General features: G+C 38.5%; 2 protein-coding genes, 1 non-coding gene and 1 pseudogene across 3 annotated transcripts; 3 read left to right on the top strand and 1 right to left on the bottom strand.

Moving 5' to 3' along the window:
* Nucleotides 1-7561: 7561 nt before the first annotated feature.
* LOC136208409 (MLP-like protein 328) lies at nucleotides 7562-8977 on the top strand. The gene is made up of 2 exons (XM_065999270.1): nucleotides 7562-7770; nucleotides 8563-8977. Exons 1-2 carry the CDS (start codon nucleotides 7581-7583, stop codon nucleotides 8844-8846), a joined length of 474 nt encoding a protein of 157 aa, XP_065855342.1. The 5' UTR covers nucleotides 7562-7580; the 3' UTR covers nucleotides 8847-8977.
* A 13436-nt stretch (nucleotides 8978-22413) lies between these two features.
* On the bottom strand, nucleotides 22414-22520 carry LOC136210068 (small nucleolar RNA R71). Its single transcript, XR_010677778.1, has one exon. It is a non-coding gene; the product is annotated as a small nucleolar RNA R71 (small nucleolar RNA).
* Nucleotides 22521-24918: 2398 nt separating this feature from the next.
* LOC136208410 (MLP-like protein 328) lies at nucleotides 24919-26266 on the top strand. Its single transcript, XM_065999271.1, has 2 exons — nucleotides 24919-25222; nucleotides 25655-26266. Exons 1-2 carry the CDS (start codon nucleotides 25033-25035, stop codon nucleotides 25936-25938), a joined length of 474 nt encoding a protein of 157 aa, XP_065855343.1. The 5' UTR covers nucleotides 24919-25032; the 3' UTR covers nucleotides 25939-26266.
* A 9348-nt stretch (nucleotides 26267-35614) lies between these two features.
* Nucleotides 35615-36512, top strand: LOC136209556 (MLP-like protein 328; annotated as a pseudogene).
* Nucleotides 36513-72089: the final 35577 nt, after the last annotated feature.

Genomic DNA, 72089 nt, shown 5'->3' with positions numbered 1-72089 from the left:
ATACTTAGCCAACTTTGGTTTTCGAATGCCCCAAGTTGATCACTCATTGTTTATTCAACAAGATGGTGTGGAGAATACCTATATACTGTGTTATGTTAATGACATCCTCATCACAAACTACACCAGCACGCATTCATGACACAATTGCAAGCATTGAATATGAATTTCCCATTTGCAATGTGGGTCGTGCCTCGTACTTTCTGGGTACTCAAATCACCTACACATCAATAGTCATTCATATCTATCAAGCTAAATATATCAATGATATACTTGACAGAGTCAAAATAATTGATGCAAATCCCACTCTCACACTAGTGGCCACCACACCAATGATAGGAATCTGGCACCCTACTCACCTCATATGATGAGTATTACAACATTGTTGGTGCGCTACAATATCTCACCCTCACATGTCTAGACATTGCCTTTACGGTCAACCAACTATGTCAGTTTCTTCTTAATCCAACTGATGAGCACTAGAAGTGTACTAAACACATACTTTAGTACATCCAAGGCACTCTAGACTATGTCATTACACTTTCGTTATTCCTAATCACTCAAGTTCACTACTACTTAGATAGTGACTAGGGAGGGTGTCCGGATGACAGATGTTCTATGAGTGCATTTTGCATATCCCGACACATTAGGAAACAACCCAACATAGCTCGCTCCTCAACTGAAAGTGAATATAAGGCAATTGCAAATGCTACAACTGAACTTCTCTAGCTTCGATCTTTGCTTGGGGATCTTGGGTATCCAATTCATAGCCCGGTTCGAACTTCTCTAAAATTATACTAAAACTATTAAATTATACTAAAATTATACTAAATTTATAAAATTATACTAAACTATACTAAATTTATAAAATTATACTAAACTATACTAAATTTAAAAAATTATACTAAACTATGCTAAAGTTATAAAATTATACTAAAGTTATACTAAAACTATTAAATTATAATAAATTTATAAAATTATACTAAAGTTATAAAATTATACTAAAAAATACATGTACTCGCAAAGCGACCTCCTATGCGCTGGGTCGACTGTCTAACCGGGGTCGACTGCTCATCGACATCCTCACCCTCGCAATCACGTGCAGCTGCATACTGTCATAGTACTTAGGCTACCACATCCAAGTAGTCCTCTACAGAATCGCTATTAGGCTCTCTGTCATCAAAATCCGTCGCCCCCTCTGATCCATGAATATCGAGCTGATCCACAATCGGACCCCTCCGCACCTGCTCCGTCGCAGCCCCTCTCCGCCTACGACGAGATATATCAATACCACGCAATCTCGTATGCTGTGGTGTGTATCATACTCGTCGTCCATGTATAGACGATGAGCAGATGACGGGATGGATTCCCCCCCTAGTAGGCCGCTCCGTCTACAAAAAATGACACTACATTAACCTAAAATTATAACATATAAATTATAAATTAAACTAAATTAATTTAAATGTAAATATAATTTTAAAAAAATAACACCCTCGGGCGTATAAACATCACGCTCGAACCACTGATCAGGCGTATGAACATCACGTCCGACCTATGGTTTGGGCGTTTGAACATCACGTCCGACCTATGGTGTGGGCATGTGGCTATCACGCCCGCACCACTGGTCGGACATGATATTCATACGTCCGACTGCGATTCCGACGATTTTTAAAAATATCCCACATATCTCAAATTGAAGCGTAAATCAACAAAATAAAACCGGAAATCTTACCATTTTCGCTTTTCCTTTACGACCTCTGTCACCATCCATGATTTCGTTCAAAAATTAGTCCGGGTTTTATCGAAGAGTTTATAGGGTTCTTGAGAGGTTTTGTCTTTTTTCAATTTTTGTGCAAAGGGTAGTTCGACCAATTTCCGAGGCTAGGCGTAGGAATTTGTGGCTAGGTATAGTAATTCACAAAAAAAGGGAGAGGACGACACTAGGGTAAAGAATTTGGGGGACAGGAGGAGATGAAGAAGAGAGGACGCGTTATTCCAAGCATATCCATGGGTATATTTAATTTGTAACCATCAAAACACGTCGTTTAAGGAAGGTCCCCATAGATAGAGAAAGACAGTTATACCCTATGAATTGTATTGATGTAGCGTGAAATCTCTGGCCCAACTTTGCTACTGGAAATTAGTCTAGCGACCAAATCAGTCGCAAATATAGTGACCGAATTCTCTCCAGTCGCTAAAAGCGGCCGTAAACTCACTATTTTCTTGTAATGGGTCAACCCGGTCTTCCATGCTACATTGAGCTTGACTTTCACTTTGTTCATGAACAAGTTCAATCGTGGTTCTTACATGTTTGGCTCATAACGACAGATGATCAAGTAGTAGATGCTCTTACCAAGCCTGTAGCTAGGACACGATTCCAGACATTGCGTTATTGACTAATTGTCTAACATCACCATCGGTTTGTGGGGGTGTTAGAGATAAATACTCTTATTTATCTCTAGGATAATTAGTTAAATACTTTTTAATTATTAGAGAGAAAGTTTTGTTAGTCTTATCTATATCTTGTGTATATAGGTTAAGGTTTGTATATAAATAGAAGACCTAAACACTCTTTAATCAAGGGAAATTATTTTAGGGAAAAGTACAAAAATAAACATTGTGGTTAGACCCATTTTCGAACAACACCCATGTGGTTTAAAAGTTTGCAAAGTGGTACCATGTACTTCATTCCGTTAGCAAACACATACCAAATTGACTAACGGTGTTAAAAGTCAAACGAAAAAGAGTTAATTTGGTCCTTATATTTATTTATTTTTATAAATTGACCTTCTTATTATCTAATTATCACAAACAAACCCCAAAATAAAAAATAAAAATCAAATGTACCATCTTCTTCATCTCTCTTTAATTTTTTTTCTTTCTCTCCCCTCTCTCATAATTTCTCTCTCTAAAATAAAGCTACCACCATCAACCCTTTCAAAATTTATATATATATATATATATATGATCAAGTTGTGATTGATAAGCATGGCCATGGAATTAAGAATTTCCCAACGAATACCAGAATAGTCCTGCATAAGTGTATTGGTTCTCACCAGCATAGCAGCTTTGGAATATCTAGTGGGAAGAAACTCTTTTCCGATGATACCAGCATTGAGGAAACGAATAAGCTCATCCTAAAGGTCAGCAGTTTTATGAGTTCGCCCGATGAGATGTAGCACCAAAACCAGTGGTAACACCGTAAGTATCAGTTCCTCTAGAAATGTTGAGAGAAACCAAATCAGCGCTCTTTGCAACACGATCACGAGCAGTAGCTTCGTCGAGATGAAGCTTGACTTGACTCCTCCGAGCAATGGCAGTGACCTGAGCAACAGTGAGATTGGTGCCATTGATTTGAACAGTTTGAGAATGATCAAATTCTGAAATCATTCTAAAAACCTCATCAAAATGAGCACGTTGCATAGGTTCATCAGCCTTCTTCCAGCTGTTACCTGGGTTTGAAAGAAAAGAATGATAAAGTTTTTTGGTTTGGGTGGAGTGATTGAAGACAGGGGAAGCAGTATCAGTAAGTGCTGCCATTGAAATTAAGGGCATAAATGAAATGAAAGAAGGGTGGTGAGGACACGAGTGGGAAGAAGAGTGTATTTATATAATAGGGAGAGGAAGGGTCCGAGTAGAAATTAAGGGCTTCGTGGTGAATTAATATGCAAAGAAAGACATTCCTCTATATATATATATAATCAAAATTTATATATAGAAATTTTGAAAGTTTTAATGGGTATAGCTTTATTTTAGAGAGAGAAATTAAGAGAGAGAAAGAAGAAAAAAAAATTAAAGAGAGATAGAGAAGATGATATATTTGATTTTTATTTTTTTATTTTGGGGTTTGTTTGTGATAATTAAATAATAAAAGGGTCAATTTATAAAAATAAATAAATATAAGGACCAAATTAACTCTTTTCCGTCTGACTTTTAACACCGTTAGTCAATTTGGTATGTGTTTGCTAACGGAATGAAGTACATGGTATCACTTTGCAAACTTTTAAACCACATGGGTGTTGTTCGAAAATGGGTCTAACCACAAGGTTTATTTTTATACTTTTCCCGTTATTTTATACAATACAATCTCCTAAACCATGTTTTATTATTAAACCTGATCAATAGTATAAATCTAACCCAACACTATATTTTATATGGTTTGAAATGAAATGCTAAACGCTGCTTCGAAAAGCTGAAACAAACATCCTTACTATCGATGAAAATATAGAAGTCACGTGATGTGGCATTAAAATGTCAATTACATGAAAATTTACCAAATCCGTGATGTTGATTCATTGGATTGAAGAAAAGATGCACTTAAACAAACATTATATAATAATAATAACAATAATAAATTTGTCAAAAAGTTATCACCTAATACCTTAATATATAACTGTATTATTTTCCCAATAATCTATTATAGTTATTTATTTATTTATTTAGATTTGGTGATCTGTTTTTGGCAAATCGATTCCTTATTGGACAGCCTTCAACAACAATTACAGGTAAATGATGGGTAAATATAATATATTACCTTTTTTCCAATCCAGTTAATGAATCGAAATAATTGTGGACTTGGGAAATCATGGCGTAGTAGAAATTTAATGTTGCTGTTATATTCATGTGCTTTTTTTTATCTTCGCACAGTAAATAAAACCATTTGATCTAAAAACTGCAATTGTTCCTTGTAATTTTTTTTTTTTGGGTAGGGAATTGTTCCTTGTATTTTAAATATGTAAAAGATAGATTCATTTTATCAAATGATTCATTTAATCAAATTACTCGTCGTATGATGCGTTGAAATTCATTAGGATGGTAAGAATTTAATTTTTTTTAAACCAAGCTTTATGAAACATTACATTAGCAACAAAATTCTCGGAACATTAGAAAAAAACATAAAACAAAGACATAAATGAGTCGATTGAGCAATAATATTAGCTGTCCCATTAGCTTGTCTCCGAACGAACTTGACTGAATAAGAGTCATTTAAAAGAAGTAACGATTAACACCAACCAACCAAGTCGCCGAACTTTGACTAATCTTCACTGTTAGAATAAATAGCATCGACAACAACCTTGGTATCGGTCTAAAAGAAACATGTTGGTATCATTGATCTGCTATCCACTCCATTGCTTGAATCAACACCCCCACCTTCTTTTACTTCCAACAAACTTGGAAGGATTGTCAACCGAGCGACAATGAAACCTCATTGGGAATCATGGAGAATAGCCCACTTCAGCAAACGTTGCAAAAAATGCAACGTCAGTATTGCATTTATAAAAGGACGGAGGAGGATGCCAAGTTTGGCAGTGTGCAACTTGTAGGAGAGAATTGAAAGAATTAGAAGAAGTTGTCAATTTAAACAAACCTTTTCAAATCTTATATCACGGTGATTGTCACTCACCGTGGTTTTCATATGGTCAATGTCTGACTAAATGAATTTGGTTAGTCATCTTAGATCAATACTTAAAGAATCTAGAGTTAATATATATATAAAAAAAACCTTAGTGGTTTCATGTTTTCACAAATAAGTATATGTGGTTTTTTTGCCACTGGACGAAGCTTGTAGTTTCTGCAGTTAGCAACGCAAATCCCTTAACATCGTTAAAATGGACTTGTATTTCCGGGAACTTTTTTTATCCAAAAACAAACCATGTGGTTTCTATTCTCCTCCTCCTCCTCCTACTTTTTCTCTCTTTTTTTTTAGAGTTCCAAATTTCTGAAATTTCATAATTTTCCCGATTTTCAAAATTTTATGGAATTCTAAAATCTGAAATTTTTAGAATTTTGGGATTTTAGAATTCCAGAATTTTAGAAATTCATAATTTTTTGGAATTCCAGATTTCTATAATTTCAGAATTATTTAGAATTTCAATATTTTGGAATTCTAGTATTTTGGAATTCTAGATTTCTGAAATTCCAGTATTTTGAAATCCTAGAAATTCTGAAATTTAAGAAAAAAAAGAAGAGAGAGAGAGATAGAGTCAAAGTAAAAAATGGTAAAAAAGTAATAAAAAACAAAATTTCTAAAAGTACCCCTATATTTTAACGGTATTAAGGGATTTGCCTCAATTTTTTCTAACGGCAAAAACCACGTGGTTTGATTTGGGGCAAAAAAAACCATAGGTGCCTATATAAGAAAAACGTGAAACTGTATTTTTTTCTTAAAATTCGTGTTTCAAACGTGTTAACCTGTTTGAGTTAGTTTCGATTCCGTGTCATGTTTTTAGATTACATGTAATTTTAATATATATATATGATAAGTTTTAAAAATATAAGAAGATATGGTACTATTGTCAAACACTTTAGGAGGTTCGAATCATATTTTATTAATAAACTTACATACAAAAAGACGAGAGAATATAACAATAATTTTAAATATTTGTGTCATTTTTTGTCCTTTTCAGACTAGCATATCATCCTAACTCAATCCAAAAATTTGCATGTCAATCATTTTGATAACTAAAATGATATATTACCTATTAAACTAACCTAAACACTAAAATTGCGTAACAATTTTGTGTCGTGTAATCGGATCGTGTGGTGTTTTCGCCACCTATAATTTGAACCAATAATTTCTCACCTTTGATATCTTTAATCAATTTAACCACTTAAAACTATTAAAATAATAATATATAGCTTAAATATAAACAAATATTAGAAAGACTATAAAAGACGGAACTATCGACACTCAATAGTGAAGTCGGTGGACAGAAGCTCCGGTCTCGGGCTTTGGACTCGCTGGGCCGCTGCTAATAATGAACTGAAATCAAAATGCCACAATAATTGTTTTCTTACGGTTGGGGCTGCCGCTGGTACGCATTATTTTCATACTTATTATTAGTCCATACATAGTGTTTTCTTTTTTTATTTTGACTATAATTATTACTATTAGTCCATATTGTTGACAACCACGCATCTGCACGTTATTGCGAGAAATTTTATGATAAGCAATGTACTGTATTAAGCATAAAAATAATACTAATATTATTTTATTATATTCTAGATATAATACTAGTATTAATTATAAAACTCAATTATTCTAACAATCCTTTTTCATTTTCATTTTTATTTTTTTAATTTATCTGCTTAATTATTGTGAGGCTGAGCAGACAAGGTCTTGTTTGACGATTTCACTTAAATTAAAATATTAAATATTTATTTAATTTAAGTGTGTTTAATAACAGTTGTTTTTTCCACCATTTAAATTAATTAATTAATTTCAAAATCACTTATTAAAATATTTAAGTTAAAAATTATCAACTAATATTTTTATAAAAATTATATCATATACTTATCTTTTCAGCACTTAATTTTCAGTATTATCAAACATTACTTTAATATATAAATTTTCTTTCTATTAAAGATATATAACTTAAGCCATTTGATAGCTCTAAACATTGAAACCAATCTTAATAATTTAAAATATTATATGTTTAAAACCATATCTTGAATTGATAACATGAAAGCATTTACTACATGTCAATAATGTTACTAGTTTATTTGAAAACATGGCATGTTAGTTTATTATAAATAGAAGGCAAGACAAGGCAGGAAAATGTATGATATAGAGATAAAAGAAAATGGGAGAAATGAAAGGAGAGATAGTAGCAGAGGTTGAACTGAAATCAGGTCCACATGCGTTTTTCAAGTTCTGGAAGGAAGAAGCACATAACACCCCTAACCATACTTCTTCACATATTAAAGCTGTTAAAATTCATCATGGTGATGGCAAGACTCCTGGTTCCATTAAAATCTGGGACTACACCATAGGTACTCTTTTTATGCATAACTCTTCATTCATATTCACGCTTTCATTTTTTACATTAATTACTCCTTTACTAACAATTTCCTTACACTGATTCTTCTGGATATTCCATCAAAAGCACCTCATTATATTTTGGCGTAATCAGAATGATCCTGATACGTTTTAGCTTTTATATAGGCCTAATGCATCTCTGCCCCTATACTTATATATAAAATTCAACTGTTGCTTTATATTTTGAAAACGTTATTCACTCTTGAATTTATTTAAAATTATTAATGATTCCTATAATCCATGTGGTAGCGTAAAAAGATATTTTGGCGAGTTGAAATTTGTACACTTCAAACGTGTCATTGGAAGCAAGTTTAAAGGCAAACATGTCACTTTTAAAAGGTTTAAGTAAGTTCAAGAAGGTAAATAAAAAGTTTTCAAAATATAAGTGGGAAGTAATTGAATCTTATGGATAAATATAAATAGGTAAAAATGTAATAAGCTTTTTATTTATATAAATTTAATCGAATGATCATAGGACCAGCTCCTAGGGCGACCTAGGACCTCATAAAATAGGAGGGCATCCAATCCAAAAATTATATCAACACAATAATTATTTAAATCACAATTCTTAAAAAATATATCTATTATTATGTAACTTAACTTAATATAAATCATTCAATTATCCTTGTGTTTCCGAAAAAGATCAAATTACAAACCACATAGCTTCTAACTGATTGGTTTAGTGTAAATTGTCCAGAAGATTGATTCGGGATTAATGGATCTTATTTTTGATAAACTAAATGCAGACGGAAAAAAGGAGGTGTTTAAAGAGATGATAGAAGTGGAAGAGGAGAAGAAGATGGTAAAGCTAACAGGTCTGGAAGGGGATGTGTTCAAGCTATATAAGGTTTATAATGGAATATGGCATATCATACCTAAAGGAGATGGTTACGTTGCCAAAATAACAATTGAATATGAGAAACTCAATCCTGAATTTCCTGCTCCTCACAAATACTTGGATATGGTCGCCAATTTTACTAAGGATATCGATGCTGGCCTTGTCAATGCTTCTGCTTCTGTTTCTGCTTGATATATTATAATTGGGTTTGGTGTGTATAATAATTGAAGAGCTACAAGCTCCTTTAATGTAATATGCGAGTTTGATATATATGTCAATCATATGTGGTGTTGTTTATGTATAAATAATGTTTTTAATTTGCATCACTTTCACTTTCTTCTTTTCTATCAACACAATTTGATACATCACTGTCTGTCTTTCAAATGCCAAATCACATGGTTTCTATTTTTAACTTTTGTGTAAGAGTATAATTCTCTGTGTTTGATATTGATATGAAATGTAGTATTTATACAGAATACAGTTCACTCTGTAGTGAACAACTATAGTCAATAACTGAACCTATATTCTAGGCTAGAGATACGTAACAGAATGATACAGATAAATAATAACTAAATACATAGTCTAATACACCCCCGTAGTCGAAGGGTTCGGAGGGCGAACATTGAGACTATTGCGAAAATCTTCAAATAGTGTTGAGGGAAGGCCTTTGGTGAAGATGTCAGCGATTTGATAGCGTGAGGACACGTGGAGGACACGGACTTCTCCTTTTGCAACGCGTTCTCGGACAAAGTGAATGTCCATTTCAACATGCTTAGTGCGGTGATGCTGAATCGGGTTGCCTGTGAGATACACGGCGCTGATATTGTCACAGTACACTATTGAAGATTTCTGAATCGGACAGCCAAGTTCTAAAAGCAGATTACGTATCCAGCACGTTTCTGACACGACGTTGGCAACGCCGCGATATTCGGCCTCTGCGCTGGATCGGGACAGTGTTGGCTGTCGTTTTGCGGACCAAGAGATTAGATTATCCCCTAAGAAGACACAGTAGCCTGATGTTGATCGGCGAGTGTCGGGACAGCCTGCCCAATCGGCATCTGTGTAGGAGACCAATTGACTAGGAGATGATGCTAGAATTGTGAGGCCAAAGTCAAGAGTGCCCTGAACATACCTGAGGATGCGTTTAAGAGCAGCCATATGTGTTGTTTTCGGGTTGTGCATGAACAAGCATATCTGTTGAACTGCATATGAAATATCAGGTCGGGTAAGAGTGAGATATTGAAGAGCACCAGCCAATCTTCTGTATTCGGTAGGGTCATGGTAAGCAGAACCAGAAGAGATACTGAGCTTTTGTTTGGTGTCAACTGGAGTGGTGGCCGGATTGCATGAGCTGAGTCCTGATTTTGCAATTATTTCAGAAGCATACTTCCGTTGAGATAGGAATAGAGAACCATGAGAGTGAGTTACTGATATACCCAAAAAATAGTTCAGAGGGCCCAAATCTTTCATTGCAAATTCGGAGCTCAATTGTGACATTACTGAAGCCTGAAGTGTGTCAGATGAGGTAATTAGCACTATATCGTCGACATACAGAAGTATGTATGCCGTATCAGAACCTTGTCTGTAGACAAATAATGAGATGTCAGAGATGCTATTAGAGAAACCGATTTTTATGACAAAATTAGCAAACCGCTGATACCATGCCCGAGGTGCCTGCTTGAGCCCGTATAATGATTTCTGTAGCAGACAGACATGATCCGGATATCTGGAATCCCGAAATCCTAGCGGCTGATGCATGTAAACGGTTTCAGTGAGATCCCCATGCAGAAAAGCATTTTTGACGTCTAATTGCCGAATTTTCCAATGTTTGGACAGTGCTATGCTCAGGACAGCACGAATAGTGGCCGGTTTAACCACATGGCTAAATGTTTCACCACAATCAACTCCTGCCAACTGTCCGGAACCATTCCCAACCAATCTTGCTTTGTACCGCTCAAAGGAGCCATCTGATTTTGTTTTGTGCCTGAAAATCCACCAACTACGAATAATATTAGCACATTTTGGACGGGGTACAAGGACCCACGTCTTATTTGCAATAAGAGCCTCAAATTCATCAGTCATGGCTTGTACCCAGTTTGGATCACTCAATGCAAGAGAAGGTGTTTTGGGAAGCGGAGATATGGTAGACTTTGTTAAGGCAGACAGATTTAGCATTCTACGAGGTTTATGGATGCCATGTTGAGCTCTCGTGGCCATTTTGTGAGTGCTAAGGACTGGTATTTGAGTAGAAGAGTTAGAAGGATCAGAAGAGGTGTGTGAAGTGGTGGAGGGGAGATTATGGGACGAGACAGACGCGGAGGACTGTTTTTGCGCTGTGCGCGCAGACGGGGACGCGGACGAACTGGAATCAGACGACAGGACGGGAGACGACTCGAACGACCTATTCGGACTGGACGGAACAGCAGGCGACACGGACGAACAGACACGACTCGAATTGGGATAGGACGACACAGACGACTCAATTGGACTAGACGGGGTAGCGGGTGATGTGGATTGTGATGCAGACGCAACAGATTTAGAAGACTCGACATTGATAACAGAATTGGGACTGGGAGAATATGTTCGAATTTGGACGGCATGGAGGAAAGTATCGTCTGACTCGGCAGACGTATGGGAAGGAGATGCGCAATGATGAGGCGCGGTTGAGAAAGGGAGGGATGATTCGTCAAAAATGACATGACGGGATATGATTATTTTGTTTTTGGAGATGTCCAGACACTTATATCCTCTATGATTAGATGGATACCCTAAGAAAACACATGGAGAAGATCGAGACTCAAGTTTATTTCGTGTTTGGGATGGGATGAGAGGGAAGCATAGACATCCGAATACACGCAAGTGGGAATAGGTGGGTTCTTGTTTATACAGACATTTGGTGGGTGATTGGTATCCTAGAACTTTGTGAGGATATATATTTAGGAGATAAGTTGCTAATTCGAGAGCATGGTGCCAAAATTTAAGGGGAATAGAAGCATGATGCATGACTGTTCTAATCAGATTGTTAATTGTGCGTATGGTGCGTTCGGATTTCCCATTTTGAGGTGAGGTATATGGACAAGAGAACCGAAATTGCATTCCGTTTGTTTGACAAAATTGTTTAAAGGAATTATTATTGAATTCTCCCCCATTGTCACACTGGAAAACTTTAATTTCTCTTTCAAATTGAGTTCGAACATATGACCGAAAGATAAGAAAAGCAGAATAGACTTGAGATTTGTGGGCTAACGGAAATGTCGAAAGAAAATTGGTACACGAATCTAAAAACAGAACATAAAAATGATGACCACCCGAGCTAAGGACGGGTGAAGTCCAAATATCACTATGAATTAAATCGAAAGGCATACAAGCAAAATTGTTGGAGGACTGAAAAGGTAATTTTACCTGTTTTCCATTAATACATGAAGAACAAACGTAAGAATCCTTAATTTTATTACATGAAATCAACTTATTATTGAATAGGGCGTTCAAAACATGAGGCCCTGGATGTCCTAATCTATTGTGCCAAACGGCGGAAGACAAAGCAGTAAAGACGGAATGGGAAGACGCGGAATTGTGGGAGCTAGAGGTGACTGGATAGAGGGCGCCAGAACTCTTACATCTCATGATAATAGTGCCCGTCCGTAAATCCTTCACAGAAAAACCCAAAGGGTCAAATTCCACAGAAACTTGGTTATCTTTAGTAAATTGACGAACAAAAATGAGATTTTTGATAAGATGAGGTGCATGCAAGATATTGGTTAACTTTAAACGATGATGATTGGAATTTAGATATGCATTACCAGATCCACAAACAGGCATACAATGACCATTACCAACAATTATATTTTCATTGAGGTTCGAATTGAAATAAGAAGTGAGTGTACCTTTTTCAGCAGTCATGTGGGAAGTAGCTCCTGTGTCCATGTGCCATTGATTAAGAGGTGGAGCAAGTGTCATGGTGTGCATAGCTTCTGCAATATCAGTAGGTACATAGGATGGGGATTCCATATGAAGGTGTGCCTGCTGCATGGGAGGACGAGGTCCTAGAATACCAGATTGTGACTGCTGTCTGCCTGAAGTAGGATAAGGGCATGGAGGAGTAGCCCATTGTTGCGGTGGTGCCCATGGGTAGGTGTATCCCCAAGGAGGAAGGGCAGCAGGTCGATAATGCGGTGGCTGAGACGACCTAGAGTGATACCGACCGCCTCTGCCTCGATTTGACCGACCACCATGTCTGCCGCCGCGGTAGGAGGAGGATCCGCGATAGTGCGCAGGTCGCGGTGAGTGGTGCGACGGTGCAGCCGTAGTTTCAGCGGACGACACGGTCAATGCAACTGATTCGGATTGAGCAGGATTCTTGCGGGCACGGGCTGTTTCTTCCAGAATCAACATAGACCTGGCTTTCTGGAATGATGGAAGTGGATCCCCATGTCTGATTTGAGTACCAACGGTGTCATAGGCCTCAGACAGACCTGATATAAGTTGTAACACCATCTGATCATTGGTAACCGGACAATCCACATTTGATAATTGATCAGACAAGGATTTGAGATGCTGACAGTAGGCTGAGATGTCAGAAAAATCACTAAGTTTGGTTTTGGAGAACTCTTGCTGAAGAAATAGAGCTCGTGAATTCTTGTTATCTGAAAAAATTTCCTGCAGACGATTCCAGGCCCTGGCGGCTGTGGAATCAGCTTCAATAATGGTGTGGAGAAGGTCGAGGGAGATGGTGCTATAGATCCATTGAAGCACAACGGCATCAATATGAGCCCAGAGGCTAGGGTTGGATTGTTGAAGAGTGTTGGCGGAAGGGTCTGTGGGTGATGGAGGAAATATATGGTCCAGGACTTGAAATGCTGTGGCATGAAGCTTAAACAGAGCAGCCCAAGTAGAATAATGCCCTTTTTCGACGTCTAGGGTTATTTTGACGAAGGTAGAAATATTGGAGACGGTGAGAGACGGATGGTGGTTTGGGTTTGAGTCTGTGTTGTTTGTGGTAGAATTGGTGTTGGGCGGGGTGCCGGTGGAGGATTTGCCGGTGTTGGTGCTCATTATGTCGACGGGAAGAAAAATTAGGGTTGCGATTTGGGCTGTATATCGGCGGGCGAAGAAGAAGAAGGCCGGAACGAGTTGCCGCGGCCGCGGCGGCAGTGTGATTAGTGGAGATGTCGCTGCGGCGGCGACGGTAGGGAAGAAGAAAAGATGAGGGTTAGGGTTAGGGTTAGGATCTCTGATACCATGTAAGAGTATAATTCTCTGTGTTTGATATTGATATGAAATGTAGTATTTATACAGAATACAGTTCACTCTGTAGTGAACAACTATAGTCAATAACTGAACCTATATTCTAGGCTAGAGATACGTAACAGAATGATACAGATAAATAATAACTAAATACATAGTCTAATATTTTGCCTATTATTAATAACTAATCTAGCTCTAAAATTTTTTTATATAAAAACATTATCATTCCATTATTTTTCCTGGTATTTTCTATTGCAATGTTTTCAGTCCGAATCTCTTGATATTTACATATTTAGTGTGCATAAAAGTTCATATCCAAGAGTCATCGTTAGTGATGGCGGTACTCATTTTATAAACCGAAGTTTTGAAACGCTTATGAAAAAATATGGAGTATGCCACCGCGTGTCTACGCCATACCATCCTCAGTCAAATGGTCAGATGGAGATATCAAATAGAGAACTCAAATGGATTCTAGAGAAAACAGTTTCATCCTCAAGAAAAGATTGGTCTTGTAAACTAAATAATGCATTATGGGCATACCGTACTGCATTTAAAACACCAATAGGAATGACTCCATACCGATTAGTGTATGGGAAGGCATGTCATTTGCCAGTCGAATTAGAACATAAAGCCTTTTGGGTTATTAGAGAACTTAACTTTGATTTACGACAAGCAGGTAAGAAACGTTTGCTCGACTTAAATGAGTTAGATGAGTTCCGCCATCTATCTTACGAAAATGCAAAAATTTATAAAGAAAAAGTGAAAAAATGGCACGATGCCAAAATTAAAGTCAAACGCTTTAATGTTGGGGATAAAGTGCTGTTATTTAATTCACGACTTCGTTTATTTCCAGGAAAACTTAAGTCCAGATGGATAGGACCATATTTAGTCGTCAAAACATTCGATTATGGTTCTTTAGAACTGGAAGGTCCAAACGGAATTCGTTTCAAAGTTAATGGTAATCGATGTAAAATCTATTACGAAAATATTTCACAAATAGAAATTCCGTTCGTAACAAGATTATATGACGTATAAATCACTCAGTTTTCAATCACAGTCTATTTTGTTTTATTTCTTTTTATATTTTTGTTCATTTTATTTTATTTTATTTTTATTTTTATTTTATTTTTCCACATGCCATTTTTGTGATTAGATGACTTTATGTTATGATTTAAGTACATAAAATATGTTTATTTCATGATTTTACAATTAATTTTAGGAAATTAGAATGAAATTGAAGTTTCGGGTAATTCTCTGCCGAGAATTTGGAATTCTCTGCCGAGAATTCTATTTTTCAGATTTGTCCAAATATGTTAGATTTTCTCTGAACTTACCGAGAATAATAAATTCTCTACCGTGAATCAGGACATTTCTTACGACGCCTGATTTCCGCAAGGAAATCAGCTTGTCGTGACCGCGAATTCGGAATTCTCGATCGCGACACGCGTAATTCCTTCACATTTAAGTCTGAATCATCCTAAACCTTTCAACGAACCTTTTGACAAACGAAACCTTAAGTTTCTTCGTTCCCAAAAGGTGTAATTTTATACCTTTTCATGATTAAAAAACACCTCTTTTCATCTAAAACTCTTATAAATTAGTCCTAGAGGATTCAAGTTCTGTTACAATTCTTTTCATCTTTGTCAGATTTCTGATTTCTTCAAAACATCATTTTTCATTTAGTAACAGAAACTTTGTTTCCTTCAAACCAACACCATGCCTACCAAATACAAACCTTCAAGGCACAATGATGCCTCAAGCAACAAACGCCCAGATTTATCCAAGCGATATGGGGCGCCCTTTCCTATCTTCAATCACGATGAAGGGAGGCGTTATTGGAATCTCAGTTACAAATTCTTCACCGGAATGTTGTATATGGATGAATTTCTTAACAACCAACTTGGCATTAGTGATGACATGAGCCGCTATATGGAACGCCTAGGGTGGAAAAAATTCCCCCAAATACGGTTCCCGATAATTGGCGACTGGATACTCGAATTCTTTTGTACCGTTCGTTTCACTAACAAACGACGAGTACGTCTCAGTTTTCATCGAGATGGCGAAATCTTCACTTTCGGCTATCCCGAGTTGCATGCTTGGTTTGGTTTTCCCCCGAGAGATACAATCAAACGTCATCCTGGAAGAGACATGACATCCACAGATGTTTGGAGAATGCTCACCGATTTCTAGCGATTCAATTCAAAACTCGCCTATAATCACTCCTTTCGCTCCAACTTCATGCTGTATTTGCACAAATTCCTGTGTCACAGTTTATTCGGTCGCACATTCAGTAGTGTGGTCCGTGACACAGATCTTTATGTTCTTGGAGATATATTCTAGGGAAATGCAGTAGATTCTTCAAAGATTCTGATGGAGGGTCTTATCGCCGCTTCTCGATCCAAGGATAAGAAGATTGGGTTCGGCAATATAATCAGTGGAATAATTCTTGGTACAAAGGGTACCATTGATGTTCCATGGAGTGATGATGAATTCTTCCCAACAATTGACTATGAATTTCTCAAGCACGAAGGACTTGTGAAACGTGTCTTTCTAGCAGGGGCCTCACTTTCTGTCTACACCGGAACGTGAAACTTTCGTGCAGTTTCAAATTGATCGTATTAAGGCTAGAAATATCCCGCTTGATAGGGATGAGTATATAGAATAGTTTAGGTTTATAGGTTTTCTTTTTGTAAATATTTGTGTGTTTTGTATTATTTAGTTTCATTCTTTGTTTTTATAATCTTGTTTTATTCAATAAAGTTCTATTTCATTTTAGTTCATTTATTAATTTTATAAAGGTTGGATATCTGTTTGTTCTGTTTCTTATATAATCATGGTTAAATCTATATAAAATCTATAATATTGAACAATCATGGTTTTCTTAATTAACACATATATTCACACTTAATCCAATTTCACAAACTTCATTCATTGAGTTTAAAACATTACTTCATTCAATTGATTAAATTCATATTAATTAATATATATTTCTATGCACTTATTATGCACTTAATATGATTCTTTTAACTTATATGCATAAATGAACATTTAAGTTTCATTAATTCTTCATAAACCAATTTATTACACTTTAATTCAATTTATTAAGGTTAAACCTTTGGTTTTCCTTGTAATTAATGTCATTTATTTTAGTTTTTAAGTGCAGGGGCACTTTATATTACATTCCGGAACCAATCCATCAACAAAATTGCATAAACCAAGTCAATAGGCATCCAAAAAGACCATTTTGACTAATTCTCTACCGAAATTCTCGGTATGAGCAGCAAAAACGGACGGATTTCAGGGGCAAAATTCCCTGAAAATCGCGAGCCGCGACCGCGGCTTTGCTATTCGCGGTCGCGACACGCGTGATATATGCCCTTTTGATTCCTATTTTGACACTATTTTTTGCCTATTCCTATTCCTCTTCTACCTATACATTCACCTACTCACCCTATATAACCCTACTTCTTACACAAACCTCACATTACCTCTATTTTTACCCAATCCCTTACTCCAAACTCTTCCCCAAAAACCTACTTTTACTCTTCCCAATTTATTCACTCCAATTTCTATCCTCTTTTCTATTCAATCACTTCCAATTACAACTCCCAGACTCATCTTCAAGCTTTACTCTTTCTCTCATTCCTTTTTCTTCTTCTTCTTCTTCTCAAACCCTAAACACACTAAACACCATTACCATGGTAAGGACTAAGCGTGTTGGTAACAAGCCTGCTGTTACGGAAGCTAATCACCTTCGGGTTCAATATGGAGCTTATTTCGACATCGCTTGGGAGGAGGAAGCCGCTCGTTTCAAACATTTTTCACAAGCCGACCGCCAATTTATGGACATGCACTTCCTAGACTTCCATTCGGTAAGAGCATTGAATTTCTCTACTAGGATTGATGCTTTTATTGAGGCGTTGGGTTGGCAAGAATTCGTTAATATGCGTTTTCTGCGTATTAATGAGTATGTGGTGGAATTTTTGGTCACTTTGACCATGAACAAGAAGAAAACCTCAATCTCTTTTAGGAATAATGGTACCACATACACCATTGATTATGAAGCAATGGGAAAAATGTTTGGTTTCCCTACTTCTGATTTTTATGATAAGCCTAAAGATTTTGATAATGATGCTGTTTGGCAAACTCTTTCGGACCAAGACTATTTTAATTCCAAGAACACTTCAAGCAAGTTGATTAAGGACAATTGTGTGTTCTTCTTTCACAAATTTTTAAGTTTCTCCTTGTTTGGGCGTGTTGAGAGTTCAAAGGTTCAGGTTCGGGATTTGTATGTTTTGGATAGTTTGTTTAAAGGCTTGAGGATTGATAGCATTTGTATTCTGTTCGATAATTTGTTCCGTGCTTCGAGGGCTACTACCATTCAGATCCCTTTTTGTAATTTTATCACCGCTATTGTGTTGGGAGCTCGGGGTGAATTGGCTGATTTTGACATGTCCACCTACCGTGGGTATGTTCCCCTTTTGGATATCTCGGCTCTTGAGCGGGCTCATTTATTGCTTCCACAAGGTCCCCCCGTCTTTATTTCGTATGCCTCCCGTATTGCCTACCTTCGTGGCACTATGGGTGGTGGCGCTTCAAGTTCTCAATTTGCAGGTACCGAAGGTGGCGGAGAGGCGGAAGGAGAGGAAGATGAACCCCAAGCTCAACCACAACCCCAAGCACCTCAAGCGGATGATCTGATGGATTTGCGAAGGATTTTAAACCAAATCAATTCCAACAATCATCAAATGAACTTAAGAATTGATGATTTGGTAGAAAACAACATAGTGATGAATGGCAACCTCAACCTTTTGAGGCGTGAGCATAGATCGACTCGGCATCGGATGCTTTCCTTTTTCCGACGCCGCAATGTGGAGACTTCACCTACTCCTCCGGATTCCCTGCCTCGCGCATAGGTTGTTTCCTTTCATTTTATTTTTATCTTGTTCTATTTGGTACAATTTTAATTTTCCTATGTTTGGTATATTTTCTATTTTTAATTTTATGTTGAATGTTTAATTTCATACAATTTCAATCTTTGTTTCGTATGCCTTATTTTGTATTTACTTTTTTTTTATGTTTTCTCACTTTTTGCAACAATGAGGACATGGTCCAATTTAAGTGTGGGAGGCGATATACATATATCATTTCCACATATACGAATACATGCTACGAAAATATTCTTTTACAAAACGAATAAATGCAACGAATAATTTTTATGCAAATGCAACATATATTGCAATACATTTTATTTTCACACTATTTTTATAAACTTGACATTTTTTATATGTTAATAAGTTTAGGTTATCATTTTCGTTAGAAAGAATATTTCTATACGTATACGAGTAATATTTTTCAAATTTTTCACAAATCTCCGATACGATTTTAAGTAAAATTGTCTCGAGTGAATGTATTTAAGTAATAAATTCTTTATTTTCAATCTCTATTTTATATCATGCAATTCATGATACAATAAATCTTATTTTAAGTTTTCAATTAGGTTTATAGGCATTAAATTGAACTAACAATTTTTTAGCTCGGTTTGATTTCGTCTTACATTAACACCAATTGAAGTTTTTAAGGAAACTTTAGCCATAATACATGTTGAATTTTAAGTCAATAGAGGATGAATGTGCTATCTTTCTTTTTCCCAAGTTACAATTTCATGTTTCATATTAATTAATCAATTAGTTGAATTCTTAACTTTTGGCCACGATTGAGACCAACCTTATAACAATCGAGGTATGGAAGGGAAGAATAATTAAGTACCGTTTACTTTTGGCCACGGTTGCGACCACCCTTATCACAATCGAGGTATGGAAGGAACGTTTTAAGCAAAAATTATAAGCGTGTATAAGTTTAAAGTAACGATTGCGTCCACCCATGGCATGGTCGGTACCTCTTAAGCAAACAAAAAGCAATAAAATACGTATAAAGTTACGATCAAGACCACCCTTATCTCGGGCGTAACTAAGCAAATAAATTAATCCTAAGTACTTATTTAAAATAATATATCTCATATATTAGTTTAGGTTTGGGAAAAGAAATTTTGTGCTTTGAAATGCATTGAGACGAAAGACTCAATAACATGCGTGCTTATATCGTCCCGAATGCTTCAATTCAAAATTGGAAATACAAGACAAATGATATATCGTATATTATACTAAGTTAGTTTGATATTTTACGTATAAATTTGCCATGCGAAGCTAATCTTTTCGGCTTAACTAATTTAAAAGGTAATGCCAAGATATATGTTTTATTTTCATAAAGAGATTAGTTAGAGAATAAATCCAGTGAAATTTTGATCAGGACTAGCAAAAGATTAAGTCTGGAGATTTGTTAAGCCCAAAATATACCTAAAATATCATCAATAATTACATCAATATTGCTACGAATTTATGCTATTTATAACTGTTTGGAAAGCTTTTACTCTAGAATATGTTTCTTTCTTGTAAGGTACATAAATATTTGGTAAAATCCAAATAGGAACGAAAAGAGCTCAAAAACAGAAAAAAAACCCTACAAAAGGAGTCGAAGACGACATAAATTAATAATGCCAAATCGAGGACGCGAACGAAAGCAGAAGAACTGAAAAACATTCCGTGCCGCGACCGCGGCCCCCACATTCTCGGTCGCGACACGCGTTCCTCAGTTTCCCCTTCCCTTCGTTTGAAGACCAATTGATGCTCCCCCATTCTCGGTAGAGAATTTAATATTCTCGGTACGAGCAGGAGTCTGTAGAAGCCTAGTTACACACTTTCGTTTTCGACGAAACGCGATCGTTCGGGTCGATAAAGACGTCCTTTCGCAACAGATACGATCCTTCACAACGGACACGACACTTCAATCAAGGCTCTTCAACATCTATAAATAAAGAGTTGATGGAGAATTGAAGATATGTAGAAAAAAGAGATTAGTATAGAATTTATGCAGAAATTCCGAATCAAGTGATTCACAAGTTAGATTTCGATTCTGTAAAAAGCAATATGCTGTACACACATTGTTTATTCAATAATAACAAGTTTAGTAGCGTTTAGACATTGTTCCAGTTTAGTTTTCATTTTGGTAGTAGACCGACCCAGTCTCTATTACGAAGATTCAGCGAGAAGATTGAGTAGAGGATCCGCCCCGGAGCCTGACAAACTCTAACGAAACCCAAGGAAAGGATTGACAAACCCGTTCACTTGCAAGCCGTCGAATGTTTCCATGCTCCATGTTCTCTGTAAACCTGTATCAATTTATATTTCATCTAATAAAGTCCGTTCTATTCGATAGATTTTTATGCAGCACTTATGGTAACCAATCCACTAAAGTGAATGCTGGTGTTTTCATTAAAACGTATTTAATTCAAAATCTTTACAAGGAAACTTTGTTGAACACTTAGGCAAATTATTATCTCGAAAGAGTTTTAATTTGATTAAGGGCAATTATCCCGGGTAGGGTTTTGTCATGTTCAAAGCCAATTAATTAGAGGTTCCGTCATTTATTTCATCTTTATAATTCGTACAAAGTTTAAAGTTGTTTTCTTTGCTTAATGCAAACAAATACATCTGTTTACTTTTCTAAAAAGTACTAAACGTTCCTATCTTGCAAATTCATTCTTAAATCAGAGTATTTTCTAATATTTTCATACTCTAATCTAATTCTCATTCTAGCAATTTCAAAACCAAAACCGATTAAACGATTTTCCATATTATAAATCTTAAAAGTAAATTTAACCGATTGTAAATAAGTTTTGTTCGAAAAACGTTCCCTGTGGGATCGATATCTTTTATTACTACAAGCGTATACCGTGCACTTGCGGAAATCGCTCAACAAGTGTTTGGCACCGTTGCCGGGGAACGCCAAAAATTTTGACAAAATTATAAATTTTTCGTGTTTTATTACGAATCTAGGTTTATTCATACTTATTCAAACTTTTATATTTTATTTATTTTCAATTACTAACATATTTATTTTTCAAATTCTGTTTTGTAGGTAGTTTCGGTTCGTGCGAAATTTCAAGTTCATGCGCAGTTCTCGAAGTTCAGGCACGTCACCAGATCCTATTGACCCAGAATTTGAAAGAACTCTTAAAAAGAACAAGAAAGAAAAGAAAAACAAAAATAAAACCCCAATAAAAACTAGAATTATCGAGCCAGAAGTTATGGCAACACTTATGGATTACGCTAGGCCAGGAGTGGCCGGTGTAACAAACAGTATAGTTAGACCCCAAATTAATGCAAACCAATTTGAAATTAAGCATGCGTTGCTTAATATGTTGCAAAATAACGTAGCATTTTACGAGTTACCTAACGAAAATCCTAATACCCATTTGACAAATTTCTTAGAAATTTGTGACACTTTTAAAATTACTGATGTAAATGCAGAAGCAATCAAACTTCGCCTTTTTCCTTTTAATTTGAAGGATCAAGCAAAAGAATGGTTAACTTCTATGTCAGCCGCATCATTTGCCACTTGGGAACAATTAGCGTAAGCGTTTTTATCAAAAAAATTTCCTTTAGCAAAAACCGCAAGAGTCATTAAAGAGTTAACATCTTTTTCTCAAAATGATAATGAAACTCTTTATGAGGCTTGGGAACGTTTTAAAGAACTTCAACGTTTATGCCCACACCACCAATTGCCCGCTGAACTTTTGATGCAAACATTTTATAATGGACTAAATCCTACAACTAGAGGTTCATTGGACGCTATGTCTGGAGGATTATTTATGAAGAAAACATCTGCCCAAGCAAGGGAACTTTTGGAGGAAATGGCAATCAACAGCAGTATGTGGCCCGCGGAATGTCGACACGTACCATTAGCGAAACCATCATCCTCAACAACATCATCAGTTAAAGGTATAGTGAATCTTGATCCAGTAGCGATGTTGCAAGCCCAATTTTCTGCCTTATCGCACAAAATTGATAGGTTTATGGCACCGTGTGATCCTAATGGTAAAGCAATCCAAACATATGTGGATTACAAAGGTATGAGTGAAATTGAACAGGTAAATTTTGTCCAAGGGCAAAACCAACCTAATAACCCTTACTTCAATACATATAATCCTGGGTGGAGAAATCATCCTAACTTTAACTGGAGAGATAATAATAATGCTAATGCTAATCAAAATCGTACTAGTAATTATCAAAATCAATCAAGAGATACGATTAGCACTTTATCTTCTAAAATCGACAAATTTATTGATGTTATGAGCGGAAAAATAAGTAATCACGACGATGGTTTTAAACGGATCGAAAATAAATTCGATCAGCTTATTAAAAACTAATCATCTAGCATCCATAATTTGGAGATTCAAATTGGACAACTCGTTAAATCAATTCCATCCCGCAAAGAGGGAAGTCTTCCAAGCCATACGGAATAAAATCCGAAAGAGCATGTTAAGGCTATCACTCTTCGTTCAGGGAAAAATTACTTAGGCCCGGAAATGTCCGGAAATTCGACCTTACCTGGAACTGATTTACCGAAGCCAAAAGAAGATACATTAAAACAAAAAGATGCACCAATTGACTCTAGTACAAATACTTTTGTACCCAAACCACCTTTTCCACATAAAGTCCGCAATAAGGACTATGACAAACAACTTTTAACATTTTTAAACAAACTTAAAAATTTGCATATTAATCTGACGTTTATGGATGCGATTACGCAAATTCCCAATTATGGTAAATTCCTCAAAGATTTAATTTCAAAGAAAATCAGTTGGGAAGGAATTTCATCCATTTCACTAACTGAAGATTGTAATTCGATTGTGTCAAGTAATTTGCCCACAAAACTCAAGGATCCCGGATGTTTTACCATTCCGTGTAAATTGGGAGATATTGAATTTCCCAGTTGTCTCTGTGATTTAGGAGCAAGCATTAACTTGATGCCATTATTTATTTTTAATAAGTTAGGCTTAGAAGAAGGCATCAAACGTACCAATATGGTTTTGCAATTAGCGGATTAAACCACTAAAAGACCATACGGTATAATTGAGGATGTTTTAGTTAAAGTTGACAAATTTATTTTTCCTACCGATTTCGTTATTTTAGATTTTGCTTATGACGTAAATTGTCCGCTAATCTTTAGTAGACCGTTTATGAACACGGGACGTGCTCTGGTTGATGTGTCAGAAGGGAAATTTTGTGTCGATTTTGTGTTGTGTAATCCGGTGGTGTGTGCTTTCGCCAGACCTATAATTTGAACCCTTAATCTCTCACATTTAAGCAAACATCTTTGACCGATTCAACCACTTAAAACTATTAAAATAATAATAAATAGGTTAAACAATATTAAAAAAAAAGGCCAAACTATGAATACTCAATGGTGAAACCGGTGGCCAAAGACTCCAACCCGACTATGGACTTGCTCTGCGACTGCTATTAATGGAACTGAAATCAAAACGCTACAATAATTGTTTTCTTATGGTTGGGGCTGCCGCTGCTACACATTATTTTCATAGTTATTAGTCCACAGTGTTTTTCTTTTTTTAACGATAATTATTAGTCCATGTTGTTGAAAACCACGCACCTGCACATTATTGCGAGAAATTTTATGATAAGCAATGTACTGTATTAAGCATAAAAAATAATACTAACATTATTTTATTATAGTGTAGATATAATACTAGTATTATATTAATTATAAAACTCAATTATTCTAACAATCCTTTTTCATTTTCATTTTTATTTTTTTAATTTATCTGCTTAATGATTGTGAGACTGAGCAGACACTTAATAGATAAATCTTCTTTCTATTAAAGTTACAGCATATATTATACACTAATAACTTAAACAATTTAATAATAGATAAATTATCAAAATTTGGTGAAATCTCAATTTTTATGAAGGATAAATTATTGTTTGAGATTTTACCAATTTTGATATATTAAGTGACAAGTAAAAAAAAAAAAAATATCAGTGACAAGTGTTATTATAAAATAATAAGTTAGAAGATAAATATCAGTATATTCAATAAGTCAAAAGAATAATATATATGAAGAAAGCAAATAGTGTTTAATCCATATCTTGAATTGATAAGATGAAAGCATTTAGTAGATGTCAATAGTGTTAGTTTATTTGAAACATGTCATGTGGGAAAATGAATTATAAATAGAAGGCAAGGGAAATGTATGATATAGAGAGAAAATAAAATGGGAGAAATGAAAGGTGAGTTAGTAGCAGAGGTAGAGCTGAAATCAGGTCCACATGAGTTTTTCAAGTTCTGGAAGGAAGAAGCACATAACACCCCTAACCATAGTCCTTCCAATGTTCAAGCTGTTAAAATTCATCATGGTGATGGCAAGACTGCTGGCTCCATTAAAATCTGGGACTACACCTTAGGTAGGCTGCTTAATCTTATGAATTTTTACTATTTTATGCATAACTTCACTCATATATATATATATATATATATTATCATCAAAGCACCAATTGTATTTTGGCGTAATCAGAATGATCAAGACCTGCCTAATACTTTTTACCTTTTATACAGGGCTAATGCATCTCAAGCCTCTATAGTTATACATAAAAATCAACTGCTCCTTTACGCTTTGAAAACGTTGTATTCACCCTTAATTTATTTAAAATTACTAATGATTCTTATAATCCACATGACAGAATAAAAAGAAACCACAAATGGTCAAATTACAAAGTTTTTTACCCTAACAATAACATAGCTTCTAACTGATTGGTTTTCTGTAAATTGATCTTTATTTAGTTGTTGTTGAACAAGTCGGGAATGAATTAATCTTATTTTTGATAAACTAAATGCAGACGGAAAAAATGAGGTGTTTAAAGAGATGATAGAAGTGGAAGAGGATAAGAAGCTGGTAAGGATAACAGGTCTGGAAGGAGATGTGTTCAAGCTATATAAGGTTTATAATGGAATATGGCATATCATACCTAAAGGAGATGGTTACGCTGCCAAAATAACAGTTGAATATGAGAAACTGAATCCTGAAGTACCTGCTCCTCATAAACACTTGGATTTGATCGTCAGTTTTACTAAGGATATCGATGCTGGCCTTGTCGCTGCTGCTGCTGCTGCTTCTGCTTGATATCATCAATAAACTATGCCTATATAATATAGTCTGGTTTGGTTTTGGTATAATAATTGAAGAGCTACAAGCTCCTGTAATGTAATGTAATATGCGACCTAATTATATTTCTCAATCATGTTTCTATTTTTGTAATTTACATCAACAGAATTTTATGTATATGTCAATAATGTCATATGTGCTTTGCATGAAAGTTCTGTTGAAATAATGAACTTATAATTAATAGTCTTTAATTTGATTCAGTGTATTATTCTAAGAGTCATTTCTGTACCTGTGTCTGTATCTGTATCTGTATCTGTATTTATAGAGAGTTAATGTGGTTTACTAAGAGTCATGTTTGTAATCTATAAATACTTATCAATACAAAGTAGTAAGGCAAGAGAATTAGAAGAGAATTTCTTCCAGCAATTATACTCTTCCTATATACCTCTGGGAAGTTTATTTATTTGATCCAACAAGTTCATATGTTCTGCACCTCTATAACAATGTCACTTTATAACCCAGTAATGCAAAACAATGAAAGTCCAAATGCTGAAATTCTCAAAAGAATTCCAAAATTTTTGAAAATCTTTCGGGAATTATAGATCTGTTTTCAAAAGGAATGTGAACAAACTTAGTCTTTGCAATGTCATCATTTTGATGGTGTTGGCCGAAAATTTTCTATTTACTAACACCGACAACAGTTTTGTCTTAACAAAACCAAAATACACAGGGTTTCATATGCATATTAGTAATCACATTGGGTTTGTTTTGGAATTAACTCTTGTAGTGAAAAGAAATGAGAATTGTGTGAATCGGATCAGAATCTCAACTACTCCAACTCAATTCTCTTTCGTTGAATTAATACCATCCTCTCTTTCTCTCTCTCAAGAATAAAACAAAAGACTATTTCCGGTAAAAAGACCATTATTAATAGGGTAAATAATTTATTACTCCTTCCATTTTTAAATAAGTGTCGTTTTAGATAATTGTTTTTGTTCTTTTTTAAGTGTCTTTTTCGGTTTTCAATAAAATTTAGTATAATTTTTTGATCTAAACATTTAAATTTTATCTTGATTTATGTTTTTTTTAAGCTTTCAAAGTTTTTTTCCAACCATTATAGGAGATAGAATTTTTATTTAATTAATCCATGTAAATTTATTAATTTAAATGCATATTAATTGTGTTTCTTAATTTGTGTGAAAAACTCTAAAACGACACTTATTTGAGAATGGAGGGAGAAGTCCCTTAGATTTTATCTAATATATTGTTTATTCCTTTTATTTTGAAAAACAAATTTTAAAGTCATATCTTTTGCCAATATTAACATTGTAGTCCTTTTATCTATTTTTTTAGATTTTTAACCGAACATATCTTAACTTTTAGAACAACCACAGTACAATACAAGTTGATCATGTTATTCTGATATTTTACATATATTTGTTTATACTAAAATATAACAATTACAAGTCTAAAAAAAAACTAGACAAAATGACTAAATTGTTAATATTGGCAAAAGTTAAAGACCTTATAATATGTTTTTTAAAATAAAAAACTAAACAACGTGTTAGATAAAAATTAAAGGACTAATTAATTATTTACGTTTATCAATATTACCTCCTATCCTAATAGAGAAAAAGACATTCCTTTCTCCTTGATTGTTTTGTTTTTCCGAAAATATGGAAATTAAAGTTTTATTTGCAGTTTAGCTTCTTTGGGTATTAAGAGCCAAATCAAATCGAATCTCCAGTCCAAGGACAAGTTCATTCATAATAAATTGTACCTGCCAATTATTTATGATTAGGTGGGCCAAACTATATTTTCATTTATTTATATTTTATTATTAGATAATTTTAACCAACCAATCTTGATCAATTTTAATGGAAAATACTAAGTTATTGTTGGTAACAAAATTTATAAATCTTATAATATATCAGTTTTTAATATGTTGACTATGTAGCGTAATATGTAAAATGTGAGAGACTAATAAATTAATTATCATTTATATTTAGGTAAATAATTTATTACTCCTTATGATTTTATAGATTATATTGTTAATTTTTTTATTGAAAACTTGGAAGTCAAAGCAGAAGGGTTGAAGCTTTCTAACTAGGTTAGTAAACATTAGATCTGACTGAACCGAGCCCAAAATATTATTCAAAGAGAAGGGCAGTATAAGCAAGTAAGAAAAAATAAAGACAAACAAACTAGCAGAATCTAAATTGGGTCAATTTTATAGAGTCGCCAGTCACTAGTTTAGAGCAGAAGTTAGGCGAGGTATCTCAACAAAGCCAATAAAAAACAGTTCGACCATGATTAGCTAAAGTGTCTACCACCCAATTTCCTTCTCTAAAAATATGCAAAATAAAAATTGTCATTTGGAATGCATTCACTCTTGTCGGAAACAACAAGGAATCATCTTGGATATTGATTTTAACAGATTAAATACGTAGCTAGCTTGAATCTGATTCAATCTAAAACTTCTTCAACCTTTATCCCAAGCAATACGAATGACATGCATGACTCCTTGTACTTCTGTCTCGAAAGGGAGACAAATGTTAAACGGTATTGCAAAAGCACTGTGTGGAAAGCCTTCGCAATCCCTAAAAATACCACCATCCCCCGCTAAATTCTCGGCCACTGACCCATCTGAATTTACTTTGATCCAACCCGGTAACGGAGGACGCCAAATAACTTCCACGCAGCAAAGTGTTGGAGGACGGCGACCAAGTAAAGAAAGATGTGACAAAACATGGTGATCCTTAGCAGAATTAAATATAGCCCCATTGCTTTTAAATTGCACCTCACGAATAGGGCTCTAAAGATCCCGCAAAATCCAGAGATATTCAGAACAATTAAATCAAAGATACCTCTGTTTTTAGTCTTCTAGATTAACCAAATTGCCCTAACGAAAGCTGACGCCTAGATGTCAAAAAGTTGATGAAAATATTAAGAATAAGGTCTCAAAATTCCACGGAGAAACCAAAAGCCTCTAGAACTTCCAACATGAAATTCCAATCCATAGTGTCAAACACCTTTTTTATGTCAATTTTGATTGTCATATTCCCATCAAAACAATTTTTATCCATTACATTTACCGCTTCAGAAGTCGTGGCAATGCAGTTATGAATATTACAGCCTTCTAAAAATCCGAATTGATTTAAATAAGTAATTCCAAGACGATAGGACGATATTTATCAATAGTCAAAGCCCCCTACACTTTAGGAATCAAAACCATGAGATTTGAGTTCAGCCATGGGTGCATATAAGCTGTAACAAAGAAACTTTCTATTGTAGCACAAACGTCTTGGTGATTAATGTCCTAGAAAGCTTTATAAAAGGTTCCACTAAACCCATCCGGTCCAGGGGAACTAGAATGGTCCATCTTTAACATCGTATCCTTAATTTCGTCTTTCGTGAGGCACCTAATAAGAGATGAATTTTCCTCCTGAGAGACCATGGGTACAGTAATGTTCTTAATTACTGGATCAGTATAATCTTGAGAACCCAAAACGCTAAAAAGCTTAGAGTAATATTAAAGAATGTGGGTTTCGATATCATTAGCAAAATTGGTAAGCACTCCATTAATGGATAACACATGAATGCCAAATTGAGATTTCTGCACCGCAATTGCCCGATGGAAAAAATTTGAATTTATATCCCCCGCTGCTAACCACTTCATTCTGCTATTCTAGCGAAGATGGGTATCCTTTTGAAGCGTGTGAGTATCTAACGTCTCCTTGGCTAAAAGCTCACATTGCATTAGATCCTCCGAGAAACCATTATTTTCCCTATTCGTCTGAATATTAAGTAACTCATGTTCTGAATTAATAATATTAGTATAAAAGTTTTCAAAAACATTTCTGTTCCACAACCTAAGGACCTTGCAAAGACCTCTGAGTTTTGCACTAATGATCTGCATAGGGGGAATACGCTCTCCAAATTACTCCAATAATTTGCAATTATTTCCCTAAGAGAAGGGTGAGTTAACCACATTCCTTGAAACCGAAATCTAGTGATACGTGTTTCTTCCGTACCGAATTGAAGCAAAATTGGATGATGTTCAGAATGATTCCTTGGTAAAATCAGTAGGTAATATAAAACTCCAAAGAGCACCCGGAGAAGAAAGAGCTCTGTCTAATCGACAATCCACCCATGCACGACCCCTTCGATCGTTTGTTTAGATGAAAAAAGGTCATGTCGTTGGGATATCTTCAAAATCACCAATCATAAAAAAAATCGAAAATCAGTACATGAGCCGATATTAGGCAAGCAACCACTCTTTTGTGAGCCCCAAGTATTGCATTAAAATCATCAATTATAATAGTGTTGTCTATAAGACCCAAGGAGGTTTGATTATCATTAATGCTCTCCCAAAGGAGCCTACAACGACTGACAAGTTCGCTACCATATACACATATTAGCCGATGAGAAATTCCATTTAAACTGAAATCCAAGGTTACATGTTGTTCATGAACAAACAAACTGATGGGATCGGCGCGGAAGTCCTTTGCAAACACATATTACATTATAAAGTACCTTTGTTTTCAAAAATAATTATATATCACTCATTTTTTTTCCTCTAACTCTTTGATCAATATGTTGAAGTCAATGATTAAATAAAATTTAAAATGATAAAACTAGCCTTTAACTTGTTTTTAATGATAAAACATTTACTTTTCTTATTTCTATTTTTTTCTCATATATTTATTTATATTTTTTCTCTCACATAATATTTATAGTTTCTTGAATATTAAGCGATTAATTTATTACTTTTTATATAATTAAAGAGCTTTAATTTAGTGGAATAAAACTTATTTTATTAAAAAAAATAAATGAAAAATATTTTACAAATTGTAAAATTGAAAGTAAAGCTATATGAATTTTTAAAACTAAACTCTTTTATCCTCAGCGAAATTTATAGACAAATATAGAATATAAGCTTTATAAAAAAATTATCAATTATTTAATGTTAGTTTCCGAAGTGGTTCCAAGGATGGTATCTGATTTGGAGAATGATTCATTAACTGCTTGTCCAGAGGATTCCTTGATTAGACATACTGTGTTTAGTATGGATCCTTCTAGTTCTCCTGGTCCGGATGGTTTTACTGGTCAGTTTTTCAGTCATTTTGGGATATTGTGGGTAAGGATGTGTGCAACATGGTTCGGTGGTTTTTTCAAAATGGGGTAATTACAACTGGAATTAACTCTAGTCTGATGGCACTCATTCCAAAAGGGGACGAGGCTTCTTCGGTTGAACAGTATAGGCCAATTGTTATGAGTAATTTTGTTTTCAAGATTATTTTCAAAATTTTAGCTGACAGGTTGGCTGTGATTGCTGGAAGAATTATTTCGGATAATCAGTTTGATTTTATTCAAGGTCGGCAAATTCACCAATGTATTGCTTTGGCTTCTGAGGGTGTTAATTCACTTAATAAGAGGTGTTTTGGGTGGGAATATGAGTTTGAGAGTGGATATTGGGAAAACATTTGATACTTTGGATTGGAATTTCTTATTGGAGGTTCTTCAGGCTTTTGGGTTTTCTCTGGCATTTCGAGACTGGATTCTTAATATTCTCTCGTCTGCTCGTATTTCAATTCTGTTTGCTTCGGGCAGTAACGGGTATTTTGCTTGTTCTAGGGGTGTGCGCCAAGGAGATTCGCTTTCGCCCATTCTTTTTGGTTTGGCAGAAGATTTTTTGAGTAGGCTAATTTTGAGTAGAGTTATTCGGCTTCTTCATTGTTGCCATCTCATTTATTATATACGGATGATATTCTCATCTTTTGTCGTGCCAGCATGGCTAACGTGAGGGTTTTAAATCAGATTTTTTCTACTTATGGGACTCTTTCGGGGCAGGTGGTTAGTTGGCAAAAGTCTGAGGTGTTTTTTGGAGATTCGGTTACCAACAGGCGTCGTTTGCGGCTTGCTGGTCTGATCGGTGTTAAAATAGGTCATCTTCCTTTTAAATATCTTAGTGTTCCTATTTTCCGTGGTGCTCCGCGTGCTCGGTACTTGGTAGGAATGGCAGATTAGGTTTTGAATTGTTTTTCTCGTTGGGCTGGTAAATCTCTTTCCATGGCGGGGAGGCTTGCTTTGGTTAATTCTGTTGTTACCGGTTCTATGGTGCATTCGCTGATTGTTTACAAGTGGCCTGTTAGTTTGCTATTGAGGATTAGTAGGGGTATGCGGAATTTTATTTGGACTGGGTCTTCTTTTGAAAAGAAGTTAGTTTCGGTCCCTTGGCAATCTTGTTTCAAACCTTTAAAGGAGGGCGGTCTTGGGCTAAAGCATTTAAAAACTTTGAATCTGGCACTTTCAGGTAAGATGGCTTGGGGTTTGATCTCTTCTAATACGCTTTGCTTTAAGACTCTTAGGTCACGTCTTTTGGGAGGCTCTGGCTTGCTTCGTTCTTGGGTTCTTCCGTCCACGGTTTGGGCTTCTATTAGGTCTGCGTATAGGGTCCTTCGTGATCATTCTTTTTGGATTCCGGGTAATTCGTCTGATTTATTCTTTTGGACTTCGGAAGGGATTCTTCCTCCGCTTGTGGATCGTTTGGGCATCTCACTGCCATCGAACCTTTCAGCTAAAGTTTCTAATTTCTTTTCTCATGAGGTTTGGCATGACCTTCCTGACCTCCCGGATGCTCTGGCTCAACAAATTAATAATATTCGAGGCAGCGGACAGTCTGATGATATCTGTTTCCGGCGGCCTGCTAGCAGTGGCGTGTTTTCTGCTAGGCTATTTTATCTTTGGCTTCATCCTCCTTCTGCAGTGAATTCGGTTTTTTCGGGGATTTGGCGGCCTTTTACCCAACCTTCTCATTCAATGGTGTGATGGCGTGCATTTTTGGGTTATCTTCCAACGCAAGATGCTCTCCGGGCTAGGGGTTTGCAGATTGTTTCTCATTGTCCGCTGTGCTGTTGTAATTGTGAGACTTTGGATCATTTATTGGTTCATTGTTCGTTTGCTATGCAGGTTTAGGCCAGCGTTTCTTTACTTTTTGGTCATCGGCTGGATCTAATGCTTTCTTTGTCAGGTTTTATGCATCATGCTTTTTCTCATCGCTTTAGCTCTCAAATAAGATGTTTGTGGTATTGTGCAATTGTAAATGCAATTTGGGTTATTTGGAAAACCAGGAATGATTGTATTTTTGGTGAGCAGTTTCCTAATATTCATTTATGTTTGTGCTCACTTTGGGCGGCTATTAGAGGTGCGGACTCTCTTGGTTTTGGCACCATTTGGAATTCGGTGGTGGAGAGGAATATTTTGTTGAATTTGGGTCTGCAGCCTAGGTATAGTCGTGCTCCTCGGATTATTGCGGTTCGTTGGCAACCGCCGCCGCCTTTGTGGGTTAAGGCAAACACTGATGCTTCCGTTGTGGCTGGCTTGGCAGGTTGTGGTTGGGTTTTTAGGGATCACATGGGTGGTGCTTTGGGATCTTATGCTTTTCCGCTGGATTGTGCGTTAGTGCACATGGCTGAACTTCAGGCGGTTTTATTTGCAATTTCTTATGCTTTTTCGCGTGGGTGGCGCAAACTTTGGGGTGAGAGTGATTCTTCTTATGTTGTGCATCTGTTTCGTTCTCGATTGATGGTTCCGTGGACTATGAGGGTGGATTGGCAGAACTGTTTGGATCATATGTTACAAATGGAAGTAGTTTTTTCTCATGTGTTCAGGGAAGGTAATCAAGTTGCGGATAAGCTGGCTAATTTTGGTAGAGTTAGTTCGGATTTTTGTTAGTGGGATGGAATTCCTGATTTTTGTTCTTTTCTCCTTCGCGATAATGCTTTAGGTAGGGATTCTTTCCGTTTTGTTTAGTTGTTGTTGTTCTCTAGATGCTCTGTTGTTAATTTTTTTGCTTTTGCTTTTAATAATATTGGGTATCACCCAGCCTTTATTCAAAAAAATGTTAGTTTAATTATATATATTAAATAATAAAGAAAATGATATTTAAAAATTTAAGAAAATAAATAATACAGTTTTTATTTTATTTTTATAACTAATATATGAAAGTATAGAAATTTAAGTGTATATGCTACACAATTTATTGAGAATATTTTAATTGAAATGAAAATTAAAACACAAATTTGTTATATATATATATATATATAGATGAGATCAGGTGTGACACATTTCTTATAGTTTGACAATGACCAATTTAGTAATTAATCAAAAAGAGGTGGCAAATTTATAAATAAAAGGAAAGAGAAAATTGTTTTATTTTTTTTCTTTAAAATGCATTTTTCCAACTTTTCCAACCTCGTTTTTCAAAAAAATTTATACCGTTGGACTCGTCTTAATTAAACGGTCATTTTAAGATCCAGGAAGCTCAAGTAGAAAAAATTCCGGTGAACGGAATCCGGGTGGGCGTTTTTCGGCAAGCAAAAAAAGTGTCCAGAAAATTCTCAAAACATCCCAGAAAATGTAAAACACTATTCTAAGAAAATTTAATTCTTGGGTCGAAGCGAGATTTCTTACGGTTTAGTCCTAATAAAACTTTTTCCTTAATTTTATCCATTTTACATGCTTCAACAATTTATTGGGTAAAAACTGTAAGGAATCTCGCTTTGAGCCAAGAATTAAAGTTTCTTAAAATAATGTTTTACATGTTTTGGAATTTTTTGATAATTTTCTGGGCACGTTTTGTATCCTACTTACGTTGTTCCAAATCAGTGTACCATTTGTTCCAACGTAATACTTATATTATTCAAACAGAAAATGTTTTATTTCTTTTCTTTAAAATACATTTTCCCGACATTTCTAACTTTGTTTTTCGAAAAATTTCATACTATTAGACTCCTCTAAATTAGACAGTCATTTTAAGATCTCTGAAGCTCAAGTAAAAAAAATTCCGGTGAACGGAATCCGAGTGGGCGTTTTCTAGCAAGAAAAAAGTGCCCAGAAAATTTTAAAAAAATCCCAAAAATTTTAAACATTATTCTAAGAAATTTTAATTCTTGGGTCGAAACGGGATTTCTTACGGTTTAGTCCCAATAAAACTTGTTCCTTAATTTTATCCATTTTACATGCTTCAACAATTTATTGGTCAAAACTGTAAGGAATTTCGCTTTGAGCCAAGAATTAAAGTTTCTTAAATGATGTTTTACATGTTTTCAAATTTTTTGATAATTTTCTGGGTGAGAGTTTTCTGGCGAGAAACAAAGTATCCAGAAAATTCTCAAAAAAATTTTAGGAAATGTAAAACATTATTTTAAGAAACTTTAATATTTAAAAAGAAATTGATAGATTAAATAATTGACTAAGAGAAAACTTACGTGTGTGCATTCTGAAATAAAGTCTAAAAAACAATAAATTGAGTAATTTTTGGCTTGCGTAATAAAATCAATAAAAGGAGACTCTTTCATCAAAAAAGTAAAAATAAATGGAGACTCTTAACTAGACCTAGATCTGTAGGCAGAGCAGAGAGCATGGGATGTCGACATACCTTCAGCTATTAGAAACCACTCTTTACAGGAGCGTTTTCGTCCTTGTGCACTCATCTATATAAAATATTTATCAGCTGGTTGCTGATTATAGCCCTAGTAAATTAAGAGTTGTGAATTATTACTATTGTTTGTTACTTTAACCCATCCCAAAACAGCATGGCTTTGATTTGGAAGGGGAAAAAAGCTAGTATATAGTTTGGGTTTATTAATATTTTAGAGTGCCGAAAAGAATTAAAAGCAAAGTGATGATGTGGAAAAGAGGAAGTAGTTGGATGATCAACCACCTCCATTTCAACATCTGCAGTACCATAATGGCTAACTTTGGAGACTAAATTCATCAACCATACACGTGTACAGTAAACTTGTTCTATAAATACAAGGCAGCCATAACATGGCAAATGTAGAATTTGCAAGAAATGGGAGATATGAAAGGTGAGTTAGTAGCTGAGGTACAACTCAAATCAGTTCACATGCGTTTTTCAAGTTCTGGAAGAGTGAAGCACATAAAACCCCTCACCATACTTCTTCACATATTCAAGCTGTTCGAATCCATGAAGGTGATTGGGACACTCCTGGCTCCATCAAAATCTGGGACTACACCATTGGTAGGTACCTAATTCATTCTTTAAACATTCTTTTAATGAAACCTAATATCTAAATGAATATTTCAAATATGCAGACGGGAAACAAGAGGTGTTTAAAGAGAAGGTAGAAGTGGAAGAGGATAAGAAGCTGGTAAGGCTAACAGGTCTCGAAGGAGATGTGTTCAAGATATATAAGGTTTATAAGGCCATATGGCATATCATACCTAAAGGAGATGGTTACGTAGCCAAAATAACCATTGAATATGAGAAACTCAATCCTGATGTACCAGCTCCTCATAATTACTTGGATTTTCTGGTCAGGTTTACTAAAGAAATCGATGCTGGCCTTGTCAATGCTTCTGCTTGATCCATCACTGCCTACTCAGTTAATATATGATAAAATCTGTCCTGTGTTTTCTATAATAAATTGAAGAGCTATCAAGCTCTTATATGTTGGTTCCTGGACTGTGTACTGAATCATTGTACTATGAGACCTAATTATGTTTCTAAATGTTGCCTGTTTTGGTGTTCTTTATGTATAATTAATGTTGAACCCTTTTTTTTTAATTAAGATCCACTTGGAACGTGCACCGGATAATTGTACTAAGGCCCGCTTGGTACACGTAACAAGTATTGTAATAGAATATCTATTACAATAGAGACATGAATCTTCGTTACGACTAATTCTTTCATTTTTTTACAAATTCTTATTAAACCCTAAAACAAAAAATTAGAAAAACATGAAAAATGAAAAAGAAAACTTTGAAAACTGAAAAACACAGAAAATGTAAAAATCATCAAACCGGAAAAACATGAAAACACGATTAACGAAAAAGCACAAAATGTACGAATCTTGTAATAGACTAAGATACTGATAACATCGGGATATTATCGCAAGGACCAAAAGAGATAATCGCCTCAAGTATGCCATGTGGCATAGGAAGCCGCCTGGCGGATTCCCCTGGGTTAGCTCTAAGAGATCCGCTGGCGGATCTCTAAGGCGAATCTCTCCATTTACTTAAGTAACGGCTAACCGTCAACTCGGCCATAATGATCATTAAATGAATCATTAATAGTCTTAACCCGCCAGGTTAAGAGTAACTTGTAACCGCCATTAAATGAGCATTAATGGAGACTCTCTAGTTACCTAGAAGTTACAAATCCATCTACTATAAATAGCCTACGTCTAGGCTATCAAGGTACATTCACTCATACTTACTCTTCGCTAAGCTTTGTCCATTCAGTTTATTCTCCATATTCGTTACTGACTTTGGCATCGGAGTGTCCCCGGCCGATCCCAACGGCGCCTCTCAGGGACGTGATCCGATCGGAAGTTTTACTAATGTTATCAATTGGTGCGGTGATCGTGGAATCCTTAACCCAATAAAGGATTTTTCGGTCACATTGAAACATCATGAATGATGAAATACTAAATCCCTCCTCAGGGATCGAGTCGCCAGTAATGACACCATCCAGTGCTGGGCACACGAGTACGACCGCTCCCACAATGAATATTGATGGAAATATGCCCCCAGCATCCTTCCTTGATATGTGCGCTCTGGATATCGAGGCGCGATATGGGATTGAAATTGGAAACCGCCTTCGAGCGTTCACGACTATTCCTCATAGTAGTACGGTTTCTACGTCAGTGGTCTCGTCTCTACCTCCGTTAAACTTTGGTCTGGGACCAGGGGCTCGTAGCTCTTCATTCCTTCAAGCTCATAACGTTGACTCTACGGTAACTACCACGGCGCCAAGTGGATCACGACCAGTTATGAGGGAGCTGTTTCCTGGTGAAGGAAGCCGCAGGAATGACGTGGTCCCCCCTGGCGGATCAGAAGTTCCAAGGTTTAATCTTGATGGGCCGAATGTACCCAGACGACCACGGACGAATTCGTCCCTTGGGGGATTTAAAGAGCCCATTCGCAAAAAGCACAGAAAGAACAAAGATAAGCATCCAAGATCTCCTTCGCCCCGGCGAACAAAATCTTCACGCCGTGGCAGATCTCCTCCATCTACTGGTCGTAAAAGGAGTAAGAGACCGGAAAAAACGTCTCATTTAGGAGGACCGCCACCCCATCCATCTTCGGGAACTGTTGGACACACTCTGACAGGAGGTCAACAAGGAGGAAACGAGCTGAATCCTCCAAACAAAGGAAGTGGGGGAGGAGGCAATGGAGGAGGAAGGGGAGGCGGGCGAGGAGGACATTCGCCATCGGATTCATCGTCCGAATCGAGTTCTTCATCTTCTCCGAGCAGATCACCACGAAGAGATCGTCCCAGGGCGGAGCCGGAGAATTTTGATGACAGAGTCAGAGCCCTAGTGCTTCAAATGAATGAAGAAAATGCTAGGCATAATCCATTCGCCAACAGGGATTCGCCTTTTGCGGCTTGGATTGAAGCAGAGGAAACCGAAAGAGCGTTTAAAATCCCTAATCTGGCAATTTATACAGGTAAAGACAACTCGGAGGCTCATGTTCGAAAATACAGAATCATGGCCAGACTCAATCGAGCCACCGAACCTGTGCTTTGCAAAATGTTTGTCACCACGTTAGGAGGCCCGGCTTATTTGTGGTTTCAATCCCTACCTCCAGGCTCAATAAACAGCTTCGATCAATTGAGCAGGGAATTTTGTGCTAAATTCGCCGGTTGCATTCCTGCAGTGGTGAAATCCGGAAAGCTTTTTGAGTTAAAACAAAAGGCGAATGAATCCCTCCGAGACTATGTAGACACTTTTAATCAATTGTGTATACAGATTGTTGACGTAGATATCTCCGTAGCTGTGGAATGCTTTGTGAGAAACACTACTTGTAAAAGTTTGCAAGAAGACCTCATCCGCAAGAAACCAACCAGCATGGCGGAGTTAATGGAACGTTGCAAAGATTTTATAGAGGTAGATGATATTCGCCGAGGCTCACCATCATCGCCAAAGAAGGATCGGGGCGAATCCCGCTCCCGAGACCGAGATCGGGACAAAGACAAACGTCAGGATTCTCCTCGAAACAAACGAAGAGATTCCAGGAACAAATCAACATTTGTCACCTCCTTCACACCTCTTAATGCTTCTAAAAGTGAGGTTCTTATGTGGATCGAGAACAGCCAGCACAAACGGAGCATTTCATACCCCGAGCCAAAAGGGGGGGAGTATACCAATAAAGGCAAGGATCCTAAAAATTATTGCAAATATCACAGGAAAAATGGCCATGATACGGATGCTTGCTGGGAGTTAGCTCGAGAAATTGAACGACTCATTGAAAGAGGTAAATTGGATCGGTTCATCCAAACGGAAGGAAAAGACGATGATAGATCCAAGGAGGATTCAAAGAAGAAAGGAAAGGGCACTATTAATGTCATAGCTGGCAGACCTGGTTATCAGCCAGCATCAAAAAAGGCAAAAATGATCAACCTTGATAGGATATCGTTAAATCGCCCTTTCTCAGACGCAGGTCTGGAGATTGCACCCCATGCGGATGCATTGGTCGTCACAATGATAGTTGAAGGCTGGGAAATTAGACGGGTGATGATTGATACGGGAAGTTCATGTAACGTCATCACTCGAGAAGCATTCATCAAACTCAAAGTTGATCCTGTCCAAGTGGAACCAACTATGGTCGATATTCTGGGAGTCACTGGTCATACCATTCAGACGAAAGGCCAAGTTATTTTGGAGTGCGAACTTGCTGGGGATGATCAAGTTTGGAAAGGAGATCTGGAGTTCTCAGTCCTAGATAGACAATTGGCCTACAATATTATCCTCGGACGACCATTTATCTCCGAAGTTGCAGCCCTTATCTCTATTCGCCATCTAACACTTTACATTCCTACGGTCAAGGGGGGAGTGATGGTTAGAGGTTGTCAAAAAGTGGCTCAAGAAACTTATTCGGCTTCGTTAATGATTCGCCCTCAATCTAAAAAGGAAATAGAAGAGGAATGCACCACAATAGCAGTGGATGAGGATGATGCGGAGGACAATACATTACCACACATGGCGAATCTCTCGAGCCGACATAAACACTTGGTCAGAGAATGAAATACACCTATGGTCTTGAGTACTCTTTTTTCTTTAACAAGCTTTTTCCCACGAGGTTTTTCTTGTTAAAGGTTTTAATGAGGCTCATTTGCAAAGACCTATTTCCTGTAATAAGGTGTTTCTTCCATTAATAAAGATTGTTGGTTTTATTATCCATTTTCTTTTTTATGATTCACTACTGCAATATCAATATTCCAGTCATAAAAAGGAGGCACCCAACGCTCCTCACAATCACAACAGATCCGCCACTTGGCAGATCATGGTCACCAATAGAGTTAAAACGATCCTTGGACGCAAGGTCTTTACACTCTCTTGTCCTTCCCTAAGAAGGACTTACAAGTCCTGCGGGCGGATCGTTTCACCTCAAAGATAGGTGGCAAAACGAACCCCTGGGCAGCTTTACTTCCTCTAAGGAGGAATAGAACAGCTTCAAACCTTCACAAAGGTTCATACGGTGAAGTATGGCTGGCCACCTACTTCGAACAAAAATCCTGAACATATTCACATTCAAAACACTATCGGGCACAAAGTGTAAAAGTGAATTAAATAGCAATGTTTGGAATCATACTGGTTTTTACAAAAACTTATACAAACAAAAACTAAATGATAGCAGGGGCATCCCCTTTTGCGCTTCCCTCACCCGCAGGGCTCACCGGAGGATCCTTTTTCTCCACAGTTGTAGATTCGCCACCAAGAGATACCTCCTTGTCCCCTTTTGGTTCTGAATCAGCCTTAGACGGTATCTCATGAGGATCATCCTCCACAACTATGGTAGAAGGCTTAGCCTCAGGCAAAGTTCCTTTCATCCATCTTCTTACATAATCGCGGAGATACCCCTTGGCATCAGGCATCTTCTTGAACCTCGCCACATCCTCCGGCTCAGGAACGGCGAACTCAGGATCTGTGAAATCGATTCCGGGATGAGCTAAGGAGAAGTACGCCATAGGCATCTCTCCATAAAAGAATGCCTGTTCGCCTGCCGTGTATTCCGCCTCCCCGAGAGCATCTTCATGATTTTTAGTATCGGAGGCTATCTTTTCCTTTAGCTTCTGTATCTCCTCATCTCGGAGAATCAAAGCAGCTGTGGCAGAGGCCAAGTTCGCATTAGCAGAAGCAAGGTTGGCATTGGCGATGGCAAAAGAAGAATTGGCATTTGCCAACTCTTTCTCCAGCTTCTCAACAGTAGCCCTATCCGCCACATTCTGAAGCAGCCCGTTCTCCAAGGTACGTAGGCGGGCGTACAGCTAAGAAAAGCAAAATAAGTTAGCCAAAAAGCAGAAACAAAGAAATCATCACACTCTTCCAAAAACTTACTGAAAGAAGCTCCGATTTTCCCTTTTGGACGTGGATCGATCCGGGGATTTGGTCATAGCCCATTTGTACTTCTCCTACTTGTCCTAGAGCTTCGTCCAGGTTATTCAAAAGCGATTCATCCTCAAAAGTTCGTCCAGCAAACTTGGCGGACCAAGACTCGCCAGTACTGGGCTTCACCGTCTGCACAAGTAAGAAAGACCATACGCCACTTCAAAATCCGACGAGCAGGAAAAAGAATTAAGAGATGCATTACCTGAACCGTTTTTTCAGTAGTCTTGGCAGATTTAATGGCATCCGCCATTATCTTGGTACTCCCAACGGTATTGGGCCGCCTCTTCTTTAGTGGCGGGTCAGCAGTCGTCTCCATAGGGCGTTTGCCCGTATCAGTTTGAGGGATAGCCTCTTGATTTTTCTTGCGGGCTTCCTCTTCTCGAAAATGCCTGCGCGTCTCTACAAGAGCACGATTTGCCTTAGATGCAGCCCTGCCAAAAGAAGATATCAAAATAAATTAAAGCTCCAAAAATAAATAAGGTACCTTGATCAAATTGAGTTATTTTCGAGTAAACAAATTGATCCTCCACTCGGCGGATCAAAGGAACGTCGCTCATCATGAAGGCTAAGGCATCCTCATAGGTCCAGGCATCCGCCTTAATTTGCTTCATGAGATCCGCCACAGCCTCATCACCAAGCGTTAAGATTCGCATGTCTCCCGCCATGTGTAGTGGACGAGAGTTCCAGACTAAAGGAAAGTCCAGTGGCTCGTCCTCCTTTATCCTCACATAGAAGAAACTCTCATCCCAGCTGTGCACGTTAGACATTTTGTGGTAGAAGGGCGAATAAACACCAAATTTGGCGAATGTAAGATAGGACTCTGACTTCCTCTTAGAAGGTTTATAAAGGGCTCTGAAGATACGGCCATTATACGCTACGCCTAAATTCGACGCCATATAACAATCCAAGGCCATATCAAGCCAACCTTTAGGATGTAGTTGGCTGACAGCGATGTCAAAATACGAGAGGATATCCGGCAACATCTTGGGAAGAGGAAGGCGAAACCCTCTCTCAACATGACTACAAAAAACAGTAAAAAAGCCTGTCGGCGGATTGGAAGGGCGTTGATGTGAAGCAGGGAGTTGGGTTTCGTAGTTTTTAATCCACGAAAAGCGATTCGATAGGTTCGCCAAATCCGCGGCACTCATGCGAGACGAAGTGGATTCTGCTCGAGGTTTCTTCTTCCTAACAGGAACAGAAGAAGAAGCCATTGAACCCAGAAACCGGTTACGGGCACTGGCCGGAGCGAAACTAGAAGGAAAAGAAGGATTTCCAGAAGAACGAGTCCGATAATGGCTCTGCGCTGAGTTATTGAACTCAGCTAAACCGGAATTAATTTCTCCGGCGAGAGATTGGGAATCCTCCGACGAAGACGAAGACGAGGACCAACTAAAATCTACTTCAATGCGAGGAGAAGATGGCAAATTAAAAAGTTCTGAAGTTGACCCCGAAGACGAAGATGAACTTCTAAACATTCAAAAAATGATATAAAGAACACTTACATGGAAACGCAGAAGCTTGAGGTTTCTGAGAAAAAGCTCCGAAAAGCAAAAGAAAATGGAAAGCAAGGGAGAAAGAGAACTCCGAAGAAAGAAGACGGCTTTTTAAAACGCTCCTAGGGCAGTGTGATTACACGTGTCAACCATCAAAGAACCTCGAACAGAGTGCTCATTAATGCGGAAGCGTGTGACGGCGCGCAGAAGTCTAAAAGCCCTAAAGGACTTTAAAGGCATTTTGGGGGGGCTTCTGATAACATCGGGATATTATCGCAAGGACCAAAAGAGATAATCGCCTCAAGTATGCCATGTGGCATAGGAAGCCGCCCGGCGGATTCCCCTGGGTTAGCTTTAAGAGATCCGCTGGCGGATCTCTAAGGCGAATCTCTCCATTTACTTAAGTAACGGCTAACCGTCAACTCGGCCATAATGATCATTAAATGAATCATTAATAGTCTTAACCCGCCAGGTTAAGAGTAACTTGTAACCGCCATTAAATGAGCATTAATGGAGACTCTCTAGTTACCTAGAAGTTACAAATCCATCTACTATAAATAGCCTACGTCTAGGCTATCAAGGTACATTCACTCATACTTACTCTTCGCTAAGCTTTGTCCATTCAGTTTATTCTCCATATTCGTTACTGACTTTGGCATCGGAGTGTCCCCGGCCGATCCCAACGGCGCCTCTCAGGGACGTGATCCGATCGGAAGTTTTACTAGTGTTATCAGATACAATGCAATCCAATGAAAATATAAGCAAAAATTAGATTAATAACTAACATTCTTTATATCTACAAACATTATGTATACATATATGCCCTTTGAATTGTTACCACCTATGGAAATGGACCATTTTCTATAGAAACCGCAAAAGTAAACAAAAATCAAATTAATAACCACGGATGTAAATAAAAATGAAATTAATAACCACATTCTTTACATTTAATTAAGTAAACATAAATATTGTATTAGTACATTGACTTTTAAACATTGTTCAAAAATTTATGTGAAATAACGAAAGCTTACATTTGAAATTTGAAAAGTTCATGGGATAATAATGAAATTGATATTCAAACAAGTAGTTACATCTACCATAAGCAGAACTATTATCAATAAAATAAAATAAATAAAAAGTATTTTGTACGCTTGGAAAGAAATATGTAATTCCCATTCTCATCTTTCAATCTAACATTTTTCACGGTTTTTCTGTTTTTCGTGTTTTTTTATTGCCAGGACTCGAACCCTCGACCGTTTGGTCCTAGGGCTCTGATACCATGTCATGGAACCGTTTGAACCAAAAGCTCGAGCTGATAGTTAAGACCCAATCATATATCTTATATTAATCTCTGACAAAATGGAGTTGAATATAATATTTACTAAAATGTTGTGGAAAGTTTCTTTGTTACTGGTTATATGCACCCAGGGTTGAATTGAAATGTCATTGTTTTGATTTCCAAGATTGAGGGGGTTTTGACTATTGATAAATATCGTCCTATCGTCTTAGGGAATTTTGTTTTCAAAATAATCACCAAAATCATTGCTGAACGCCTTCCTTCTACTGCCCCCAGAATTACATATATATTTGAATCAATTCGGTTTTATTAGGGGTTGTAATATTCATCATTGCATTGCCACGACCTTTGAGGGGTAAATGTAATGGATAAAAATAATGTTTCGATGGGAATATAACAATCAAAATTGACATCAAAAAGGCGTTTGACACTATGGATTGGAATTTCACTTTGGAAGTACAAAAGGCTTTTGGTTTCTCGGTGGAATTTCGAGACCTTATTCTTAATATTTTCATCTCGGCTAGAATTTCTATTATGATAAATGGGCCCCTAAAGGTTATTTTCGTTGTTCCAAGGGGTTTGGCAAGGAGATCCCATATCCCCAATCCCCTTTTGCTTGGCAGAGGACTTTCTAAACCGTTTAATATTGAATCATTTGGAGACGGGCATCTTCAGCCTATGTCTTATGTTAGAAACTCTTATTTTAGAATGAATATACTGTTAGACTGATTATATTGTTATAAGTCTATTCGAAATTGTTGTAGCCTGAACTAAACAATAAATTTGTAAGATGGGAGATCAATCGTTGAACCTCTGAAGGAAGGCGGTCCTTCCAATTAGGATGATGATAGCCGACGTTCCTTGAGGATCGAACCTCCTGGATGAAGGTTGAACGTCCCTGGATGAAAGTTGAACTTCTTCTGGATGAAGCTTGAACGTCTGGATGAAGGTTGATCTTCCTTGAGGATAAAACCTGTTACAGTGTGGAAAGCGGTCTTCCCACAAACGCTTCGATGCTTAAGTCAGATACCGTCAAAATATAGTATTATTTCCTCTCTCTAAAAGCCAACCCTTTCTCCTTCGAACTTAAACCTATTTATAGGAAAGAGGGAGGAAGTTACTTGTGAGCTATCGGTAAGACAACGTGGATACGGTTATTTAGGTAGATAATGGGTTACGTGTGTCATGGTTATATCAATTGCTCCCCACTGTTGTTTTTGGATTATTTTCAAAAATAAGAGTGAGGAAGAGATTTTCTTAACCACTTGATTTTTTTTTCCATTGTTCTAAATTTTTTTTCTAACTTCTACTTCCACTAATTAAAATAATGATAGGTTCAAAACCCGATCCTATGAGATAAATTAGAATTATAATAAATATTACAACAGTAACCATAGTTTTTTAATTATATTCTTTTGGTTTCTCGGTGGAATTTCGAGACCTTATTCTTAATATTTTCATCTCGGCTAGAATTTCTATTATGATAAATGGGCCCCTAAAGGTTATTTTCGTTGTTCCAAGGGGTTTGGCAAGGAGATCCCATATCCCCAATCCCCTTTTGCTTGGCAGAGGACTTTCTAAACCGTTTAATATTGAATCATTTGGAGACGGGCATCTTCAGCCTATGTCTTATGTTAGAAACTCTTATTTTAGAATGAATATACTGTTAGACTGATTATATTGTTATAAGTCTATTCGAAATTGTTGTAGCCTGAACTAAACAATAAATTTGTAAGATGGGAGATCAATCGTTGAACCTCTGAAGGAAGGCGGTCCTTCCAATCAGGATGATGATAGCCGACGTTCCTTGAGGATCGAACCTCCTGGATGAAGGTTGAACGTCCCTGGATGAAAGTTGAACTTCTTCTGGATGAAGCTTGAACGTCTGGATGAAGGTTGATCTTCCTTGAGGATAAAACCTGTTACAGTGTGGAAAGCGGTCTTCCCACAAACGCTTCGATGCTTAAGTCAGATACCGTCAAAATATAGTATTATTTCCTCTCTCTAAAAGCCAACCCTTTCTCCTTCGAACTTAAACCTATTTATAGGAAAGAGGGAGGAAGTTACTTGTGAGCTATCGGTAAGACAACGTGGATACGGTTATTTAGGTAGATAATGGGTTACGTGTGTCATGGTTATATCAATTGCTCCCCACTGTTGTTTTTGGATTATTTTCAAAAATAAGAGTGAGGAAGAGATTTTCTTAACCACTTGATTTTTTTTTCCATTGTTCTAAATTTTTTTTCTAACTTCTACTTCCACTAATTAAAATAATGATAGGTTCAAAACCCTATCCTATGAGATAAATTAGAATTATAATAAATATTACAACAGTAACCATAGTTTTTTAATTATATTCAATTCTTCCTAGGCGTAATTTATCTGAAAAAGTTTTAATGTGCAATAATTCTTTTTTTTTTCAATTTTGGTCACAGGTCTTTTAATCAGACTAAATAGGGCATTAAAAAAAAGCAAAACTCAATTGATAGATTAAAAGGAGATAAATGGGAAAACTAGCTTCTGGCCTAACCAATGTTCATTTAGAGTTTAGTCCCTAAAGTCTTGCATTTTAAACTATCCTTCTGGACATTTTTTAGCCAAATAAGACCAATAATAGGCCGCTCTACAAGAAATATACTAAATTCAGTTTCCTCATGCATATTAGAATGAAAACTTTGTATACAAAATTCATAATGTTTTATGCAAATTCACGAAAAATAAAAAAAATTGGGTTCCTTCCCGTTTTCATATTTTCACAGGGTAAAGCTTGACCTGTTTATTCTGATAAGGATAATTTTTCTAATTTCTATCTCTACTAATTAAAATAATGATAGGTTCAGAACTCTATCCTGTGAGATAAATTAGAATTATAACAAATATTAGAATCCTCTTCCATTTAGGATTTCATGGGATAATCTAGAATATTAGTAGGAATTGAAATCCTATTCTGTTTAGGATTTTATGAGATAAAATAGAATTATAATAAATATTAGAATCCTATTTCGTTTAGGATTCTATGAGGCAATTCTGGTATTTAAAGATGTCTGTACAGTATTTATTTTTTACCTCCACGGCACAGCTTTTCTGCACCAGTCGGCTCCTTCAAGTACATCGATTTTTACAAGCTTTTTCAAGCATACCGATTTTCTCTCCTTCCTGTTCTTGCCTTCGATTTCTTGGTTCGGGAAAAGCTCCGTTTTCAGGTTATCCTTATCCTTGATTCTATTTGTTTCAGGGGCCAATCAACCACCCGTTTTTGCATTTTCCCCATGATCATAACCTGCTTACATGTTAGGGCTAGTTCTTCGATTAACAGGAAGTAGAATCCTTGCTTATTTATGTAAAAGTTCATATGCCTAAAGTCTGAATGGATATGAAACATGAAATCAAATTAAACGGCATCAACCAAGCAAGTCCAATTATACTAGGGTTTGTTCAATCAGAAGAGTAAAACACAGTTGTAGACACCGAGTCGGAGGACCTGTGATGAAAACCTTTAACAAAGAGGTCGAAGCGGTTGGTTCCGGAAAATTTTTGAAAGAAAAAGAGAAAAATGTATAATAAGAAAAAGAAGGACAAGAAAGGTCAATGGGAATCGCGGTCGTCGAGCAGACGGCTCGTGAGCGCTCAGCAACGTGGTGCGAACGCATAGCGGCAGCCGACGTGTGTTCGAAGACAGTCGGACGCACGCCCGGCAGCGCGGGGCGTGCGGTCAGCGTGCGCGGGATGCGCATGTCCGGTGGCGCGCGCGCCCGATAGCGCGGACGCACGCCCGACGGCCGTCGGGCACACACACCCGACAGCTGTTGGGTGAGCGCCCGACATCCGTTGGGCGAACGTCCAACGCTCGTTGGGCGAACGCCCAACGTTGGTTGGGCGCGCGCGCCCAACGCTCGTTGGACGCGCGCCCATCTAATGTTGGGCGAACGCCCAACGACGTTGGGAGGACGCCCAACGCTAGTTGGGTGAACGCCCAACAATAGTTGGGCGTTCGCCCAACCAATGTTGGGCGTCCGCCCAACAAGAGTTGGGCGTTTGCCCAACATAGGTTGGGCGTCCGCCCAACCTCTTTTGGGCGACGCCCAACCTTAGTTGGGCGTCGCCCAAAAGACTCCGGGATCCGTGCCTATTTAAGGCACGGATCCCCATGCAAAGAGGAGGAGGATTTTTAGAGGGGGGTTCTTACTCTAAACATTTTTAGAGAGAGAAGTGACCTTTTTTTGGGAAAAAACATTTTTTTCCTAAAAATTCTGAATTTCCTAAAAGTTAAAATTTTACCAAAAACACCGGAAAAAGCACGATTTGTGGAATCAACCGACTTCAACCGTCAATACCGAACCTGAGGTATTATCCGAGGACTAGACTCATTTATTTATTTCATTTGTTTTATTTCCTTTATTTATTTTTATGTTATAATTTTATTTATTTAGTTATTTATTTATTTGTCACGTTTTATTTAATTTCCCGTATTTATTTATTTTTATCCCGTGTTAAATAAAAACTCGGTTTTGTTTTAAAATAAAAACCTCGCTTTGATATCCCAATACGAACTGTGATCCGATTAAAAGGTAGTTCGGGTATTAAAAACGTTGTAATTATAAAGTTTTAAAAAACATTTCAAAATAACGTTTTAAAATAAAAACGTCGTTTTAGGAATTTCCGTTATAGACTATGATTCGTTTTCGGTAGTTCGGAGATCCAAAATGATCGAATTAGACTTAATTTAAAGCTTTTGAATGAATCTGGAAAGTTTTGGACTGCTGCTGTAATTCTCCCTTTTCTATCACTAATAGCAGATTGGCGACGGATTTTCCGTCTGTAATCTGCTGAAAAACGAAAATTCATCTTTTTAGCCCATTTTCTCAACCTTTTGGCATTTGATTCTTATATATATGTATATGTAATTATGTAGTATGTTTATTAAAATTATTTTGGAGGTCTATAACTAATAACTATGTCTTATATATCTATCCATTTTCCATTTCCACTTCACTTACATTAATTTGGCTCTTTGTAAAATTACATGTATATATATGGTTTTGTGGGTTTCATTATTATTGTTGGGAGGTTATTGATTTAAACTTTTGGAACAATTAAGTGATAAATGTTTTTGGGTTGTTAGGGGTTATTTTCTATATATGTTTTTCATAATGGCTACTTTGGGGTTAAAGGTTATTTTCTTATGTAAAAACTATTTTTGGGTCAAATGCTATTTTCTTATTTATAAACATTATGCATTATTTTTACAAGTTTTTAATTAGGATAATAAGTATACTATTCTTAGTATTATTTTCCTTTTTGTTGGTACATACCCATAACTATAGTGTATATTGGGTTTTACCTTATTTTTAATCTATAGGTGTAAATACCATTTTTATCCAAAATGTATCTATTTTAAAATGTATTTAGTGGGGTGAATTTTGGGCTTAATTTGCTAATTGTTGTAATTATTTTCAAGTCAAGTTTAGTTGAGTGAAAAAGGGGAAAATAAACCACAAAAAGAGATTTTAATTTGGTTATTTAAATTAAAGCTTTTCTAGATGTTCCTAAAGCGTAAATAACGTTTTCTTGTCATTTTTTTTAAACCATTTCCAAAATATCACGTGTTGAAACCTTAATCCGTTCCAACGACGGATTAGGCGAACCTTGTAATTAAAATTGTTTTCATTGTAAATAATAGAGTTTTGAATCGTTTTCTTAAACGGTTTGTACAAAATAAATTGACTTGTATGCATAATCACGTTTTTTGGATTAAAATTCTTTATTCCACGTCTTCAAATGCTCGAGTCATTCCAACGGCGATTCGAGTCGATGCCATGTAAATCAACAGGGTTTTGAAACGTACCTAAATCGTTCCAACGATGATTAAGGTACGAACCATGTAAATAAACTCGTTTTCAGGGAGTGAGTTTAGCGTAGAGTTAACATATGGATCGAAGCACAAGACACACTGAAAAATAAATCAATTCTCCCTTCTCCCCTTCTCTCTTTTATATATTTGGCATCAATGTAAATGGGTGATTCTTTAACAAAGTGGCTTTCAATAATATATGCTCAAAACGGTTTCAAAACGAGAAAGAAAAGGTTTCAAATGAATTTTAAACTTAAAGAAATATGCGATTAGTCCGTTATCGCCTAACACGCTGAGTAGGAGACCGGTGGTTCATAACCGGGCGATGTCGGGGTGCCTAGTAGCCTTTCTCCGGAAAGGAGCTAGCCTTCTCGGTTCGTACCTAAGTTTCCCGAACCCTCACCGGTCTCTCGCAAGGGATCGGTGTTCATTTTCCCATTCGTGGGTGGCGACTCTTCCATATCTCCGAGCTCCGGTCTTGCCGAGCAGCTTGATTCCACGATTGGTTGCTTTCGGCGCCAATCACCGCTTACGTCGCCATGAGGTTGTCCACCCCCCGGTCCGCCCGGGAGATTAGGCCGCGACACCTCGTCTAACAAGTGGCGACTCTGCTGGGGAAGCGAGAAATTTGATTCCGGAAGGCGTGTATTAAGGCCTTAACGGGGACGGATCGTTTTACTTCTTTTCGTATGCATTCATGTGCATTATTGCAAACCCTTTGGGTAATTTCCGCAAAACCTCTAGCGAGAGTCCATTCGTCGCTCGAAAGAGGCTAGCGTAAGTTCCCCCTTATAGTAAGGCGCCAGAGGGTCCCCATCCATTCGTTAGGGGCGAATTTGTGCGGTCCTGTGAGGTCCCGCGATCAGCCGTGTCAGCATATAGTAGCCTTAGAAGTTGCCATAGGATTACCCGTTACTATTTTTGATGTGATAAATGAATCAGTTCGTGTTTTCAAATCGCCATGATACGTGTCTAAATCCTAAAATATGTAAAGAAAATGAAACGATACGTTAATATATACTCTTAAACCGATGTACAAACTACCCTAAAACATCGAAACGATTCGAACTAAAGACGACTTAGTCATCTCGTATGAATGAACTTGTGCGACCCGCCCGGTCCCTTTCCGTGTCCCGAAGAAGGCACATGTTCAGGAAATGCGTTATGATGTAAGCACGTATTAGTATGAATCAGTTTGGTATTAAGGATAGTTATATCTCGATTCAAAAGACTGTATTAACAGTAGCCGTTATTCACATTCTTTAAATAGGTTGGGATAAAACGAGATCATGATGAAATGAAGACGAAGAACATTTCTGTTTCAAACGACCCTGTTGTAACGTGAAAAGTTTCGCAAACATGGCCCGTCCCTTCCGAATAAAAGACGAGCTTTTACGTTATGCCTTGTGTCGTTCTTAAGAGAAATGGACGTGTCCACAAAAGTGATTAAGAAAATAAAAGAAAAGCAAAAATAAACAAACGACCAAAATCGTTCCGTATCTATGATATATGTTAATCCCGAGAGTAGTTAAAGAAAATGAACCAATGTCGTTGAATACGTGCCTCGAACGAGTGTATACCCCGTTTAAAATCACAAAGCCGAATTAAGCTAAACTGCATAATTGCGCCATATGGACGAGACTGTGGGTTTGACTAACGACTCGATCATTTCGACCGTTACCAAAACTACAAGAAATATGGCCCGATATGCGCGCTAGCTCAAACTCGTGCCTAAATGAAAAAGAATGGTGATATCCTTGCTTCGAATAAACATGCGATTCAACGAAACATTGATTTTCTATAACCATGCTAAGGTGATATATCCCGTAGATTGGAAAGAATAAAGAATTGTTGCTAGCCGAAAGATTACCGCGCGCTCAAATAAGACTAGCCGTCTTTTTACGTAGCCAAAACGAGCAAACAGATTCTTAACGCTAAAAACAAACACGTTACGCGATGAGTCCGTTCCTTAAAATAAAAAGTGCTTTCATCACTGAATAAGCATGCGGTTACGTCTCTCGATAGATCCAAAAGATCCCGTTGTAATCCAAAAATCGAGACACGAACTCACGCGAATAAAAGGAATGAGTCATTGTCAATAACAAACGATTGGGCTAAAAGAATAACTCGTATCACGTCTAAAAAACCGAGATACGCTCGAAGGGAGTCAAAACCCGAACTAATGTGTCTCGTGAAAGGACAAAAGACGAGTTATTCCGAAGGAATGATCTCACTTGGTCGATATCTTAGTCACTGAACGCTGATACATCAAAATGAACTGTATTGTCTGATGGATGATTTACTTTCCCGCAATAATCGACGGCATCACGCGTCCCCTGGACCGCAATGTGAGCCCCAAACCAAAATCCAAGGAAAGAGACTTAGACCATCGAGTGCGTGGAGGAATAAGGGTGGAAGAGAGATGATGTGGTACATGTAATTAGACTGACGTTTGTTCTTCTTATCTTATATATCCGTAAATAAACGCACACACCACAAATCATGCATATAAAACCATGCATACATACTAATAGATGCCATTCGCGCAGACGTCATCATTAAGCGGTTGTGGTTTTAGGAGAGCAGTCGGCTAGTTAGGCAGTTTGATCAGTTACAGATTGACAGTTCCGAATCAGCAATTGTGGCTTCTGATTCATCTTCATCCGGGTATACTCATTCTTCCGTCAGTATGTCTGCGACCGACGAAAAAGTGGCCGGATTGGAAAACTCTACGAACAACATTAATGAGCAGTTAGCCGCGATAGTGGCCCAGATAGCTAAGTTGGCCATGAAGGATGACAAGAATGGCAGTAAGCACGCTGAGAATGAGGTGAACGATGGTCCTCGCTTTGGGAATGAGGATGATTATCAGGATTATATCCGAAAACAGCTTGAGAAAGAGAAAGCTAAAGAAGAGGAGTGGAAGCAACACATCACTCAGGAGGTGCAGGATCTACGTGGGGGAAGTTCCGGGAGTCAGGACTTTTATAACTTAAAGAATTGTTTATCGGCAACTGCTTTGCCTTTGAAATTCCGGCTCCCTGACATGAAAAAGTTCGATGGGACTGGGGATCCCACTGCCCACATGAATCAGTATGTTGCTGTGATGAAACACACGATCCTGACTGAGGATCAAGTCTTGAGGCTGTTTAACACTTATCTGGAGGGGGCTGGCCTCACATGGTTTCATGCGTTGCCAATGGTGACGAAGAGGGATTGGAAAGAGTTAGCGAAGTCATTCATCGCTCAGTATAGCTTCAACACCATGCTTGAGGTCACTTTGAAGGAACTTGAGAGCACTAAGCAGCAGACTGGGGAATCTTTTTCCGATTTTGTAAGAAGATGGAGGGCCAAGGCCGCAGTTATGAAGCAGAAGCCGCTTGAGCAGGATCAGATCCGAATGGTAGTCGGTAACACCTTGCCGTATATTAAAAATGAGCTGCGGTACATGCCTTTTACCGATTTCAACCAAATGTATAGCTGCGCCTTGACAGTTGAGGGGGACGGAGAACCAAAGAAAGCTTATACTAAGTGGACGAAGTCTGGATATAGTGCCGGAGGGCCAAGTGCGAGTGCAGAATCTGCAGCGGTGAAAGTGCTTGATCTTAATGCTATCGAAAAGAGGCAGTTCGCCAAATTTGATCAGACCTACGCAAAAGTGTTCGAACGATTGCAGAAAAAGGGGTTATTGAAAGCTCTTACTCCTTATAACAAGGCTCCGCCCACTCAGCAGATACAAGCTAGGGGGTACTACGAATTCCACAGCAGTTATGGGCATACCATTGAGAACTGTGAGAGGTTGAAGCACGAAATACAAGATTTGATTGAGGAGAAGAAGATAGCTGATCCTTCGTCGGCGAACCCTTCCACTAGGCATAATCCATTGCCTAATCATAGGGTGAGCATGATCGGAGATGGTCTAAAAGAAAGTATAGTGATGGAATCCTTCGAGGATGGCGAAGAGGAGTTGTTGGACTCCGAGGAGAAGAGCAATATGGGGAATGGTTTATACGTGTCGGTTTTGGAGGAAGAGCCAACGGAAGAGGTGATGGACGATAGAACTAAAACTGAGGAAACCGAGGAAGTATCATCTCGGAGGATCATGCCTGTGTTGAAATTGTTTAGTGGGGTAGAAGACCCCGAAGCTCATTTGTATGGATACGTATGTGCTATGTTTGGGGAGCCATACAAAGTGGAAAAAGTCGCTCCATGGTTCTATCTTTCGCTGGTGGGTGAACCTTTGAAGTGGTTTCAATCGCTACCTGACTCGACTAAGCATGATTGGTCACTAATATCGAGCTTGTTTTTGATAAAGTATCGAAGAGATAAAACACAAGCAGGGGAACACAGCACTATGCAAATTGGGCCTATCAAACGTCCGTTTCCGACTGTCAGCAAATATAATGAAGGGAAGGACCCCATGGAGCACCTGCATTTTTATCTGTCGGCTATGGATCCTCTAGGTTTCAAAGAGGAGGAGATTACGAGCTTGTTTTGCAACTCATTGGCAGGAGAGTCACTGGTGTGGTACATGTCTCTTCCGATGAACGTTAAAGTGAATTGGGCTGAAATGACTAAGAGATTCATCAAGAAGTACACCGCAGGGGAATACCCAGAGGAAGTGTCGATGTTACCTGATGAGGAGACACCTGAGACAGTGTTAACCATGGTTAAGTACAAAGGAGGTGAGAACCCTATCGACCACATAAACTGTTTCCGTGCCTACATGTTTGACGCAGGACTCTATCGAAGTGAGTTGGTTCATCATTTTCCAAAGACACTCGTAGGAGAAGCTTTGATGTGGCACCGAATGCTCTCGGCAAAGGCAAAAGCGGACTGGGGGTCCTTCATGGAGGCTTTCGTGTAGAGATATGAAATGTACATCCCATGGACTGGGTCGTTGGAAGATTTAGAAAGGATCAAGCAATTTCCCGAGGAAGGATTCGTGGATTATGCTAGGAGATGGAGGTTCAAGTATGCCTCATATCGGGTCACCCTGAGTGATCAGGAGCAACTCATGTGCATCCGGAACGGTGCTATTCCACTTATGGCTAGAAGAATGAATGGAGTGTTCCTCAAGGACTATGAAGAACTGATAGGTTGGGCTCGGTATGGATCGTCGGACCCTTCCTACATAAATCCGAATGTCCCTCACATAATGGATCTGATGGTTGTGGACATTTGGGGAAGTTCCTCCGACGAGGAAGGTATTAATCAGAGGGTTCCGATCAACATCTGGGATGAGTCTGATGATGAGTTAGAAGTGGCTGTTAGCGCCGAAGGAAAGATCCTGCCAGGTTTTGAGATCTTCAATGATGTTACCGACTGGGGCAAAGGAAAGGCGAGCTGCTTCGTCGAGGAGATCATGATGTTAGATTTGAATGCCGAGGAGCAGGTCGTTACCATTTAAGCACCTGCGGGAGCGATGGACGAGCCCGGTACCTCCAAAGCTTATGAGAAACCCGAGAACCCTGATGATGAAAATTGTATTACTGCTTTATTTGAATCCGATGATGTTCTCGCCAACACTATCAATGAAATGAATTCTGATTTTGCTTACTTGCTTGATGTTGATCGTGATCATTCCATGCATTCTCATTCATATAACATGCCTACATTTGAAATCAATACAATAGAAATGTCAACTTTCAATCTTGGCACGGATGAAAATCCTAAACTTATACAAATTGCTCAAGAATTAACTATTGAAGAGAGGAAAGAATTTGAGAGAATAATTAAAAAATACGAAATAGTGTTTGCTTGGACATACGAAGACATGCCCGGAATTGATCAATCAATCGTAACTCACCGTATTCCAACATATCCCGATGCGAAGCCCGTAAAGCAGAAGCTCCGACGCATGAGACCGGAATGGGCAGATAAGATCAGAGAAGAAGTGACAAAGCAGCTAGAAGCAGGGTTCATCGAAGTAATCGACTACCCCCCTTGGGTCGCAAATGTAGTGCCCATCGCAAAGAAGGATAGCAAAGTAAGAATGTGCGTCGATTATAGAGATCTTAACAAGGCATGCCCTAAAGATGAATTCGTGTTGCCTCATATTGACGTGTTAATCGACAGTGCAGCATCGAGCGTCTTACACACGAATGTGGACGGTTTTATGGGCTACATGCAAGTTCAGATGGCCGAGAAACACAAGGCAAAAACCTCGTTCACAACTGAGTGGGGAACATACTGCTACAGGGTGATGCCGTTTGCTTTGAAAAATGCCGGGGCAACTTACCAGCGAATGGCTATAGCACTGTTCCATGATATGATACACAAGGAGGTAGAAGTTTATGTGGATGACATGATGGTCAAGTCGGAGACAAGAGAGGGGCATTTCGCTGCACTCGAGAAGTTTTTGGCCCGAATTGCAGAATTCAAACTAAGGTTAAACCCAAAGAAGTGCTTCTTCGGCGTTTCGTCAGGGAAAATCTTAGGCTATATAATCGGAAACAATGGAATTGAGGTAGATCCCGACAAAATGAAGGCCATACGAGAAATGCCGGCACCAAAGAATGAGAAAGAAGTGAGAGGGTTTCTGGGGCAGGTTCAGTATATCAGTCGGTTCATAGCAAGACTCACTGTAATCTGTGAGCCGATCTTTAAATTGCTACGGAAGGATCAACCCGCGATTTGGAATGATAAGTGTCAGCAAGCCTTAGAGAACGTCCGGAACTACTTGTCTAATCCGCCAGTTCTGAGACCGTCTAAACTGGGAAAATCGCTTCTCCTCTATGTGGCGATCAAGGAGCGATATATTGGGGCAATGTTGGCCCAAGAAGGAGACACCGGTGTGGAGCACGTGGTGTATTATCTGAGTAAAAAGTTCCTGGAGTACGAGCTTAAGTATAACATGATCGAAAAGACGTGCGTGGCAGTAGTATGGCTAACAAAGAAACTACGGCACTATTTTCAATCGTATAAAGTGATCATTATTTCCCGGATGGATCCCGTGAAATATTTGTACCGAACTCCATCTTTAACAGGGAAGCTAGCCCGATGGTTGTTGCTTTTGTCCGAGTTTGATATTGAATATGTAACGAAGAAGGTTATCAAGGGGAGGGCCGTAGCAGAATTTCTGGCCAACCAACCTCTGAACGCAGAAGAGGAGGAGATAAACTACGATTTCCCCGATGAGCACTTGAACGCAATAGAAGTTATACCGTGGAAAATGTTCTTCGATGGAGCAGTTAATTCGAATGGAGCTGGAGTAGGAGTGCTACTTATCTCACCAGAGGGAGAAAGGATCCTGATGGCAAAGAAGTTATCCTTCCCTCTCACCAATAATATGGCCGAATACGAAGCATGCATCTATAGGTTGGAGTCATTAGCGGCACTAGGAGCATCATATGTTGAAATCTGGGGTGACTCAAAGCTGATCATCGAACAGGCACAAGGAAACTGGGAAGTGAGGGAAGAAAGGTTACGTCCATACCTAGACCAGTTAGAAGGGTTGGCACAAAGATTCAAGGAATGTCGTTTTTATCATATTCCTCGAGCACGGAACCAAGCTGCGGACGCTTTGGCTACTTTGGTGTCAGTTTGGGACAACCCTCGGAACCTTGCCTCGAAGCCGTTGGTATTGAAGAGATCTCACAAACCATGCTACGAAGACGTAATGCTATTAGGGGCAGTTGAAAAGCCGTGGTATTTCGATATTGTAAACTTCATGAAGAGTGGAACATACCCGGCAGAGTCGGAACTTAGGGATCAAGTTGTGATTAGAAGGTTAGCTCAGCAGTTCGTCATCCACAACGACTTGCTTTACAAAAGGCACACCGATGGGTTACAACTGAGGTGCTTAGATGCGGGAGAAGGCCGCGAGGCAATGGAATCAGTACACTCGGGAATTTGTGGGGGCCATATGGGAGGAGCGGTGTTAGCAAAGAAAATCATAAGGCAAGGCTTCTACTGGCTCACCATGGAAAGAGATTGTAACGAATATGCGAAGAAATGCCACGATTGTCAAATCCACGGGGATTATAGTCATCTACCGGCTATGGAATTGCATGTGTTAGCACGTATTTGGCCATTTACGGCTTGGGGCATTGATATCATCGGGGAGGTGAGGCCTAATGCTTCGAATGGGCACAAATTTATTACAGTCGCCATTGATTACTTCACCAAGTGGGTAGAGGCAGAGTCGTTTAGCAAGATGGGATCCAAGCAGATGAGAAAGTTCATTGAAAAACACTTGATCACCAGGTTCAGAGTGCCTCATCACATGATTACGGATAATGGGGTCCAGTTTCAGGGGGAAGTAAGAAGTCTCTTCCAGGAGTACGGTATAGAGCATCACAGATCTTCTCCTTATCGACCACAAGCTAATGGTGCAGTAGAAGCAGCTAATAAGAACCTTAAAAGGATTCTCGTAAGAACGGTAGAATCACATCGGAATTGGCACGAGCAGCTCCCACTCGCATTATGGGCTTATCGCACGACAGTTAGAACCTCGACTGGGGCAACGCCGTTCTCCTTGGTATAGCGTGCAGAATCCGTTCTTCCGATTGAGATTGAAAAGCGATCATTGAGAATCGCAGTGGAAGCAGAGATTCCCGAAATAGAGTGGGTGAAGAAGCGATGTGAACAGTTAGCGTTAGTAGACGAGAAAAGGATGGAAGCCCTTTACCATGTGCAGTTATATCAAAGAAGGATGGCCCGAGCCTTCAATAAAAAGGTCAAAGCCAGCCCTATCAAAGAGGGAGACTTGGTGCTGAAACAGATCCGAGTGACGCACACCGACCCTAGGGGCAAGTTTAATCCTAACTGGGAAGGACCGTTCTTCGTGAAGAAAATCCTGAGCAAAGGGGCGATGAAGCTTACCACCGTGGACGGCATGGAGTTCTCCGAACCTACCAATCTGGATAGGCTTAAGAAATACTTTTCATAAAAAAAAGAAAAAAAAGAAAGAAAAAATTCCCGATAGGTTGAAAACCCGCAAAGGGCGACCTATGCAACAATCAGGGACATCCCAATGGGTGAAAACCCGAAAGGGCACTCATTTGAAAATTCCGGGATAGTAAAAGGAGAGATGAAAAATCACTAGGATCTGAAAACCGAAAAGGCGGGTCCTGGTAACGATAGTTATATCTTGAGCAATTACAAAAATAATGTATAAGAGGCTAAGTATTTCTGTTGTTTGTAAATAAATAAAGGCATGAATATATTTGACGAGAATGATTGGGATCGTTATAATTTACTGAATGCAAGATAATATGAATCATGAGTTATACATTTCTTACCTTTCTTTTCACAATAAAAAGCCTACGTACTATCCACCCCACTCTCTATACACAAGCTATGCATCGGGGTAATTCTAATAAAAGCTACGAAGCTATACATGATAAGGCTAATAAGGAGGGAAATCCCAGTGGGCCTCAAAGTCCCTCAGATGTGACGCCCGCTCCGCAGATAGGGTCTCCTCGGTGACTCGAAGTCTCTCCTCGGCAGCTAGGCGCCCCGCGGTCTCCTCTCGCACTCTCTCCTCAGCGGCGAGGCGTCTTGTAGTCTCCTCCCGCACCCTCTCCTCAACAGCAAGACGTCCCGCGATCTCTGCCTGCATCACCCCGGACCAGTAGTCGTTCCTTTCCCGGTAGACCTGACCAACCCTAGCATCGGCCTCCCGCACCAACTCGCTCCGTCTCCGCTCATGTGTATGAAGATCACTCTAAAAAAAGGAAAAAGGAAAAAACAGATAAAAAAAAAGAAGAAATACAGGCAAGAATAGAAATCATACATACATATATGCATACATTCCACTACACTAAAATAAAATGAGGATACTTACCAGATGGCTAGCACAGCGCAAGCTGAGTCGATCTCGGAGGTAACCAGATAGCCCCACATAATCGGTGCACGTCTCCCTCGAAGTCTGGAGAGCGTCTGAGGGATCGAACGGTATCCTCGATGTAAAGGCAGGAGGAGCCATCTCGACACCGGCATAGGGCACTCCGGACTCGTCATAGCAAACGGTCGCGAAAGCCCTCCCAAAGTCAGGGACGGGTACGCCTAAAGGGGACCACTCCGGTCGGGCAGCGCCGGAGGACTCGTCGGCACAATACGGCGGCTCGCTTGCAGACGTCTGAGCTCGGGCACCATCAAAGAAATCTGACATGTGAGCACTCCTCCAGGAACCCTCCTGCAAATAGAAGCGCAATAAATACCACTGACCATCTCGTAAATAAAAATAAATAGGTTGGACCACTCACCGGAACCTCCTCCCGACCAAAGACTGCAGCGACGGCCTCCGCTGAAAACACGTCCGCCACGGGGTCCACCTCCATCGCCACCGCTGGGGCATCCCTCGCCCTCAATAATGTCGATAAATAGAGAACACGGCCCCCGGCATGAACCCATACATCTCTACCAGCAAAGCGGCGAGTCAAATCCCAACGAATGACCGATAAGGGCATGGTCCGCACCGCAAACATGGAGACGGGGATCTCGTCTGGTGTCCAATGCGAGGCACTAACCCCAGTGATACCCCGGTCGCCCAGGTACCATGCCCGCACGCAAGGGCCGGTAAGCACGCTCTGCTGCTCCTGGATCAGGGTGACGTACGCGTAATCGGGGCCGAAGTCAAGGTCGTCCCACCTGAATCTAATCTGAAAACACAAAGAAAAAGTCAGGTCTGATCAAACAAAAATCTAGCGTGGTTAGAAGTTATTTACCTTCCCCAAGGTCCGTGAATCAATCCAATCTAGGAGCTGCGCCACCGTCGACCTCTCCTCGGTACCTAGACCAAACTCGCTCCACCGAGCCATAAGTGGGGGCTTCACTACCTGTAGCCTGCGCCAACGCTCGCTGGGAAGAATCCGCCTCTCATAGGCCCAAACCTGCTTGTAAAAACAAAGGTTACGAACAGAAAGCGCGAAGAAGATAAAAAGGGCGAGTCAAGGATGAACCACGTACCAGAAGAGCAAAAGTGTAATCGCCGAAGTCCTTGCGCTTCCAGCAAGTCAGATCCAAAAACTTGTACAGGAAAGCTAGACCCGCTCCTGCCCAATCGTAAGAAGCCACCGCGTCCAAATCACTGAAGGCCTGAATAAGACCCGCATGTATCGTCCCGCTCTTGGTGCGGAAGATCGTCTCGCCTAAAGCATATACCAGGAAGCTGCGGACAGCCAGATCAGTGTCGTCGATCCCACAAAAGTCCCTACGACTCAAAAGCCCCGATGTAGTGATGAACTTCATCGGGGTGGATTTGACACCCGTGTAAACTCCCGGCCCGATCAAAGCAGCCAACCTAGCACGGTCAACCCGTGGACGCATCATATCGAAGGAGAAGGGAACCAGAGTACCACTCCCCCGCAGCCCGGTCAGTAAAGAGAAATCACGGGGCGAGATCGTCATCTCCCCGAACGAGAGGTGGAAGGTGTGGGTCGAGTCAACCCATCTCTCGCATAAGGCACGTAGGTCGAAACGGTCACACACCCCGTTGGCGCGGGGCAACGCTAAAATAAAGGGCTCGAAGCCCAACTCTCGCACACGGACTCTCGCCGCGGCGCCTAGCATGGAATACCACACATGAATATCTGCCGTAGTCCCGGAAATGCTGATGAACTGGAAAGAACGGAACATGTAAGTTTAAATGTTGTTCCTAGGCTTGCATCTGATGAAAGCACGTTAATCTAGCCATTCTTTCTGTCAAATCTAACCTAGAGACATCTTGTCGATTTGGACCGTCATTTTGTGAAATCTCTCCCTTAGGGTTGTTTGCATAGGATTCGATTAATTCATTATTCTTTGATCTACTCTCGTCCGCATTGGCCAAGAGAATTATTCAAGTTTTACTATTCACGAGCATTATTCACGTTTTTACTATTCACGTGCACTATTCACGTGCACTATTCACGTTTTTTTTACTATTGGCAGGCATTGTTCGTAGTTTTACTATTCACATGCATATAATTCGCATTCCTCCAAAAAGACAAATAAAGTGTTACTTGCGAGCAAAGAAATTCATGTTTTCTAACTAAAGTCTTCTAAGGCAACCTAGAGGTTAGCATGCAAATCATGTTCAAAGTAGGGATACTAAAGCCTAGAAATTTAGTCAAAAGACGAGGAAGTAAGAAAGTACTTACCTGGTTACAGCGGGTCCGGCTCAGATGTGAGGTGGGGTCCTAGAAAGGGGCCACTGTAGTAAGGTTCACGAAACCCTCACCCATACCCTTCGTGCCATCATATTGATCCAAATCCATCCCGAGAATAATCCAAATCAAAAGTTAGAGAGAGAGAGAAGAGAGAGAAGGCGTGGGGTTGAAATGAAACCCCACCACCTTATAAAGGAAAAGGGGAATGGCATTCTCGTAAATATTGAAAAAGGTACGATGTGACATAAAGGTAAAAGGTAAATAATTAATTACCGGGTGCACAGACCTCCGATTTGCAGTCCGTTTTAGCATGCGTTTCTGCCAGACAGTGACCAATAATGTCAAGATAGAACTCCAGACGATAGCCTATTTTTACAGAACAGCGGCACCAGTCAAAATACAGACGACAGTCAACAGAAAAATAATTGTTAGTTTGAATCATTCCGGACTAAAAAGATGTTCCTATCGAACCATTCAAACCTCCAAGACACTAGCTCTCGTGAGAAAATACAGACAACAATGTTTTAAAAGAATTCAGAATTGTTAGAAAGAACCTTTGCTTTTGAGCCGTTTTACCCGCGGTCGTGGACCAGGGTTGCTTTTGAGCCATTTTACCCGCGGTCGTGGACCAGGGTTGCTTTTGAGCCATTTTACCCGCGTTCATGGACCAGGGTTGCTTTTGAGCCATTTTTACCCGTGATCGTGGACCAGGGTTGCTTTTGAGCCATTTTACCCACGGTCGCACACCAGGGTCGCTTTTGAGCCATTTTACCTGCAGTCGTGGACCAGGGTTGCTTTTGAGCCATTTTTACCCGCGGTCGTGGACCAGGGTTGCTTTTGAGCCATTTTACCCGCAGTCGTGGACTAGGGTTGCTTTTGAGCCATTTTACCCGCGGTCGTGGACCAGGGTTGCTTTTGAGCCATTTTACCCGCGGTCGTGGACCAAGGTTGCTTTTGAGCCGTTTTCACCCACGGTCGTAGACCAGGGTTGCTTTTGAGCCCTTCTTACCCGCAGTCAACATAGGCTAGGATCCGAAAGAAGAACATCCACCGACGGCCGATTCAAAGGCAAGGCCAGAAAGAATCGAAAACAATGCTGGAGCGCGCGGCGCAAAAAAATCAGGTATTCTTCCTCCTACTCTTTACGTGTCTCTTACTTTAATATGTTTTACATTGCATGTGTTGCGTGAGCAAAAAACGTTTTCAAAACACACACATCATTGTCAAAATAGGAAAGTAGGGGCAACTGTAGACACCGAGTCGGAGGACCTGTGATGAAAACCTTTAACAAAGCGGTCGAAGCGGTTGGTTCCGGAAAAATTTTGAAAGAAAAAGAGAAAAATGTATAATAAGAAAAAGAAGGACAAGAAAGGTCAATGGGAATCGCGGTCGTCGAGCAGACGGCTCGTGAGCGCTCAGCAACGTGGTGCGAACGCCTAGCGGCAGCCGACGTGTGTCTGGCGATGCGCGCTCGGCGATCGTTGGGCGTGCGCGCCCGATAGCGCGGACGCACGCCCGACGGCCATCGGGCACACACACCCGACAGCCGTTGGGCGAGCGCCCGACAGTCGTTGGGCGAACGTCCAATGCTCGTTGGGCGCGCGCCCAACCATGGTTGGGCGAACACCCAACGACGTTGGGCGAACGCCCAACGACGTTGGGCGGACGCCCAACGTTAGTTGAGCGTACGCCCAACAATAGTTGGGCGTTCGCCCAACCTTGGGCGTCCGTGTTGGGGTTTTGTGTCCTATAGTCAATTGTTGCAGGATACAAACTTATTGTAAATGAATTGTTCTTTATATCATTTGTTTTAATGAGATATATGTTTTATAACTATATAAAGGCAATCCCTTTTAAGCACTAAATAAAGTCTAATAAAAGGAAATCCGTAAGTTTGTTTAAAGTGATTATAAAGTGTTCATACAAGCATGAAGTGAGACAAAACTTTATAATAAACTAATAAACTTAAAACCACCCCAAGTCAAGTGATATATTTAGGATTGATATATCATAGTTGAGACTTGTATGTAACAATATCTTCTGTCCGACAGAAAGCTGATCTCACAAGCTTCACATATATAGATATCTGGACAGTTACATAGATCCGGTGAAACGTTGTTCATTAGGATTGGGGATCCGACTTGAGATAACAGGATGGGTAGATTCATCCTTGTCAACTGTTCATCTCATTGGTATTAATAGGTATAACTAATCCTCAGACTCAAAGGAATGTTAATTGGTCATCCTGAATTACTGAATGTGAGACTTTGATCGCGTGATCCCACGATCCTTAACAGAGATGACTCTGGGGTGTGAACTGCAAAGGTTGGGTGTCACATGAAGTAATTTCAGGGTAGTTATACATTGTATTGATCATTTATCACTCCCGATTAATGGGAGATACATCCAAGGATCGCTTGTGGAAGACTCGACTCTAAACCCTTGCAAGGTGATAGCTGAAGAGTAGAAATTCAGATTTCACTTAGCCTATCTTTTTGAGTTGACTCGGCCAATAACAAGTAAAACGAACGTCTCGCTATATGTGACTTGACATTACCCATAGTCATAAGATTCAGTTCAAGGATGTAGTTGATAAAGGATCGTATTATACCGTAACTAATACGGAAGGGTTAACGACAGAATCAACCTGTCTTCTTAACGGACTCTGGGGGAATGATTACGGACTTGCCAATAACATACTATGTACATCATTCCGTTATGCAAGGGATTAAATATAATTCTTGAAGAAATTAATTTAATAGGTTGCATACGGCCAGAAGTAGTAAGGACCTAATGGATCACACATAAGACTTGGAACCAAAAGAGAGATGGATATGATTAATAGATGGAAGCCCAATTAAGCCCAGTAAGGCCCAAATACTGGGAGGGGGCCGAAATTTATATATGTTAGTAAGGAATTAATTTTATTTCATTAATCCTAATTAGATTAGGATTATGAATTAAATTAATTAAGAGATAATTAAGTTAGGAGTTTTAATTAAATTAATATACTCCTATTATTATCCAATTAGGTTATTTATTATTATCCTAAATGTATTTGATATATTATAAGATAATAATTAGGAATCCTATTCCGAATGGAATTCCTATTAAGTAACATATTCCTATCTAACTAGGGTTTAGATACAAGCTAATATATATATACCCCTTCCCTTAATGAATTTCGAAAAAAGCCCTATCCCTCCCCACTTGTGATTTTCGAAATTGCTTAAGAGAGAGAGAAAAAGAATTCTATTCCCAAGCTCGTGAACTAGAATTCATTCGGCATTCCATCGATTGATTAATCTTATTCATCCCTCTTTCTCTTTGATCTTGTGTTGGTTTGTTAGAGGCAATATATTTTGGTTGCATCTCATAAGGGTTGATTCTAACTTAATCTCACCGTGTTCACGAAAGAAGGAAAAACAAACAAAAGGGAGAAATTCGTTTTTCTTCACCTACATCAGGTCAGTTCACTATTTCGAGGATTCCCGGAGATTGAACCGTCGGCTCATCGCGATTTTTGGACAGTAGCTTCTAGACATATTCTTCCACGTTTCCACCGAAGGGATTGTCATTCGGAGGTCTGGAAGGTCTGTTTCGAATAGGGGCAGATTGGTAAACAGTTTACATCTCCTTTGAAGTTGTGGGCACTTCGTTTGCAACGGTAGATTGATCATCGAAAGGTATTTCTTCTTATCCCTCTTTATATGAAATAACGATTAACGGATCCTATGGTTAAAAGGAAGTAGGCTAAAATTTTTATATTTCCGCTGCTATACCTTAGCCTTAATTTCCTTCAGTGGTATCAGAGACATCGTTAAATCCGTTATTTCATATATGAAAATATAGAAGTTTTCAATAGGATTGAATAAATATTTATGGTTAGGATTAATTGACAAATAGTATTGATTGATTAATTCTAAAGATAAATAAAGTTTTGATTAATTGTTAATTAAAACTGATTATGCTTATGTTCCTAATTATTTCAGTTGATAATCATTATAACAAAATCTATTAGTTTTATAGTTAGGTTGATAAAATTAGTTTTATTAATTCTAAATGATAAAACGGAAATCTAGTGTAGATTATCCTATTTCTGAAAACCGTTTTAAAATTGTTTTAGAATGTTTTCAGAAATTAATAGTTTTCTGTTTTGATTATCGAATGAATAATTCGTTTAAATGTTTGTTTTTACCAATATGTAAATCAAAGTGTTAAATGAATTAAAATCAAAATAAATGGGACGAGCATAATCAACATTTTATATGGTTATATTAATCTAAGGATTAATATAAAGATACAAAACGATTAGAAGTAAAATTGGATGAAAGTTAATTTGACGAGTTAATGTGATTAACCTAAATATTACATAAGCCGGTTATGTAATCAACCAATTAAATTTATTTAATTGAGTCTATGCATGTTTGGAGTTATGGACATATTTGGACCCTCTTTTAGTCTTTTGGTATTTTTGAAATAGGGCCTGCGCGTCCTGCCTTTCTACTATCTATTGTAATTTCTCCTCTCATCTGATTCCCTTCAATTCAATTGAAGTTTTCTTATAGTAGTATAGAAATTAATATGTAATTTCAAGGCGCCAAGGAGAAGACGGAGGACGTAAAGAGAAATATGTAATAGTTAGTATTTCCTTAGGTTTGGCCTTTTATTCCGTCTCTGGCTCGACGGAATAATTTAGATGATATGTCCATAACGCCAATGTATGTGAATGTATGTATGTCTGATGTATGCTAAAGCAAATCAAGACTAAGTTAGATTATGAGACTTAAATGAAATCCCTCATTAAAAAGTTAAGTAAATAAGTAAGTTATTAAAATCGGTTGCCCCTCCCTAATATTATAATTCAGCCGGCAGTACTGGGGGCCTTTGGGTTGTTGAGTAAACTCAAGCTCGGGGTCTTATGGTAACACCTGAATTATCGAAAATCATTTTTCATGAATATGGGGTAATACTTAAATTAGATTATGATAATTGGATGAGTAAACTCATGTTGTCATAAACTAATGGGCAAAACGGTTGGGATTAATATGAATAGCATATTAGTTACTAATGTGGTTAAGTAACCCAATAACCTAGGAATCACATTAAAGATGTGATTGATTGTATGAATCTACCTAATGAATGAGACTAGCTTGTTGAGTAAACTCAAGGCGAAATCTCAGGAGTTAGGATCCTAGCTCACTAAAGGATTTGTGAAATTCTTCGAATTAATATGGAGGGTTATTAATTTGGCAAAATAGTGGGAGCAATCTGAAATAAATTAAAAGGCCTATAATTTTAGATTGTTATACTTTAAAGCAAATGAATAACATATGTTTACTCTTTCTCACTCTCAGTTTAATGAAACACTCTTAAAATCATGACTAACACCAATCTGCAAAATACATTTACCGATAACAAGTTGAATAGTTCAAACTTCACCGACTGGTATCGCAACCTCAAAATTGTTTTGAAGTTCGATAAAATAGGGTATGTATTTGATACATCGATACCCCCTATCCCTAATAATGATGCTCCAAATCGAGGAAATCGATGCTTACAAGAAGCACAAGGCTGATGACGATCATGCCGGATGCATCATACTTGCATCGATGACATCGGAATTACAAAGGCAACTATGCCTGTTCCATCATCATGCGCCTAAAGGAATTGTTTGGGAAACAAACCAGGTGCAAACGCTACGAGATATCCAAATGGTTATATCGTTGCAGGATGCAAGAGGGCACATCAATCATGACACATTGTGTCAAGATGATTGGCTATATTACCAAACTTTCTAGTATTGGATTCGCGATGGATAACGAACTAAGTGTAGACTTAATTCTTCAATCCCTCCCAAAGAGTTATTCATAGTTCATCATGAACTATCAGATGAATGACTTCCAAACCTCTCTTGAAGAGCTTGCAAATATGCTCAAGTTAGTTGAGCCCAATATGAAGAAAGACAATGCCATACCGGCTCTTGTAATCGAGGGATCGAGGAAAAGAAAGGGGAAATTTCCCAATTCTAAACATCCCAAGAAAGGTAAGAAAGATGTGTCCAAGGGAAAGGAAGTTAAGAAGCCCAAAGGAGAGTGCCACTTCTGTGGTAAAGACGGGCATTGGAAGAGAAACTGCAAGGAGTATCTAGCCACCCTCAAGAAGGGAAAAGGCGGTGCTTCTTCATCTGGTATGTTCTATATTGAAATAAATACGTTTCATTGTCTGAATCTTGGGTACTTGATACCGGATGTGGATCTCATATTTGTACAAATATGCAGGAGCTAAAACAGACTAAGGAACTAAAGAAAGGAAGCATAAACTTGCGAGTGGGAAATGGAGCAAGAGTTGCCGCCCTCACGATTGGAGATTATGTTTTACTTTTGCCCTCTGGGCTTGTAATAGAATTAAGGAATTGTTTATACGTTCCTAAGATGTCTCGTAACATTATTTCTATTAGCCGTCTCGTTGACGACGGTTTTCATATTTCAATAAAGAACAATAGTTGCAATTTTTATAAAGATTCGATCTTTTATTTTTCAGGAATATCACAAAATGGGATTTATGTGTTAGATGATACAACTCATGTTTTTGCAATTGATACCAAAAGACATAAGCTAGATAATTCAACTTACTTGTGGCATTGTCGTTTAGGCCATATAAACAAGAGACGCATGCTAAAGCTACATTCAGATGGGCTTATAGATCCAATCGATTCTGAATCATTGGAAACATGCGAATCATGTTTAAAAGGTAAAATGACAAAGACACCCTTTAGCAATAAAGGTGAGCATGTATCAGACACTCTAGGACTCATTCATTCAGATGTATGTGGTCCTATGTCAGTCCAAGCAAGAGGAGGATTCAGATACTTCATTAGCTTCATAGATGATCATACTCGCTATGGTTATATCTACTTGATGAGGCACAAGTTAGAAGCCTTTGACAAGTTCAAATGCTTCAAGAATGAAGTGGAAAATCAATTAGGAAAGAAAATAAAGACACTTCGATCTGATTGAGGTGGCGAATATCTTTCTGATGATTTTCTGAATTATCTAACTGAATGTGGGATATGCTCACAATGGACACCTCCCTATACACCACAACACAATGGTGTATCCGAGAGGAGAAACCGTACCCTATTAGATATGGTACGATCCATGATGAGCATGGCCTTACTTCCAAAGACGTTCTGGGGCTATGCCTTAGAAACTGCCCTCTTCACCCTGAATCGAGTACCAACTAAATCCGCTAGTTCCACGCCATATGAATTGTTCGTTGGTAGGAAACCCGTGTTCTCTTTCATGAGAGTATGGGGTTGTTCAACATATGTCAAACGCGTTGCGTCCGACAAATTAGATTCTAAATCTGATAAATGTTTCTTCATTAAATACCCTAAGGAAACTATGGGATATTACTTCTATCATCCAGATGATCAGAAAGTGATCGTATCCAAACACGCAACCTTCTTAGAGAAAGATTTTCTTGAAGAAACACAAAAGGGAAGCGTGATTGAACTCGATGAAGTTCAAGAGGAAGAAACACCGACTGAAACAACGGAGGCGGTCGAGGTACCCGAAGAAGTCCCATTAGATGAGAATCCAGTGGCACTTATTTGTAGATCACGAAGAGTTCGTGAACTCCCAGTTAGATATGGTTTTCTAGTGGGAGATGATGATGAGGTTCCCGTGTTAGACGACGAACCGAAAACTACGAAGAGGCTCTTACTAGTCCAGATTCTAAAGCATGGCTTGAGGCCATGGATTCTGAAATGGATTCCATGTATACTAACCAAGTTTGGACTTTGGTTGATCCACCCGAAGGGATAAAACCCATTGGGTGCAGGTGGATCTTCAAAAAGAAGACTGACATGGATGAAAGGTTAGCACCTACAAGGCTAGGTTGGTAGCGAAAGGATATCGTCAAAAACAAGGTGTTGATTATGACGAAACCTTCTCCCTCGTTGCTATATCCAAATCAATCAGAATCATGCTTGCAATTGCCGCTCATCTTGATTATGAGATTTGGCAAATGGATGTGAAAACAGCTTTCCTAAACGGAAACCTGCTTGAGGATGTATACATGATGCAACCTGAAGGTTTCATATCAAAGGATGCAAATAAAGTTTGCAAACTTCAGAGATCCATTTATGGACTCAAGCAAGCATCTAGAAGCTGGAACAAACGTTTTGACGAAACCATAAAACAATTTGGTTTCGAACAAAATTGCGAAGAAGCTTGCATTTACAAGAAAGCAAGTGGGAGCTCTATAGCATTTCTCATACTATATGTGGACGATATACTGTTAATGGGAAATGACATTGCTCTTTTACAATCAGTGAAAATATGGTTATCCGGTAACTTCTCAATGAAAGACCTCGGTGAAGCAGCCTATATACTTGGTATAAAAATCTATAGGGATAGATCACGTAGACTGCTTGGTCTTTCACAGGCTACATACATTGAAAAGGTGCTAAATCGGTTTAGCATGCTTGAATCGAAACGAGGTAACTTACCCATGGTACATGGAGTAAAGTTAAACAATCATCAATGTCCTAAAACTGATGATGACAAACAACGCATGGCTGTAGTCCCGTACGCCAGCGCGACCGGTTCGATTATGTATGCTATGCTATGCACTAGACCCGACGTAGCGTTCGCGTTATCTGTAATGATTCGTTACTAAGGGAATCCGGGAGACGAGCACTGGATTGCCGTCAAGAACATTCTTAAGTACTTGAGAAGAACTAAAGATATGTTTCTAGTGTACGGAGAAGGAGATCTGAAAATACAAGGATTTTCAGACGTTAGTCATCTCACAGATGAGAATGATTTTAAATCCCAATCAGGATACCTGTTTATCCTAAATGGGGGCGCGGTCAGTTGGAAAAGTTCCAAGCAGGGAAGCGTAGCTTTCTCTACGACCGAGTCAGAGTACATCGCTGCTGTGGAAGCAGCAAAGGAAGCAGTTTGGATTAGAAAGTTCATTACAGAACTAGGTGTGGTGCCTGACATTGTCAATCCCATTACTCTGTACTGTGATAACAATGGAGCCATTGCACAAGCAAAGGAACCACGGTCTCATAATGCATCCAAGCACTACCTAAAGCGATACCACATCATTAGAGAGATTGTGGCTAGAGGAGATGTGATAATAGAAAGCGTACCTAAAGAGGACAACGTTGCAGATCCGTTGACAAAGCCTTTAACCCAGAAAGTACATGATCGTCATTTAACTTCTACTGGGATAAGTTTTAGAAACAATTGGCTTTAGTCCAAGTGGGAGTATGTTGGGGTTTTGTGTCCTATAGTCAATTGTTGCAGGATACAAACTTATTGTAAATGAATTGTTCTTTATATCATTTGTTTTAATGAGATATATGTTTTATAACTATATAAAGGCAATCCCTTTTAAGCACTAAATAAAGTCTAATAAAAGGAAATCCGTAAGTTTGTTTAAAGTGATTATAAAGTGTTCATACAAGCATGAAGTGAGACAAAACTTTATAATAAACTAATAAACTTAAAACCACCCCAAGTCAAGTGATATATTTAGGATTGATATATCATAGTTGAGACTTGTATGTAACAATATCTTCTGTCCGACAGAAAGCTGATCTCACAAGCTTCACATATATAGATATCTGGACAGTTACATAGATCCGGTGAAACGTTGTTCATTAGGATTGGGGATCCGACTTGAGATAACAGGATGGGTAGATTCATCCTTGTCAACTGTTCATCTCATTGGTATTAATAGGTATAACTAATCCTTAGACTCAAAGGAATGTTAATTGGTCATCCTGAATTACTGAATGTGAGACTTTGATCGCGTGGTCCCACGATCCTTAACAGAGATGACTCTGGGGTGTGAACTGCAAAGGTTGGGTGTCACATGAAGTAATTTCAGGGTAGTTATACATTGTCTTCTTATCCCTCTTTATATGAAATAACGATTAACGGATCCTATGGTTAAAAGGAAGTAGGCTAAAATTTTTATATATCCGCTGCT

The sequence above is a fragment of the Euphorbia lathyris genome, chromosome 10 (assembly GCF_963576675.1).
Source record: "Euphorbia lathyris chromosome 10, ddEupLath1.1, whole genome shotgun sequence".
NCBI classification, from domain to species: domain Eukaryota; kingdom Viridiplantae; phylum Streptophyta; class Magnoliopsida; order Malpighiales; family Euphorbiaceae; genus Euphorbia; species Euphorbia lathyris.
Note: the sequence above shows the minus strand (reverse complement) of the source record. Positions and strands in the feature narration are given on the sequence as shown.

What these genes read in the sequence shown, in the direction of transcription:
- LOC136208409 (XM_065999270.1), top strand. Translation starts at nt 7,581, where the DNA reads ATGGGAGAAATGAAAGGAGAGATAGTAGCAGAGGTTGAACTGAAATCA. An exon ending in AATCTGGGACTACACCATAG is followed by an intron (nt 7,771 to 8,562) that starts GTACTCTTTTTA and finishes AACTAAATGCAG; the next exon opens with ACGGAAAAAAGGAGGTGTTT.
- LOC136208410 (XM_065999271.1), top strand. Translation starts at nt 25,033, where the DNA reads ATGGGAGAAATGAAAGGTGAGTTAGTAGCAGAGGTAGAGCTGAAATCA. An exon ending in AATCTGGGACTACACCTTAG is followed by an intron (nt 25,223 to 25,654) that starts GTAGGCTGCTTA and finishes AACTAAATGCAG; the next exon opens with ACGGAAAAAATGAGGTGTTT.